The following is a 68,975-nucleotide window of genomic DNA, read 5'->3' on the forward strand; positions in this document are numbered from 1 at the left end:
GTTATTGTGAACGGCTGTAATAATGAGGAATTCATTTCCTCCGTAACCCGTTGACGGACACTGCCAAATAAGTCCGGGCTATTTGCCCCGGAACAAAATATAGAATCGTAGTACCTGAGGATTTCCGCGTGCATCTCAGGCCCGGTTTGCCAGGCATCTGTTTGATCCTTGAGTTGGGTCAGTGTATTGCGCCTGCGGCGCTCCGTCGCGGCTTTATGAAAATACTTCGTGTTAGCGTCCCCGTGGCGTAGCCAGAGTTGCTTGGACCTCTGCTTCCAGAAAATCTCTTCGGCCCGGCACAATGTATCCAACTCACCTTCAGCGGCTAAAAACTCCGCCACCCCCGTATCAGTTCGGTCCTCCTTCAATCTGGCTAATATTTGTCGTAGTTGCCGTATTCTGTTGCCGAAACGTTGATGATGCTCTCCGCCCCACCGCCATAGCCGCTCGCTACATACCGCGAGCCGTTCTTGAAAATTTTGCCCCGACGATATTCTCCAGGCTTCGTCAACTACTTTTGCGCAACCCTCCTCTAGGAGCCATGCTGATTCGAAACGGAACACCCGCAAGGCTGTGCGCACGGCTCTTGTCTCGATATCAACAAATATCGCACAGTGAGCCGATTCATGCATATAAGTGTGACTGACCTGTGCATCATCATATATTTCCAGCCAGCTCGTCGTTGCTACCGCTCGGTCCAACCTCTCTTCTACCCATGCATCAGTTCCACGACCCTTTACCCAAGTAAAACGACCTCCTGTCATCCCCATATCATTCAATTGGCAGTCTTCGAGCACATCATTAAAATCCTCCAATAGTGATGTCGGATGTGTATGATGTCCCCTTTTCTCTGATAGACAAGTGATGTCATTAAAGTCACCTACAACCATCCACAGCAGAAGTGAACGGTCCTTTAATTGGCGTAGGAGATTCCATGTAATGTGCCGGCGTATTCTGTCCGATTCTCCGTAAAAACACGTAAGCCTCCACACCGGTTTCCCCGGGATGGTGATTTCCGCGTCAATATGATTTACTAAGTAGTCCCAGATAGTAGTGACAGCAGAGTCACGCCAAAACAAAGCAAGTCCCCCTCCCATTCCAACTCGATCCACACAAAAAGCTCTTTCAAAACCCAATTTCACGCGAACCTGTTCCACTAAACCACTGGTCGCTTTCGTCTCCATTAAGAAGACGAACATGGGCCGCTGCTTGGACACAATGCCCAATAGCTCTCGAACTGTCCGGGTGCCGCCCAAACCCCGGCAGTTCCAACTGAGTAGACTCATTGTGCTGGGCGAGCCTGGCCCACCAGACTCGCCTTTTCCGGGTTTTTTGATGATTCCATCATATGCACGTCCTCAGCCAGCATAGTATTTGTTTGCAGCATGTCCTCCCTACGCCTCTTCAGCTCACCTTGTAATCCATCCTTTTCTGTTGTTGCCACCATATCCACAGGGAGCGGGCCAGCAGCGATGGTTGTATCTACCATCATACATGGGCTCGATTTGGACAACAGCCACCTCGCCCCAACCTGCCGCATCTGTCTCCTTGGGCTTGCCCGCATCCAGGCGCCAAACGGGAAGGCTTCCGGTAGCACACCCTGCTCATAAACTACCTTGAAAAACTTGTCTGAGTGCCCGAGAATGCCGCAGCAATAGCAGAAAGTGCCAAGCCGCTCGTACCGGAAAGTGATCCACTAGGAAGATCCATCTCTTCGGATCAATCTCATGCGGCGCTTTAGAGGTGTCGACACAGACAGCCGGACGCGAATTCTATAGTAGCTGCGCCAAGCCCCACCAAAGTTGAGGGGATCCTCTGCCATAAACTGTCCGATGTAGTCACCGATCTTGGAGACGAATTCCGGGGAAGCATACATTCCCGGCAGCCCATGGATCTGGACCCAGAACGGGATTGTGTCAAGCGCCACGTCCTCCGGTTGGATTCCCGGCGGGACCTGATCGCACACCAAGAGCTGATTGTCGAAAGCCCAAGGGCCATCGGCGATCACACGTTGCAGGTCTTTCGGATGGGGAACCTGGAACAGGAAAAGATCATCAGCCAATGTCACCGCGTACATGCCCATGACAGGACGCCAAACGGACGCTAACACCTGTTGCATATGATCGATCTTAATTGGGCGATCGGAGAGGAAGCGTCCAACAAGATTGTGTTGTATCGCTGCATCGGGGATGGTTGGAAGCTCCGGCGCCTCCAGTCCTCCTGTCTCCTCGTCGGCCAGTGAAAGCGCCGAACATTGTTGCTCCAGGGAACGAGCATCCATTCTGAAAATCACAGATCGGCTTGACGTAATTGATCGATAAAATTCGTGAGTGGTCGATGGATGCTGATACGAGAACACCGAACAGAGATAAAGGATTATGTATGTCCAAATAATCGCCATTAGGGACGAAGATATAAATAATGCCCTAGAATCCTAGGGAGAGATATCTCTCAGAGCACGATAGAGAGATGCCCACGATCGGAGAAGGTGATCGGAAAACGTGAACGAGGGATGCGAAGTTTACGGAGCGTTTTCGATTGTATGGACCATATTTGATGGTATAATTTGTCTATATATGATTGTTAATAATTAGCAAAATATTAGTTGGTCTTTTTCATAAAGGAATCCAAGAAATTAAAATTTAATAAGATAAGTTTACTTGATATACACCATCAAGTAATGAATAAAAGTTTTCCTAGTCACCCAAAAAAAAAAAAAAAACAGCCATGTTTGGTCATCCTCCCATATTGTGGTACAGAGAAGCTAGTATTCGGTGGAGTCTGGTTTACCACTAACGATTTGTTAATTAAGGGTAGTTCAAATTAATCCCATAAAACACATTATTTAATTCCAACATCACCAAACGTAACTGATGTCGTCACCACCCATTAATCTATGAAACAAGCAAACATTTATGTTCTAAACAATGTTGTTGATGAGGTCAGGTATGATGAGGGCGTTTAATCCCATATAAATACATGTCGCAGTCGTCTCTGAGTTTATTCTCAGATCAGGAAATTCAAAAGAGTTGAAGAAGAAGAAGAAGAAGAAGAAGAAGAAGAAGAAGAAGAAGAAGAAGAACAAAAATGGTTGCCCTTTTTTCTCCGATGTCGTTTCCCAACATGGGGTGGTCTATCGACGATTACATTAGCCATGAACAGTTCGGCACTGATCTCTACAGCAACGCCGCCGGCGACACTTCACCCGACGCGCCGCCGCCGCATTTTGTCTCTCTCCCCTCTTCTCCGCTGCCGCCGGCAATGGAGCGCTGCGACTCCCTGAAATTCGACGGCGGGTCGACTGACATCGGTAGTGGTGGTGGAGGTGGCGGCGATTCCGCCACCGCCGGCATGGTGAAGAAGCTCAGCCATAATGCCAGCGAACGCGACCGGAGAAAGAAAATGAATGGATTGTTCTCCTCTCTCCGTTCTCTGCTTCCAGCTTCTGATCAAAAGGTATATATGCATTTAACATTTTAACCCATAAATCAATGATTAACTTGACTGGAATTGTCACTAAGGCTCGGTTTGGAATGCAGGAAAATGACTTCTGGAAAATGATTTCTGAAAAATGAGTCATTTTTCAGAAAATATTTTCCTTTTCCAGTGTTTGGTTGCATTTGAAAAACTGTTTTGGTGTGTTTGGTTCATTTTCTGAAAAGTGAGTAGAATGGTATAATTAAATATTTTAATTATTTTATTCTGAATAAAAAATACATTTTAAATCTTTAAAACAAAAAAAAAAAAAAAAAACAAAAAAACAAAAAATAAAAAATAATTATGGCTTCCGGCGGAACTGGGTTCCGCCAGAAACCATACCCTATGGTTTCTGGCGGAAACCAGTTCCGCCAGAATCTTTAAAAAAAATAAAAAATGAAAGAGAAGTGGCGGAAGTCATTTTCCGCCAAATTGAGCTCATTTTCCCCAGTCAACGGAAAATGTTTTCCGTTGACTGAATTTTCCAGGTGTAGCCAAACATCAAAAATTCAGAAAATGACTTCCAGAAGTCATTTTTTGGGTTTCCAAACACAGCCTAAATATGTTTAAACTGATTAATTGCAGGCGAGGATGAGCATACCGACGACAGTATCGCGAGTTGTAAAATACATCCCGGAATTACAGAAAGAGCTGGAGAGGTTGCAGAAGAAGAAGCAAGAACTGACATCAAGAGTTAATTCATGGCAAAAAATTTCTAAATCGCCGCCTGAATTCAACAAGAGAAGAAGAGTGATGGGAGGTCATCATCATAATCGTCAGAGCTATTTATCAGCAACTCAAGTAGGTGAAAGAGATATAGTGATTCAGATCTGCAGCAAGAAAGGAACCCAGAATTTATTTGCAGATGCCCTCTCATGTTTAGAGCAAGAAGGCCTGGTTCTTCTGGACTCATCCACTTTTCAAACTTCTGAAGATAGAGTTAATTTCCACACACTGCATCTTCAGGTATATATACTTCACTATTCAAATTTAAATTCGACACAACTAAGTTGGTCAGATTGTTCACTTGGTAATCACAATGTTATAAATTTAATTCCGGAAAATGACTTATTAACTTTTTTAGTTTGAGCGGCTGATCAGCTATCCAGCAACCTAGGCTGATTTACCTCATTTTGATTCTTTGTTAACTAGGATTATAAGGCGAAGGTTTATCCCGTGCAGACCCTCAATAGTGGTTGCAAATTTCCCTCCCTTGTCACTAAAAAAAGATCTATTAGACTCATCCACATTTTCAGTAACGGTTGATGGTAGTTGGTTGGAACACTCGACTACCCAATAAAAATGATCAATATTTCTTACAAATTTTGACGGGTGATCAGAAAATTATGATCATCCGGAACCAAGATTGGAACACAAAACTACCCAATAAAAATGATCAATATTTCTTACAAATTTTGACGGGTGATCGGAAAATTCTGATCACCCGTAACCAAGATTTCTTAACATTATTATTAATTTAGATCAACATTTATCTTATTTCTTTGTTGTTTATGGTTGTTGTCTACAGGTGCAAGGAATTGAAATGATGGAGGTTGATAAGTTGAAGGAGAAGCTTCTGTCATATTTCAATGAGGAGCAAACTTGTCTATCATGATACAAAGTGATGTTAATTAATTGCATGTTACGTTGTTATAGTGTAATTAAACAAGAGTCTTATCCAAACTTGTGTTTTGTAATCAACTCTAATTGTTTTTAGTCTAACTAATTGCTTCTATTGATAATAATTAATCTACTAATGCAAATATTTTGGGGACATGAGAACGAAAAATGAATCAAACTCTTTAAGACTAATATCCAACGTAACGACTGTCCATATATAGATAGTTGATCTGGGCAAATTGTACCGTGTACCAGGATGCACAATGCATTGTGCGTCTTGGCTAAAAACGATGTTGTTTTATATAGAGTTTATTACCGAAATGGTCACTCGACTATTACAAAATTACTAATTTGGTCCTCAACAATTTTTCTTACCCAATTCAGTCCTCCGACTTTTATAATGTTAACCATTCTGATCCTCCGTTAAAATTTCATCCATAAACTGTTAAATTTAAGGACAAAAAAGTAATTTCACACATTTTATTTATTAAAGCCTTTTTTTTTTTTTGGTAATTTCACCATATCAGCGTGCACCTCCCAAATTTATTAAGCCTTTCTTCTTCGTCTTTCCACTTCTTTACCGTAAACCTCATCAGAATCCTTCGAATGGTCATCGAATCGGAATATATTGCAGTAAAGGCCTCGATCTTGGTAATTAAGTATAGTTGAACTTCGTGAACAAAAGCTTGCCGACACTGGTGATGAAGAAAAGGGGATGAAGAATCCGGTGAACTCTGTTGAACTCCGGCGTAAAAGGGGATGAAGAATCCGGTGGCCTCCTCCGGATCCATGGTTCTACGCTGGTGATTCAACATTCACTCGTGGTAAATCAGCTCTGCGTAGTACATATCCGTCCAGTACCAAGCCAGGAGGAGATTCTCGGGAACCACGTTCTCCAGCCCTTTCGCCGGCAGCCCAAATCCGCCATTAGTGACCACCTTGCATCTGGTTGCCTTCCAAGGTTCCAGCTCGTTGCAATTCTCTACGAGCTCGTAGTTGAACATTCGCGGAGTCTCATAGACATAGACCTTGCCGGAGCTGCAGTCGTGGCGGTGAGGCAACAGATGGTTGTGGCCGGAGGCGGACTTGGCGTGAGCTCTTCACCCAAGTGCTGCTTCTCTTCCTCTTCCCATCTAGGGAGGCCTCTTGGTACCTCACCTTTCCGCTGAAATATCTCAGACAGCTCTCCCACTCCCCCTACCAGGGCAAGAAGACCATGCAGATGCACATGGAGATTGCACAGCGCGCGCACTATTAACACTTGTTGATTCAGGAAGAACCCATAATTTCATTGATAAAAAAAACCGCCCAACTCCTAAATATGCCTATTCGAAAATGTTCTAGGATGCGAGTTACAGTTGCCAACAGAGAAATTGTTCTAGGAATGGCATAGGTGTCTATGAAGGTGTATAACTACAGAAAGGGTCTCTGAGTTTTTTTTTTTCAGAAACTTACTGCTGGAGATTTCTTGGGCTATGGAACTGGTCCCAGTCTCTTTCCCTCGCGAAATCCACCATTTTCTTTTGCAACTTACGACCTTCTAGTGTCACCAAGTCTGAGACTCCGTTCATCCCTCTCTACTTTTGCACCTTCTCCTCCCGGCCTCCTCCGAGGCCGCGTCTGAGTTGAGATTGCGCCGGTTTCTTTTTCTTTTTGCTAGATTTTGGGATTCATTAATCATTTAAGTTAATTAATTGGAAATGGGTCTTCTCACGTGAAATACCATCAGTGCCCTCTAATTTAACGGACTTCTAACGCCTAATCTAACAGAGGACCAAAATGGTTAACATTTTAAAAGTCAGAGGACTTAATTGGGTAAGAAAAATTGTCGAGGACTAAATTGGTAATTTCGCAATAGTCGATGGACCATTTCGGTAATAAACTCTTATATATATATATATATATATATATATATATATATATATATATATATATATATATATATATATATGTCCTGTTTCCCGTTTCTATCGTTAACTTGTAAAAGAAAAAATTATGTTTCGAAAGTACATAATTATATAGTAGAATACACATAAACTCCTAACATAATACATAATACACATAAACTTTTAACATAATACATATAAACTCTTAACATAATACACATAAACTCTTAACATAATACACATAAACACAAGTGTTAAAAAAAGAAAAAAGAAAAAAGAAAAACTGTAACGGGCGAAACGATGTCCGTCACGTCAACTCACCACAAAACTTATAAAAACGACGTCATTTTGGGCCAGGGCACAAACGATTGGTCAATCTGTGTATTGTATAATCCAAATTATAAATATTTTAAATTTAGATGATCTATTTAGAATTTACCCATGCTAAGAGCATCCATAATAGTGGAGATATTTTGTAGTTTTGAGGAGTTTTTGTAAGTGTAATTAGGAAAGAGGATATGTGAGGAAAGAAAAAAAAAATGGATTTGAAAATAAAAAGAGTTAATACCCAAAATCGTCATCGACTATAGTGGTTTTTCTCAATTTCGTCCTAAACGACTTTGGTGACCTAATATCGTCCCAGACTTTTGTGTTTCGCTCAATTTAGTCCCAGACTTTTGTGTTTTTGCTCAATTTAGTCCCTCATTTGTTATTCTGTCCATTTGGTGTTAAATAAATAGACAATTCAGTAATTTTAATATTGGCATCTCTTTACTCATAGACATGTGAATTGCGAAATCCCTTTTTTTTTTTTACGAATTACTCCCAGAATTACTCCTAAAACTGCGAATATAAAATTTGATTTGCAGGTTCGGGAGTAATTCTGGGTGTAATTCGTACAAGAAAGAGGAATTTCGCACTTCACAAGTTGAAAGTAAAGAGAGATCAATATTGACATTATTGAATTGTCCCTTTATTTAACACCAATTTGAAAGAATAACAAATGGAGGACTAAATTGAGCGAAACACAAAAGTCTGGGACGATATTAGGTTACCAAAGTCGTTTAGGACGAAATTGAGAAATACCACTATAATCGAGGACGATTTTGGGTATTAACTCAAAATAAAAATAATAAATAAAGCAGATTGTCAGGCGCACTGAGAAGCGCGCCACTGCACGCGCTCGGCGTGGATTTGCTGTGCGTGAAACGCGCACAACAACGTTTCTTTCCCTTAAATATTTACTATTCCAAAAACCTTTATTTGCAGAACATCTAATTTCTTCTCTCTTTCAACTTCTTTCTCCATCATGTCAGCCAATACTATTCTAAAAATCCCCAAATATCTATTGATGTTACTTTGGTTATTGGGTTTGGACTGCGGTGTTAGGCCTTCTAATATCTATTGAATTGGGCTGAGTGGATTGAGCCAGTTACTAAGATTTCCCCATAGGCTTATTTTACATGGTTTTTTTTTTTTTTTTTTTTTTTTTTTTTTTTTTTTTTTAGAAAATATCATTTTTAGTCCCTCGACTATAATATATATATTAGTTTTAGTCCTTGACTATTAAAATTTTCAATTTTCTTGCATGACTATTCAATTTGTATCACATTTGGTCCTTGACTATTAACATTTTCAAATTAGGTGCATGACTATTTAATTTGTATTACATTTGGTCTTGTCGTTAAATTTTCCGATAAAAGTTCCGGCCAAGTCACATGTGACGGGCTAATTTATTTAATTTTTATTTTAAAATTATTTTAATAATTTTTAAATTAAAAACTTTAAAAATAAAAAAAAAATGACAGCCACCTCGCCCCCTCCTCATTCGTCTCTGCCGGAGGCGAAGGAAGAAAGGGGTGGGGTGGCCGTCGTTCTCTTATCTCCATTCTTCCTTTGTCTCCGTCGGAGACGAAGAAGGAAGGGGGAAAGAGAACGCCGGCCACCCCCCTCCTCCTTTGTCTCAGCCAGAGACGAATGAGGAGGCCGGGTGGGGGGCATTTTTTCATTTCATTTTATTTTATTTTAAAGTTTTTTATTTTAAAAAATTTTAAAATAAAAATTAAATAAATTAGCTAGTCATCGGTGGCTTAGTCTAAATTTTGACCAAAAAATTTAACGTCAAGACCAAATGTGATTCAAGTTGAATAGTCATACACTTAATTTGAAAATGTTAATAGTCAATGACCAAATGTGATACAAATTGAATAATCATGCACCAAAATTAAAAATTTTAATAGTTAAGGACTAAAATTGATACATATATTATAGTCGAGAGACTAAAAATGATATTTTCTCTTTTTTTTTTTTTTTTTTTTTTTTGGTTTTAAGTCAACAATGCCTTTAATTACCTTCAGGTAATTTGTAAGATTTAAACTTTCCAATTTATCTATTTTGGAGGTTGAAAGTGGAGGGAATATTTATGTACGGCAGTTTCAAATTTAAAGCAGACACATTTTGCGTTATAAGAGAGACAAAATTTAATTAACTGTATTTAATTTTCAATACATGCACACGCGTGGGTACAAACACATGAGAATTTGTTTTCAATATATAGAAAACTAAAAATCCATTTTAATCGTTCATTTGAAAAATCTAACGAATATGATGTAATTTGGATAAGTACTAAAACCTAAACAAAAAGAAAATGTAAATCATAAACCGAAATTGTAAATACTAAACCATAAGCACTAAAATGTGAACCAAGTTAACAAACTAAAAGGTGAAATCTAATTGTATTTTAAAATTGACTAAAATGCATGATATAGTGTTGAAAAGTGCACTTTTAAATTTGGAGATAAAAAAGTTACAAAAATGTCACTTATTTATTTATTTATTTATTTTTCTTGGGTTTTCTCGTTGCTCTAGAACCATTAAATTTGGCCAGGATTATATGAGAACTAGTAGCCTTGTGAGAGCATGTGGATTAATTTCATCTATCCATCTAAGATGATAAAGAGTTAAAAAAAAAAAATTAAGAAAAAAATATAATGACATTTATGTAATTATGATGGTGCATTTAGAAATGTTATGGTTGATAATTCATTCGTAAATAACTAATAGTGCACTTAAGTTTAATTTTATAATAATGTACTCACGTGTGTCATTGTAATTACAGAAAGTCAGAAACGCTACGACATTTTTCTCCCCAATTTTTCTTAATTTTTAACACTTGATAATTGAGTTAATTCCAGCATTGGTCCTCCGACTATCGTGATTTTCCACAATTGATCCTCAACTTTTAATTTGGACAATTTAGATACTTGACTATCAAAATGTTTCCAATGTTAGCCCTTCCGTCACAAGCTGGTTAAGTGAACCTCAAATGGAGGGGTAAAACAGTCTTTTAGCATGCTTTGTGTGTGATAAATCAAAATCTCCAAATTCTTTACGCCACAGACAGCTAAATCCCCAAATCTACTCCTTAGGTGATAGAAACATAGACAAAGAATTACAAAATGAAGCATTAAGATCGGAGCTTTCCTAACCTGCTTTTGCTTGTATCAGACTGTATCCTCTTAAGAACAGTAGTGGCTTTTCCAGCAAACGTAGGTCCCAAAATTGTAGGAAACTCTCCAGAAATCATCGGCACTAACTGGGTTCTCAAGCTCCGAACTCGATTTCAATTCAACACTGCTAAATACCCATATGAAGAAATAGCGATCCATGGTTTTACAGTTTGAACACGATTAGGGCTTGGAAGAGGTCTGAAAATGGGTTCCTGGAATTTGAACTTGGGGGCTGTTGCATTCAGAAGCATTTTCATTCTTGAACTTGTAAGCATTTGTATGAAATTCTGTGAGGATCATTAAAAATTTAGTTCTTTTGGTGTTAGATTGATTGCAGAAATGGAAGAGGAGAGGGGTTTAAGCTTTTAGAGGGAAACATTAGGAAGATGAGTAGAGCTGTAGAATGGCAGTGAACATGAATGTCATAGTTTCGGCCATTTTGAGCCTCCAATAAATTTTCTAACAAAAAGCTCCACAAATCGGAATGATTTTGTATTTTGGTTGAATAAAAATACTCTTTTTGCTTCATCTTACATGAGATACACCTGCAACAAGAGTTTGGGGATTTTGATTTTTATCGTGTATATAGAGGTGAACGACGAGGTATTATACGCAAAGTATGTTAAAAGACTGTTTTACCCCTCCATTTGACGTCCACTTAATCAGCTTGTGACGGAAGGACCAACATTGAAAACATTTTGATAGTCAAGTGTCTAAATTGTCCAAATTAAAAGTCAAGGACCAATGCTGGAATTAACTTGCTGAAAATTTTAGATGGACATGCGAAATTACTCTAAACACTCTCACGGGATTACTAGGTATTATACGGTTATTTGAAATCAAAATAATAAATGGCCTATTAGCTTAGTTGGTTAGAACGTCGTGCTAATAACGCGAAAGTCGCAGGTTCGAGACCAGCATGGGCCAAATGTTTTACTCATTCCCTCTTTTTACAAAGACGCTCCCAGTGTTCAAAAAACGACGGTCCCACGGGATTACGGCTATTATGGTTATTTGAAATCAATATAACAAATGGCCTATTAGCTCAGCTGGTTAGAGCGTCGTGCTAATAACACGAAGGTCGCAGGTTCGAGACCTGCATGGGCCAAATTTTTACTTCTTCCCGCTTTTTTACAACGACGCTCCCAGTGTTCGAAAAAAACGACGGTCCCAGAAAGCTGCAGGTAGTGAACCTTACAACTAATTATAATGGGTGATTTTATATTTTGGATAATTCAATGAAAGCTGAATTATCAAACTAAATTAATCAATAACCCAAACTTTTAAAAATCTCAAATCAATTCAATCAATTGTTGAATTAATTTTTTTGATTTGGATGTGTAACCAAAATAAAACTGAAAGATGAACACCCTAATTATTTTAGTTTTTAGTATAAAGAGTTTTGCATTATTAATTATAGTGTGTGTGTGTGTGTATATATATATATATATATATATATATATATATATATATATATATATATATATATATATATATATTTATTTATTTATTTATTTATTTATTTATGATCATATGAGAACACTTGCTTAGGTGAGAACGTGAGAACAAATCGTGTGCATTCGTTTAATATTTTTTAATGGTCTAGATTAGATTAAGTGTGTGCAAATGCGAATTAAATATGTGCAAACGCGATTCAGTGTGTTTGCACACATTTAATTCGCGTTCGCACACACTTAATCTAATCTAGACCATTAAAAAAATATTAAACGAATGCACACGATTTGTTCTCACGTTCTCACCTAAGCAAGTGTGTTCTCATTGGAACCCTATTCTCTCTCTATATATATATATATATGTTATTTATTGTATCATAAAAAGTTGTACTAACACTAAAATATATTACAATATCTCATCCAAATATGTATAAATGCCATTGGTTTGGGAAAAGCGATTCTTCTTTAAAAGTACTCCGTATATATACGGATTATTCTAAGTTTCTCTAACAATATATATTTTTTAATTTGTGGCATAAAATTAAAGTTAGAATGAGATAAACTGAATAAAATTAAAAGTAAAACAGAAGAAAAACGCATGGGTGCATGCACGAAAGCATGGTTGGGTAACATCAGGGCTAGCTAATTGTTGATTTAAAAAAAAAAAAAGAATAATTACGAAAAGCAAAGAAGTGATTAGTTGGATAAATGTGGTTTTCAATGTCCAAACTGAGGGAGAAAATGACAGGATTTGGGTAGAATCATTCCCTGTTCTGAGATTAGATTATTCTAATGATAATGGGAGAGACATGCAATGAATCTAGGACAAACAAACATCATGTCAAACGTACGTACGTTACTTTGTTAACTACTCCATATTATATTTTGCGCACCCAAACCATTGTTTCCAAAAGGTTGATCGAATCCCACAGAACATTTAAAAGGATGTAAATTATGATAGGCTTTTATTTACTGTGCACAAAGAGTTTCTTCACTTTAAGAGATTGCTTCCACACTATAATTAATGACACTCAATCCTAGGTCATATATTATTTTCAAACTTCATTTACGTGATCAATTAAACTGCACATGCGGACATTTGCGCACCCAAACTAGATTAGACGATGCGTTGGCCCAGTCATGGAAATATATATTAATTCATTGCGTGGCATCTATGTGAACCACAAGTGTATGTAAATGCTTTTAAGAGGACAAAATTTCAAGAAAGACCAAACATACGACTTTTTTAAAAAAAAATTATCACAGTAGGATGCTTGACAATTTTATACTTCTCCATCACACACACATATATACTCCTATAGAATAAGTTAAAACTTCCGATACATATTGTATTTGATTGATAGAAAAGAAATTAAGTAATAAAAATTATAAGCCAGTCTTTTTTTTTTTGTTTCTAGATAAATCAGAATATGTCACTTAAGCAGAGAATAAAAGATGAAGCAAAAATTTAGAGTATGTGTAGTTTGTATCCATACATATATTGATTTTTTGTTCTTAATATGAAATCTCAAAATAAAAATAAAAAGAGAAAATGGTACTCTCTCTATCTTATTATATCTATTATGTTCTTTTCTTATTTTCATTAGTCAAACCATCTTACTTTCTTCTTCTTCTTCTTCTTCTTCTTCTTTTTTTTTTTTTTCATTTTTTTTTTGGTTTAGTTTCTTTAGTATTTCTTTTTTTGATATTTTTAAATTTGATTTTTGTTTAATATTATTTTTAATATAATTTCTAATATATAAATTTTATATATTGTAACACTGAACTTATCACTTATTAGTTGTGAACAAATAGTAAATTACTCAACATTCTGGTAAAATTAATACTTGAGGTGACATAAATGTTAATTTTGATTGTTAGATATTAAAATTTCTAACTTTTTACTGTTATTTTTGTATGTTTGAAACAAATTAGTCCAGAAATTTACTGATGTACCCTCTCTAAACTGCAAAATTTGTTGTATTATGGAAAAGAACACCACAAGTTTACTAATATAATTGATCTTTCAAATTAGAATAGTTCTGAACATTAAACAATTAAAAATTAACATTTCACTATAAACTCGAGATGATTGACTATAACAAGAGATTTAATTAAATACTTGTAATTAAAAGTCATAGATCCGACCAGCACATCTAATGTTTCATCTCTAACTTTTAATTTATCATCATAAATTAATCATCTTTATCATATATATATATATATATATATATATATATATATATATATATATATATATATATATATATATATATATATATATATATATATATCATTACAAGTTATCATTTTATTTTAATTTCATTAAAGCATTACTTAAAAATTAAAATTAAAAAAAAAAAAAAAAAGCACATTGCAAAACAAGATATTTTTAAAATCTCTAATTTTTTCCAACATTATATTGGGTGAATTGGTATACATACATACACAAACATAAGTTGTGGTTTCATTTTATGTATACACATTAAATTAGGTCAACGTACAAGCCATAACAATGACATGGTCTAATTACAAGATAAAATCATTGTGATAGACTAGTACCAAAATGGACCTACATTGTATTCAAATGGCACAAAAAGACATCGTGCGGTATTAATGTCAAGAATTTTTTTTTTTTAATTCTTTTTTTTTTTTTTTTGGGATAGCTATTACTCGAGAGTGGACATTAGTAAACTCCACGCAGTAAATTGCACTAGGAAAACTTTATGTGACCAGCTCAACTGAAATGTTGTTATCAAGAATCAAACCCAAAATTTTCTGTTATAAGAATTATGTTTTCTCACTCAGTCATCTTTTTGAGATCGCAAATGACTCATAATTACATTTATAGTGGGTTGTATGTAACGCATATATAATTATACAAGTAGTGATGTGAAGTTTAAGATAACATCAACATAATATATATATATATATATATATATATATATATATATATATATATATATATATATATATATATATATATATATATATATATATAGGTAGGTAGGTACAGATTGGGGGCATACATTTGGATTTTATGCATGCCAGTATGGCTGCATTATGTCATTTATGTGTGTCCACTTAGTATAATTCTGTATGCATATATTTGCTTTTTTTTTTTTTTTTTTTTTACATGTATCCATATAAAAGGACACAAATCAAAATTAGACTAGTAACTTTGAAGTAATTGAGTTATTTAACTCAAAAAATTACAATTGAAGCATTGGACAATACAAATCATGCTATTGAACTTAAAATGACATGTTTATCCGATCTCTTTGTTTCCAGACGGGAGACATACGAAGAACCTCTCTTCGTCTTCGGCCTAAGATGAATTGAAGAAACCTGTTCGTCTCCAGGCTAGAGATGAAGGAATATAATTGAGGTTCTTCGCCTCCGGCCTGGCGGAGACAAAGCTAAGGGGTAGGGTTGGTTTTTTAGTTTTTTATTTTATTTAAAATTATTAAAATAAATATAAAATTACTTTTTTTTTTTTAAATTAAGGTAATCACTACGTAAGCAAAGACAAACTAAACACGCATGTCATTTTAAGTTCAATTGCATGATTTTACATTGCACATGGATCAATTGTGATTTAAAAAAAAAAAAAAAAAGAATGACTCAGTTATACTTTCATGTGTAATTCGCTGACTTATTTAATCATTATTCTTTGGGACAGAAGTTATAGTCAATCATGAAGCGACACATACACTAGTACAAAACATACCGCCTATATATGTTGTCCTCGACTAGCTCCACTCTCAGCTCTCAGACACCACAATTTGTTACATGCTGGAGTGGTACGACACTTAATGCATATTCTAATCTGAATAAAGCTATTTTATCTCGTTTTCAAAGTTTCTCATGAATACATTCAATGTTTTCCAACTATAAAGGTACGAATGTGCCAAAGCCAGGAACAACTTTTCTTAGAAATCCTTTTGGTGTTGGGGAAGTACTAAACTAAGGAGTATAGAAGTCAACAAGTATGAAAGAAGAAGCACTATTGGAAGACAATTCTAGATTTGTAGCTTAAACGACTAAGTCAAAGCTCATCATTTGTCAAAATATATGTACTCTCTGGTGCGATAGCCGATAGGAATAGTTGAGTGGGTAGAGTATAATTCTCGTATTAAAATGTCACGAATTTGATTTCTGTCAATACCATTTTGATTGAACTTCTCATCGTAAAAGCTAATAAGGATTTTCTAGTGTAGTTTACCTCTCATCTGTGGTTGCAATGTCCTGGCCCGTTAGTACGATTCGAATTGCACATATAGAGTTTGATTCTTATTTTGGAGAAAACTTAGCCTAAAACTTTTTAACGTAACGTGATCTAAAACCTAGCCTAGAACGTAACTCTTCGACGTGACGCGTCATTTACAAGAATCAAACATTTGTTTTACAGTTACCTTAAATTTAGGCCACACAACGCCTACTAAGTCAGCAAAAAGCAAACGTTAAAACATATCAAAAGTTTACGAGTTCGATTTTTGTATTTGAAGGTCACGAAAATTACTTTTAAAAAGGCGATTGAGTGAGAGTAGCATAATTTTAGTATCTAAAGGTTACGGGTTCAATTCTTGCTAACACCCTTTCAGTTAAACACTCACACCCATCGCATAGGGTCTTCCTAGTTCTTATGGTTTGCAAATTATTACACATGAATGTGATTTATCACATACACATTCTTAGATAGTGCCCGCTATATATCCAATCAATAAAGTAGCTTGATTCTAACATAGACATTAATACATTATTGGAATTAAATAATAGCATTACTTGACAAGAATGTGTTCTATAACTTTTGTTTTAATTAATTAATGTAGACAATATTGCACAATTTCATCAGTTAAGACTTTGAATATAATGATTAAAATCCTTATTCCAAAAACAAATACACCAAAAGAAATATTCGATCTTCTCCACGTACCCCATCATATATCATATATGTCTCCATCTATTGAGGATGAAAGTGACAGCAATACAAACATGAGCCATGAATCACAACAAACATTATATTGTAACTAAATCAAATGAAAATAATAGAATATTAATTATTAGGTAAAAGGTTGTCCAAGTTCAAGGTTCTTGTAACCAGATTAAGAAAAAATCTAGTTGTCTTTGTGTTAAGGCACAATTGTCTTCATCTTTACATTTGTACCTAAATTATTATTGTTTTTTCCTAGTGATAATGCATCCACCACTCAAATAAAATTCTCTTTTTTTTAGCTGACAAGATTGGATTTAAAAAAAATAAAAATTATTGCAATTTGCAAGTGATTTGACAAATGAATATATATGGATTTAATCCTTCATACATTTTTAAATGAAAGATTTTCAGAGTGAAAAATGAAGTCAATATGCAAATTATACTATGGATCATTCACTGCTACACCACGTAAAAATGATCTTAAATCAAGACTTTTTGCTATCTAGCAGTGATGTTTGTTTTCCAAACTACGTGAAAATGATCTTAAATCAAGACTTTTTGCTATCTAGCAGTGATGTTTGTTTTTCTTGGAAAACAAGGAGAAGTGTTTGCCCCCATGCAGGTTTGAACTACAGACCTTCAGTTTACAAGATTGACACTCTACCACTGAGCTATAGGGACTTGGCAACAAATGTTTATTTTTAGTATACTGAATATTCATTTTTAAATGAAAGATTTTCAGAGTAAAAATTAAGTTAATTAAATTTTTTACCTCAGCATCGTACGGGTAATTTGGCAATTATTTAGTCGAATTCAAGCAATGATAACATCAGAAAACATAATCGATCCAATCTATTTCATCAATTGCACTATATAATATTCGTTGTTATAATTTATATAATTGTATATGGATCTACAAAATTTTAAAATATTATAATTGCATTCATTCCGTGTAACACACGGGTATACTAGTTAATTAAGTTAATAGAAAAATTATACTATGGATTATTGTTCACATTACAATGTGAGTAATGTGGACAACATATAAATACTTTAAAAAAAAAAAAAAAAAAAACAAAGAAAGGTGCTTGCCCCCATGCAAGTTCGAACTACAAACCTTTAGTTTACAAAACTAATGCTCTACCTCTAAGCTATAAAGGCTTGGTGATAAATGTTATTTTTAGTGTACTAAATATTCATTTTTAATGTATTGAAAGTTCTTTTTTTTTTTTTTTTTTTTTTTTTTTTAGTATACCTAAAAATGAACATTCAGAAAATGAACATTTAATGTACTAAAAATGAATCTTAAGTATACTAATAATGAACCTTATGTCAATGATTCATCTTGCAAGGTGCGTGGACATGGTCGGTCCATGGTATAATGATTACATACCTTACTATTTTTTTTTTTAATTTTAGAAATAAATGTTCGGCAGATGTTTGGAGGGCTAAATGCAACATATTGCCTTCAAAACACAACACTTCTTACTACGCAAGTATAATAAAATAAAATTGCACTTTTACTACTAGTTAATAAAATGACTAACATGTAATTTCATATTGAAGCAAGATGCTTAAATTATGAAATTATATGTTAGCTATCTTTGTTAAATAGTAGTAGAATGGCAAACATTTAAATAGAAGACTAATTCTTGTAAACAAATTAAAGTCACAAATGTAATTAGGAAAAATTTAAAAAGTAAGACTAAATGTAACAATGTCATAATAATCAAATATCAAAAGTGAAATTTTCTCTTCTTGAGAATGCTACTCTTCTATTTTTTTTTTTTTAAAGAAGCTAAACCAATGATTATATATATATATATATATATATATATATATATATATATATATATATATATATATATATATATATAAAGTTTTTTTTATAATGACAAAAAGTAAGCATTACAATGCAAGTTTTGAAACGAAAAATGGTATAATAGATTACTTGTGATAAAAATTAACCATTGAATTAATTATCGAAGCGGGGTTTATCCACCCCATACAAACTAACTAATGTAAATTTTGATGAGCCTAATAAAAAATGGATCATTGTGTTGTGGACAACTGGACATAGCACTCTAGTTTGCTAGAGATTATAACTGTCATAATTTATATGTTTTCTTATCCACCCCAACAAGGCAACAACCTAAAGTAGCTGTTAATAATTTTGTCATTTCAGCAAATATATATTGCGGATCCTACCCCACAATGCATTTATTTATTTAAAAATCACACTTCAAATTACATAATTATTACCTATTTACAAATTGATGTATTTTATACAATCACATATTCATAAATTAATTAGATACAGATCCATTAAATAGTACAAAACTTGGTATATATCCAATGTATTTGTAAGTGTAGTATTACTTTATATTTTTATACTCCATATTAAATAAGAATATATGCTATACATACAGACTATTACGCATGAATGTAAATCGTGAATACAAATTTCTCTCTTCACTACAACTATATATATGCCACAAACCATTATTCTTTCCATTAATTCAAATATTAGAACAAACAAAAATTAGAATAAATATTAGCTATTAATCGGTGAAACGCTATCATAAATAGGAAATGTATATTCAAAATTTACTCAAATTTGACATTACTTTTGGTAAAACGTAATTAAGCCTTTAATTTAGTTTAGATTTAAAATTCATCTTCAACCATCTAATTAATTATGGATTTGGAAAATTCTATTTTTACGAGGAGAAAATTTTTTATGGGTTATGATTTACGGGAAAATTCACACTTACTACTCAAATGTGCATTTTGAGTGAAACCTGACTTGTGGCTATAGCTGGTATATAGACACACACAAGATTTGCCATACTTTTTATTCTTTAATTTTAATGATTTGTAATGTAACCTAAAATAAGGTCTTGACGGTGCCCATGCTCATGGGATTGTGCCTTTTGACTCGGAAAATAATTATACGAATATATTATTGCTGGGTATAATTTTACTGACGAAGAAATTAATATTATATGTTAAATATATGTTGATTTCTAAACCAACATTTTTAGTGGATAATGCGAGTATGCTCTACATTCTAGCTTGCTCAAATTTGTTGAACTATTCCCAACAAAGTGTAATATTTAAGAAAATCTTGTTCCATACATCTATATATATATATACTTGATTAGTACATTTAACTACTTTTGCTTTCAACGGCTTATAGTGGTTGTTGATCCATCTTCTCCTAAAATATGTTCTTTACAAGTTACTAGCTATATATAGTACAACATCATAGTCTAATTAAACTTGTATTATTGAATATCTAACATTAAATCATTAATATTTACAATACTATAAAAAGATCAAATTTAACAATTCTCAACACGGTAAAAATAATTTGGATCTAGCGCATGCAAGTCAACCATTAAGATCAAGTACTTATCATTATGCCGAAAGTTATAGCAAGTAGTGAAGACTTCACAACTTCTCTGATACCAATTATTGTTAGAATCAAGCGTTTACGATTATGCAAAAACTATAGATAGTAGCAAAAGTGCAACTTTTTTTTTTTTTTTAATACTTGAGTAGCAATCAATGTCACGTTTCGGTTATCGGATGATGGACTCGACTTTCTAGGCCAAGTTGAACTCTTAGTAAAAAACTAGCCTAGAGCTCTCCAACATGACGTACCCTTACAAAATTCAATCTCCAGCCTTGTTGTTGCATTAGTATCCATTTAATTTACCAACCACCTCAAGCAACGTAACTATATTTAGAACCATTTTTTTTTAATAAAAAAAATTGCATCCGAAACTCGAGAATCTCCACCTATAAACCCTTGTAAGGTTTCCAAAACATCACCTGAAATTTTGAAAGATTTAAAATAAAACTCAGGTATCTCATGGCCTAATAGGATGCCCCTTCTTTCACCAAAAAAAAAAAAAAAAAGAAAAAAAAAAAAAAGATGCCCCTTCTTGATGTACCACGACGGCCTCAAAGTTTAAAATATACTTACAAAATTGATTAACCAATTAAATTAAAGTGTGTCTTGTGAAGAAATAAATCATGAGATATATGATTTAAATGTAATGTTTCAAAAATATCACATGAAATTTTGAAGTATTTAAAATAAAACTCAGGTATCTCCTGAACCAATAGGATGCCCCTTCTAAATGTACCTCAACAGTCTCAAATTTTAAAATGAGTTAATACCCAAAATCGTCCTCGACTATAGTGGTTTCTCTCAATTTCGTCCTAAACGACTTTGGTGACCTAATATCGTCCCAGACTTTTGTGTTTCGCTCAATTTAGTCCCAGACTTTTGTGTTTTTGCTCAATTTAGTCCCTCATTTGTTATTCTGTCCATTTGGTGTTAAATAAATAGACAATTCAGTAATTTTAATATTGGCATCTCTTTACTCATAGACATGTGAACTGCGAAATCTCTTTTTTTTTTACGAATTACTCCCAGAATTACTCCTAAAACTGTGAATATAAAATTTGATTTGCAGATCCGGGAGTAATTCTGGGTGTAATTCGTACAAGAAAGAGGAATTTCGCACTTCACAACTTGAAAGTAAAGAGAGATCAATATTGACATTACTGAATTGTCACTTTATTTAACACCAATTTGACGGAATAACAAATGGAGGACTAAATTGAGCGAAACACAAAAGTCTGGGACGATATTAGGTCACCAAAGTCATTTAGGACGAAATTGAGAAAAACCACTATAGTCGAGGACGATTTTGGGTATTAACTCATTTTAAAATATACTCATAAAATTGATCAACCAGTTAAATTGTGTCTTGTAAAATCCGTCAGTATTTAATAAATTAAAAAAGAAAAAGAGTAATTATTATGTGGTACGCAAAATCAGAATCACGCACTAGGCTCTCTTATTAGTCTTCATCACACTCCCCTCACAAGAGTCATATATACACACACACCCATACATTCCCTATTCATCAACGCCACCGTCCCTCCGCCGCGCCGCCCTTACAACCACCGTAATCTGATCTAAACGACGAAGATCGAAACATATACACAAACAGAGATTATACTATACCGATCTCTGGGTGTGTATATATATATATATATATATATATAGTGTACGCAAGCCCAGATTCCTTGGTCAAAGAAAGAAGCCGCCGCCGCCGCCGCTGCGTTGCTGCCATGTCTGCAGGAGCTTGATATACGAGGTTTCGAGGAATTTAATGTTTAAGCATTTTGTTCCGACGTCCGTAGCCGTGATGGTCGCCCTGGGGCTGATCCTGATGGTGTCGCCGACGTTCCTGCCGACGCCGCTGCCGCAGCCGCCGGCGATACTCCTCTTCCTCCCGGTCTTGATCATGGTCCTCTTGCTTTTCTTGGCCTTTTCCCCTCCTCGTGTACCAGTAGATATTTAACAAATTGCAACTCTCTTTTATTATCATTATAATTATAATTGTTTTCTATTTTTGGAAAAATGCCCAGTTTCAGGATTTCTTCATAGATTCAGTCTGCATGCAGAATATAATGTATATTAAATTAAATACCATGATGCTTCTTCTTTTTGTTTTTTTGTTTTTTTTTTTCTTTAAAGAATCTTAAATTTTTGTCCTTTAGTATGAAATACATTGTATGTACGCTTTAACTTGTGAATCTAGCCTGATTAATTTACCGCAAATTGCTAAAGAACAGCTAATATATATAATGTAAGGTTACTTTCCAAGACCAGAATATATATATATATATATATATATATATATATATATATATATATATATATATATATATATATATATATATAGTGGTTGGTTGTCTACTTCTACCGCAGATATCTCATTTTCTTAAAAAAAAAGGTTGAACTTCAACTTCAAAATCTCGAGTCTTTATTGTCTTGTCTGATAACCAAATTAAAAGGTAATAAATAGCGAGATATATTTGAATCGAAGTTACAAATTCAATTCCAGATAGTGGCGTTTGCACCACTGAACTATGACCCGGGATGAGCATCTTGTTTTCGGTTGATAGTGCAACTTTACTTTGGCATTTGGGCCATTTTTGGGTCCTATAAAATTTGTACAGATGAGTTAAATTATTGTGACTCAGCAGTCCCTTAGATAAGAAGGTTAGTGTGAGACTAGTGCCCCACAAAGAGCCACTTTTACAAAAGGGTAAATTTTTTACACTATATATAATTGTTAGGACTATGGTATGTATTATTGAGTACAATCTGTCATTAGTGAATCAACTGAGTTACCGGTAATTAGGACACATTTCTCATTCTCTTCATTTTAATTTACTCCCTAGCTTTGAATTAACTTCACTGGGAAGCTTGTGAATAAATTTAAAAAATGTGTTTATTGGGTTGAAATTATTGTTTTTTTTAATTTTTTTTTTTTAATCTTTTGAAGCAATGGAGAAAAATATTTGTGGGGAAGAGGAGGACAACAAGATACAGCTAGTATAGCTATGAATACAGTACAGTGTATGATTATATCTCACCAATTCAAGTCAGAAAAATGGAGCTGATGTACTGGAAAGATGGATCTGGTACTCTACACTTGGTTTCATATTTCTTTACGCATGTAGTTGACTTCATTCAAAAGTCTACTTAATTATACAGATCGGACTAGTATTTTATATTTGAATTTCTTAAAAATTACTTTTAAATTGATTACTCTAGACTAATCTTAAACTCTCTAAATTCATGCCCAAAAGTCACTGAAAAAGGCTTATCATCAAGTTTTACAATTAATGTCACTCAACTCTTTGAAATTTTCACATAAAAGACCTCCTAACTTCCATTCATGACATGACATTGTTTGCCCTTAGGGTTGGGGTTCAGCCTTTTGGAAGAATGACATGACATTGTTTGATTTTAGATACTCTAATATTTTATTACGCGTTGATGGGTCAGCTAATTCATAGACACTCAATGATTACAAGTCGATCACATCAAGAGAAAATTTATTAGGAGGGAGAACTTTATAAGGGGTAAAAAGTATTTTCATTTTACGATAAAGTAATGCTGCCCATCCCTCCAAGATTTTCATATCCTAATTTCCTCTCCTAACATGACACTATTTGATATTGGAAGATGAAAACTAAATGTCGATGTAACTGTGGATGAGGAAAATGGTCGCGTAGGTTTTAGGTTGATTATTCGTGATAGTTTGGGCTCGTTCAAAGTGGGTAAGTCAGTTCCATGGAAAGGTTGCTACCAGTAAAGGTGACGACGGCCGTGAGTGTTCGTGAAGCATTAAGCTTAATAAAAGAGATGAATATCGATAATGTGGATGTGGAAACGAATGCTCAATTAGTTATTACCGCTTTGCATTGCATGCTACTATTTTTCATCTGAGTTTGACATTATTATTCTGATATTAAAGAAGCTGAAATGCCTGAAATGTAGCGATGTGAGCTTCAAATTTGTTTGAAGGCCTGCGAATCGGGCTGTCCATCATTTTGCTAGGAAGGACGTTTCTTTGTCTGATCCGGGAGAGTAGTATGCTGTATGCCACTCCTTATTTTGTCCATGATGTTCTTGTTTTGGATTTAATAAATTGAGTTGTTTGAGAGCATTATCCTTTCAAATAAAGTTAAGGGAATATCTGATCTCAATCTTTTCCTTAGTACCTAAATAGGTGGCCGGGTGTAATGTAAGTGAGTTTTTTGGCATTGCATGTAGCATTATCCTTCCATCTATCAAACAAAGTATATATAAAAGGGAATAATATATATAATATCTCAATCTTCAATAATTGTGTATGGTTCCTAAATTGGGTGTAACTAACTAAACAAATTAAACGACCCTGGCCGGCCGGGAATCTAAAGAGGAATTGGCCGGACGGAGTGAACGAGGTCGGAATGTCGGACGGGCACATACATACGACATGCTAATTATTTGGGACATCCCATATTTCCAGTCTTTATACTAAGGAAAACCACAACATGGCGACACATGGATATGATGCTCAGAATATGTCTCTTCCCAATAAAGCTAAGGCAAAGAGAGGAATATGCACATCTGCATTTGGACACAGCTTTTTGGCTTCGTTTTTATTCATTTCATTTCTACTACTTCAGACTGATAGATTGATAGTATTCAACAAAACCACTCTACTCTACTCTAGGATGATTAATTCGATCATGTATATTTGCTCACAATTTAGCACCCAAGAACTATCTGAGCTCCTGCTCTTTATTTATTTCTCTCATACCCATATACAGTCATATAAGTGAAGATCACGAGTTTGATTTTTGTCAACATTGCACCTTAATTAAACAGCCGCACATGATTTTTCTAGTACGGTTTAATTTATCTTTCCTGTGTAGTTTTCAAACTGCACATGCACCCTCAAATAATGAATGTGTATTCCCCTCTTTACGTACTCCAAAAAAAAAAAAAAAAAAAAAAAAACATCATGGCTTGTCACAGCTTGATTAAAGCTCCAGTCTTGTGGAACACCATACTAATACTTTTTTGACCCATTTTTAGACCAAATTAAGACACAGCTTGAATATATGTCATGTTTGTAAAATCAGTTGCTTTTGATTCTCTTTATAGTGCTTTTCTGATAGATCCTTAAGATTTCTATGGATGCTTAGGAACATTGTTGGGAACTTTATTGATTGGAATTGTCACACCAGACCACCTGTTTGACTTAGTGGGCATGCATATATGCCTTCAATTATGATGTATGTAATCCAATTAATATACTCTAATCTCTCTTGCAAATTTAATTATTTATTCTTTTTTAAAGAAGATTTTTACATCCTAAAGCAAAGAACTCCATACATAAAAAGTATTTAGAAATTAAATTAAATACTACATCTAAATAAACTAGGTAAAACAATAAAATAAAATTCTAAAAAAATAAGATATAGTTTCGCACGAGGCCTCCTTATTTGAATATAGAAAGCTTCAATAATTTTCCTTTAATGAAATTCAACTAAACAATAACTTTGATTTTTAATATGATGCAAATTAAATATACTCCGATCGTCTTCAAAATATGAAAGTTCATTGCAGATCTTTCTCTTTAATTTTTCATAAAATCTTAAATTATCTCAATCTAACGCTATATTAAAAAATTATGATCAAAATACTAAAACATGTATAATTTGTGAAATTTTTTTATACATATTTAATTTGCACCGTTGGTTTGTTATTAAATATTTGGATCTTGATTTGGACTCCCTAAATAATGTAATTAATCAACTCATGAAATCATACAACCATATATTGTCAACTATTGTCATTTGTCACTCAATTGGTCAACCAACATATTATGTAGTTCAGTTGAGAGCCTATGTCTATGGGAATGAATGAGATCTTTTGGTTTAATAGTAGATGATATTAAAGAATTAGCATCTTTGATTAAAAAAAAAAAAAAAGAATTAGCATCTTTGATTGATGATGTTGAATTCCGTTTTGTGAAGCGATTTGCGAATCGTGCCGCCCACACTGTTGCTCGGGAGGCCGTTTTTGTGTCAGGTTGCGGAGAGTGGTTTGATACCCCTCCTGCTTATCTTGTTCGTTGTCTTTTCGGTGATTTAATGAATTAAACCTTTGTCTTCAAAAAAAAAAATAAACATTTAAGGTTACAAGCATCATATTTAGAGACAATTTTAACGATACATTTACAAAATTACCATTGTATTGTATCGCGGGGGCGTTGCCCCTACATCCTAACCCAATCAACGAACTCAATTCGTGTTCAAACCACAAAAACAAATATTGTTGCTCCATTCCACTTTGCCTCATTTGTGTTGCGCTTCACTCACTACACTTGACTACGCTCCAGCACCTGCTATCTTTCACTAACAATAAGACATATACAACACAACCCAATCCAACCCAAAATAAGTCTATAAACTTTTAAGACGAGTCATCTTAATTGATCCAACCCAAATAACGTTGTTAAACTCTTTTATACCAAAAATATAAAAATATAAACAAAATTAAGTCCAAAGTCAAAATAAAATACGGATTACGGAGCAAGCAATTAAGAATTGAGCGCCGAAATATATGATACTGCCGCAACAGATTTTGTTTTGTTTGGTTGTTTTTGTATATTGAAATAATATTTTTTTTTACTTTTATACTCCGTAATTACAAAGTGATTGAAACTTAGCAAAATGAACGTAATAACCCGTTAAAGAAGTCTATCAGAAAATATATACTCATGTTACACGTCTTGAAAGTTAATTAATCTCTTAATAACTCATAAATGAAAGTTAATTAATCCCTTAATAACTCATAAATGATCGTCTCATTAAATGATAGTGAGTATAATTTCAAAATACATATATAATACAATGGAAGTATTATTGGTGAAACTATTATCATTATAAATAACAAGTAATTAAGACTCTTTGACATCTTGGTTCTAATTTGATTAGTGGCCATGTTGACTATGAATCCATGAGCAATTACTACAACGTACGTAACTCTCCCAAGCCGGCCTATTTTTTAATTGTGATCATCTACGCCCTAAATAATAACAATAATAATAATAATAATAATAATAATAATAATAATAATAATAATAATAATAATAATAATAAAACCCATTTTTTGTTAGAGGACAACCTTGAAAGCTGTAGCAAAACAAGTACGAGAGAAGAGCAGTACGATGAATGAGGCGGCAGTGTTTGATCAAGAAAATCAGCAGCCCCAATTCCCATCTTCTCTACTTTACAATCTTTACGTTGGACACTTCCTTTCCAGATGGACTGCCAGGTTTTTTCTTTGCTTTCTTTCTAATTATATTCATTATATATGTATGATCAGTTTCTGCATGCATTTTAAACTTAATTTGACTATTCTGATCTTTCTGCTACAAATTCATGCAATCATCTAATACAAAAACTCATTTTATTGCAAGTGACATATATATATATCCATCCTTGGTTTTAGCAGAGCCTATAGATTGATTAGCTAGGTTTGAATAGAAATGTAGAAGGTTCAATTAATAGTTGAGAAATTTAGAGGATTCTAAGTGCAAACAAGAATTGTATAATTGAGATGGTGCTAGTTCAAACTCATAATGTGATACCAAGAAATTGTTGAGTAATACTTAAATTTGAGGGATTCTCTCACCTACTGGACTAGTGAGACAGATTATTCTCTTTTGGAATTGATCTGATCTGATCTGATTACTATTATTAGTGATCTCCAATCATAATGATACTATACTACCATTCTCACTTAAATTTGATGAAAATATGCACCTTTTCTAACTGCAGAATGTGGGAATTCTCAGTGGGTTTGTACATGATCAAAATCTGGCCAAATTCTTTAATCCTTGCAGCTATTTATGGCGCTGTTGAGTCTGCTTCCTCAGCATTGCTTGGACCAGTAGTCGGAAAATGGGTGGATATGTTCACATATGCTAAGGTTCACTCCACCTCCAATTCTTATCATCATTATATAATTGCCTACCTATATATATATATTATTTGTTCTGATTTTGCATTCACATACAGGTTCTCAAGTTCTGGTTGCTAACCAAAAGTCTCTCTTTTATGGTCGCTGGAGGTTCAGTGGTTGCTGTTCTTGCCTGCCCAGATTTGATCCCAATCAACTCTGCACCATTTGTGTTACTCATAATACTAATCAATGCTTCTGGAGCTGCTGCTGTGCTTTCCAATCTGGCAGGGACCATATTGATCGAAAGAGAATGGTGATCCATGCAAATAAGTATTATATTAGCTGTTTTGGGTCAACCAAGTTGGTCAGGTTGTTGGCTTGGTAACACAAAGTTACAAGTTCAACTCCCAGACTCTCCTTATGGTCATTTGTCAACTAGGATCACAGGTGATCCATGCAAATAAGTATTAGCTATTTCTAGGATAATCCCAACCAAGTTGGTCATGCTGTTGACTTAGTAACCACAAAGTTACAAGTTCAACTCTCAGGCCTATTGGCCTTCTTAGTTTAAGCCGGTCCTTCCTTATGGTCGTCAATTGCCGGCTCGGCTAGGATCACAAATGGTGATCCATGCAAATAAGTATTAGTTGTTTCTGGGGGCAAACCTAGCCAAGTTGATCGGCTTATAGGCTTGGTAAACACGAAGTTACAAGTTCAACTCTCATAGAGAGCGGCCAGCCTATTGACCTTCTTGACTTAAGCCGGTCAACTATAAGAAACATAGGTTAGTTTACTTCCTTGTGGTCCTTTGTCAGCTGTTTACTTAATCCACACTCTCGGATAGCTCGAAAAAAGTATTAGATGTTTCATATGCACTATGCAATGGCTCGGTTTTATTCATGAACTCAACTCTATCAGACCTCATTTGCAGGGTGGTGGTGATATCAGAAGGCCATCCTTCTGAGCTGCAGACAAACATGAATTCTATAATAAGGCGAATCGATTTAGTGTGCAAGTTATTTGCTCCTGTGATTTCAGGGTGCATCATAAGTTTCATCTCCCTCACTGCATCAGCTATGGCTCTGGCCCTGTGGAATATCGTATCAGTTTGCATGGAATATTGGCTTCTAACATCTGTATCCAATGGGGTTCCTGCATTAAGAGAAAGCAGCCAGAGAAGGGCATTGAGATCTTTGCCAAACACTGTGGAAATAAGCCCCTCTATTTGTCATGAAGAGGAAAGATTCCTTAATAATTCAGACAGAAATCCATTAATGGAGACATCTGAAAGCAGCAGCTGTTGGGGAAAAATAGGTGGTCGGGTGTCAACAATTCCATATATCAGTGCTTGGAAAGTGTATTTGCAGCAAGATGTAGTTTTGCCTGGATTTGCTCTTGCAGTGCTCTATTTCACCATACTCAGGTAATCGTAACAACCTATTTAACTGTCTATTGACCTTACTGATTTGAACTGGACAACCTAGATCGATTTATCTTTTTATGATATTTTGATAGCTAGAATCACAAAACGAATTTTACCCAAAGTGTATCTTCAGCTAGTAACCGTATGCTTTCCCGTAAATCAAAGATTGGGGTACATTGTACATACCTTCAAAAAAGCTTTGGTTAATTAACTTTTGAACTTTGTGGTGCAGCTTTGGAACATTAATGACTGCAACTCTTGAATGGGAAGGTATACCTGCATATATTATTGGAATAGCTCGTGGGATAAGTGCAGCAATAGGGATAGCTGCTACATTTCTGTACCCTGTTTTGCAATCTCAGATCTCAACCCTTCGAACAGGGTTATGGTCCATTTGGTCTCAGGTATAATAAAAAGCTTCAATTAAATTCAACATCTAAACTCGTAATAATAATACAATTAACACTATTTGTCAGGTTATAAAGTTAAAATTGGCATGTCATCACATGTGTAATGTTATATCTGACTAGAAGCTTATATGAAGATTTTATAGTTCAATAGCTTAATGGTTGTTTGTATTATTATTTTTTTTTTAAAAAAAGTACCTAGCCGATTAATTTTTCTTCATGAATATGCAGTGGAGTTGCCTCTTGGTATGCGTAGCTTCCATATGGGTACATAAGAAAGTGATATCAGCATCTATGCTTATGGCCGGAGTGGCTGCGTCACGCCTGGGGCTATGGATGTTTGATTTGTCAGTCATTCAACAAATGCAGGTATATATATATATATGTGTGTGTGAGACTTTGAGTTATATATAATTGTAAGTATTTTGAAGAATCTCGTGATTGATTGTCTCTTTAAAGTTTAAATGCACAAGTTATCATTGTTGTATTTCTTGAATAGGATCATGTTTCAGAGAACGATCGTTGTGTGGTAGGAGGGGTTCAAAGCTCTCTGCAATCTATATTTGATTTGATGACTTACCTCGTAGGCATAGTCATATCAGACCCTCGGGTAATTATCAAGCTTTCTACTTCAATTAGAAAAACAATAAAACATAATGTGTTTACTTCCAACTTTTTCGAGTTTTTTATTCTTTGTTTTTTTTTTTATATACAATATATTTATTTTCTTCTTCAAAATACTGTCTATTAAACCAGTGAGCTAAACTACATTTATCTACATTTATTATTGGTTGAACTTGAAGTATTTATTTATTTATGGTGCATTTAATGTTCAGGATTTTTGGGAGTTGATACTGTTATCCTTCGTGTTGGTGACTCTGGCTGCAGTGTTATACAGCATACACATTTATCGCGTAAGGAAACATGAAAAATTAAAAACTTTTATTGGATTTTGACCAATGGTGAAGATCTTTAGTGCCTAAAAATGTGTAAGTGGTAGAGAATTTGGAATCACCTACGTAATTCGAGATTTACCTCTTTTATAAGTTTTTGGGGATTCATGGGGTGCAGAATGTAGTTAGGCTAAGCTGAAAAAACCTGTGTTATAAAAAAAATACCTCTTTTTGGTAGATATTTTCATTATGAGTAAGTTTTGTGTAGATCTGTCCCACATGAGACACGTAATATTTTCTAATTAAAATGTAATATTTTTATATACAATTATAAATGTACTACATTTTAGCTAAAAATATTGCACGTCTCACGTGAGATTTTCAGTCTTCACACAAGTCAAATTCTTCTATACTAAATTAGCATTTTGCTTGGATGTTCTCCAACTTTGTTATTATTATTTTTTATTTTTCGTTTTATTTGTAGTAATGTTCTGTATTGAATGATAACAAAAATTGATATTGATGATATTTTTAAGCCTCCTAGAAAATGATTTTATTTTTCAGCAAAATACTCCACATTATATTAATAAGAAAATGTTATTGATGGTTTTCTAAATTCCAAGCCCACCATAGAATTAGGTAATTTAGGAACAACTAATGTAAGGGTAAGTGAGATAGGATTATAAATCTAAGACTATGAGACGCGGAGTTGTAGGTACTCTTTTAATCACACATAGACCATGTTTGATCACTATTAGCTGTTTAATTTGATTAATTTTGATTTATCACTATAAGCTGTTTAACTTGGTTAAACAACTAATATGAATGTTTGATTAATTAATTAACTTTTTGTAACAGTTTATTGTTTCAAAAATTCAAAAAATTGCTCAAAGCAGCTTTTTGATCATATTTTTGAGGAAGTTATTTTGTATGTAATCGGCTATCAGCTAACAGTTAATTTACTAAATATTTTTCTAAAATTAGCTAATGTTATCAACTAGTGAAGCTCACTAACACAATCAGCTAACAACCATAGTTTTTGATAAATAAATGAAATGAATACATGATACAGGAACAATAAAACATTACTCTGTATTATAAATATATATGAAACAAAGAATTTATAAGGTTTGCAAACACCTAGAAATCTCAAAACCACAAAGTGTCAACTTAACATTTGTCTCCAAACAGAAATTCAAGACATCTAATTTAACTTCTAACATTAAAGTAAACAGTATAGAGCTTATAGAGACAAATGGTCCTCAACAATATCTTCCCACACTTTGTTAAATTACACTTGTGCTGCTTCTGTCATGAACTCTCTATACAATTTTCACCCACAATTTCTGTGTGTTTGTGTGTGTGTGTATACCTATAATATGCGACTTATAAGTTACGATGAATCAAGAGAAAGAAAATGAACCAATTCCTCTTCTCAGCTGAAAACAACAAGGCTCTTGACAGACAAGAAAAAGGTAAGGTTGTCTTGTCTGATCTGGTCATATGTTGTTGTGTTAAGTGTCCTCTGCAAAGACCTTGATTATGTAGTCGCGAAAGCGCTTGGAATAGGCCTTTGGATCGACGGCTGAGATGGAGTTTGGATCGTACTGGAAGGACTTGTAGGCATGCTCAAGCTTCTTGGTAATGTCATAGTCCTGGAGGATGTCTATGATGCCAAAAAATAGGATGACATCATAGTACTCCCCGGTTGGCTCTCCGACTAGCTGCAATTCCCCGTCGCTTCTCCTCTCTGTCCTTTCCACTCTTGCAGGCATGTTTATGCCCAGCCTTATGCTAGCCCACCTGCAACTCTCAACCAACAAAATCAGTGCAGGGAATGTGTGTTATCAAGCTAAAGTTTGCAACTTTTTTCCTGTTTCTGGGAATTTTGGATCTGTCTCAGAGATAGATATAGGGAATTATTATTGTATTGAGAATGCAAAATTGTATATATACCCTGCTGGATCCACAAGCAATTGATCCATATCAGCTCGAGACAGGCGAACCACATTATCAGTTTCTGGCCCTCCATTATCTGCAGATGATTAAGAGCAGATAGTATTACAGCTTTGCTTTCTTGATTCTTGATTCTTGTCTATTAGGTCACTATAGTCTGCACGGACAGCTCAGTTAGTTCCTGGGTAGTAGATTGTGAGTAAAGATACAAAATCAGGCGGGCCCTGACAGCCACAGTGGGCACCAGGCACTGGTCCTTCCAACTAATGGACAGCTGAATTACCGTGATTTACCAGTAGATTGGTACTAACCGGTTGGAGTGAAGCAGCCAGTGGGTGTTTGTTCTCCAGTGCCAGATTCTCTGAAATGGAGGCCAACGAGAAGGCTGTAGTCCATTATTCGCTCCTGCTCAAGCAACTCGCAGTCCCTGTCTACTTGCCTGCACACAACTCCTTCGGCTAAATGTTACCATTTCATGTGCGAAAATGGAAAGAATTGAAAACTACTTGATGAGAGAGACATTACTTCCTGAATTCTTGAAACCAGGCCTTCTGCAATCTGAATATGAAGTTGAGGTCGAGGTCTTTGAGGGTTGTGGTGGCATCAATCTCGGATTCTGGTTTGTCTGTCAGGCGGCCAAAAGTGGATCCCTTCAAGTCGAACCGCTTGTGGATGGTGTACTCTGTGCAGAAGAGGTTCCCCATGATGATAAACCGCACCTAGAACCAACCATCAACACGACATAATCAACAATGATTTTTTCTTTTTGGTAACGAGATAAACTCGCAGTCAGTATCCAAGTTGGCTGCAGGGGAACGAACATACCTTCTTCTGGGCTGTTCCGCTTAGCTTAACGCAATGCAATCCATAGTATTTGGTCACGAGGGTGTTCTCGTAGGATTTAACGTGGTTGAAATATGCATTCAGCATCCTTAAAAGCACCTAATTCATTAAACCAACCATGAATGACATTAGAAACAAATCGAGTTAGTGTCAACCTCGATTGATAGTGAGATTGCACGTTTATTATTATTTTTATATATTATGCTGGAACAGTATAGTATCACCTTCACTTCTGCCTTCTTCATGGTCTTGATCATGTAACGATCGTCGTTTGTCAAGTAGAAAAAACTTCCACTCTTCCCTGGAGAGCAGAGTTCCCTGAGGGCATCATTTCCACAGATTGACAGCATGTAATCTGCAGCATCCACCTTGAACATCATCCTCAATGCCCTGAAACATATGCACAACAAAAACACATGATAAACAAACAAACAAACAAACAAACCAGATCACATAATCCACACAGAAAGATGCAGAGATGATTAAGACCTGAAAACTTTAGGGCAATAATCTTTCCATCTGAAATCGCAGGACGCATGGGGCGGCGTACTCTTGGACCCCTCGGGTGGAAACCTGGTCCAATACTTCTCTCTCGGATCAAAAGCTGATGGCTTGAGATCCAGGGACGGAACTGGACCAGGCCTTCCAACTGAATGCCTGCAGCATATAATATATAAACATAAATATGCAGCTTTCAAACAGCCTAAGTATAGTCGAAGCGAGCCCAGCGCCCTCTTAGGGCCGCCCTGGTGAGCTTTTGTGAGCCGGCCCACGGGCTAAGGTTCATTCAACCTTAGACCGCTCCATCGCGGACCTAATTTCTGACGGACTTTTGTGGGCCGGCTCGTGGGCTAAGGTTCATTCAACCTTAGACCGCTCCACGCGGGTTGGCGGGTCAGCCTGCAGCATTTTTTCCGTGTTTAAAAATTTTTTTAAAAAAAAATACATTTTTAAAAGAGTTCTGCTCGACTGAGTAACATACTAACATATATACGTATATTTACTTTTTTAATAAAGCCTGGCCTGCGGGCCAAGCCCGTTAGGCCCACTATTTCGTGGACTATCTTTTTGTGATCCTAACCTGTCCCACCGCAGGGTAGGGACGGGTCAACCCACGAGTTTCGAGCCACTTTGACAGTCCTAAAATAATCGGGACAGGAAGGAACCGAGCAAGCGGGGACTGACCTGATCCCGAGTTGCAAATTGAGCATGAGCTCATAATTCTTGTGGCCTTTGGAAATGCTGTCTCCTTGTTTCTTGACAACCTTGGGGATCCTGATGGGGCTCCCTCTGGTGAAGCTAGCGGAGTCGCTGGGGTGCATGGTCACTCCGAAGAAGGAGTCATCGGAGGTGCAAACTCCACCGACGTCCGACAAGCGCGCTCGTGCAAACTCTTTATCTACCATACACTCACTACCATTACCTATTCTCCCGTCAACCGACAGCCGCCGCGGCCTAATACTGCTATCTCCTCCTCCGGCCTTGGAAGTCCTCCACCCTGCCAGCTTTTTATCCGTCGGAAATATTAGCTTTCTGTCTTTCAGATCAACATTGAATATGCCCATCTATCATATCGTCGCCGCCCTCTCTCATCTATCTATCGCCGCCGTTCATATATAACCGTATGTATATATCTATCTATTATTATTATTATTATCCCGCCCTGCTACTATACCTAGCTAGGATCTACAAACGTAGTTGATAAAAAAAAATGGTTTTCCTTGTGGTCGGACAGATAATTAACCATGCAAGAATGCATGCAGGAGATCAGAGAGATGACCCAGAAATGACAGAGAATCATATCGCTTTTTCTTTTCTCTCCCCGATTTGTTCGCAGTCTTTCGCTCCCATCCCTACGTGTGACTCAAGAAAATGGAATGGAGGAGGATAAAATCAAACCTCAATCATCCATCAATCACACATTCACAATCCCTGTCCGTTTTCAAACGTACGACAATAATCTTGTTTTGTTTTATCCATACCCCCATTTTATTTTTTATTTTTTGTCATTGTGAAAGTGTTACATGTGATCTGAGAGGGGAAGCCGTCAAGAAGGAACCTAGGAAGGGACCAATCCTTGATTAGACAGTTAATTTAGTAATTAATTACAAGTTTTAAGTTGGACTCTCAATGGTTAACTGTTTATTGACCGACTTTCTCTTTGATTTTAGCAATTATTCATGAATAATCTAGACTGACTTAATTTACTTACTTGTCTTTTACCAGCTAATATCACTGGTGTTCGACAAACTTCACTCAAAAGAACGTTTTCGGTAGGGGTTGTGGGCTTTCATGTGAATCAAAGAGGGGACCTAAGAAGTTCAAAATGGAGCCACATATACTAATGGTGGTATTAGACAATTAATCCAAAAACCAGATCAGATGTTGAACAAATTCTGTGATTATATTGCATACAGCCAATGAACCAGTGGATGTTTTTTTAAGAATGTTTTGGACAGCACTACCCAACTATAGATAATTTTTCGATTTTCGTACAGGTTTCTTGATTTTATCATATTTTCTTTTGCTAAGCTAATTCTTGGTCAAGGAAGAATATTCGCCCACAATTATATATTTTGGCCGGGTGGCTGAAAAGTAGAATTGCTGGGCCTGCTTCCCTATGCAATCTAATAAAAAAAAAACTTTATTAAAAGTGTATTTGTGGGACGAGTAAACTCAATCCTTCTTTTAATCTGAGCATTGATTTTCTCGAATTTTTCATATGATATAATAAATTTTATATACGGAGTATTAATTAAGTATTTGTGATGCAGATATATGATTAAGTCAGTAAATGATTGACCGGGGTGATTTTCGAATTGTAAAATGTGTTTACGAGTCAAGAACTTAAAAATTTACAAGCAATCCAACATATCAAATATTGTACAAATATATATATTCAAATATATAAAATCAATATAATGCAGTGTCTTTGTGCTTATTCAATTAATCAAAATAAGTTGCAAGGAGTATAAGAGTAGAATTAATTCATTTCATTCATATCTTGTTGAGCTTTGCAAGAAGGAAAACAGTGGCGGAAGTGACAGCAGGGATGAACACTTCGTTTGGAACAGCTGTGGGGAACAGTCGCTGTTTGAAGAACAACGTTGTAACTGGAACTCCAAACAGAAAGAACAATATATCTTTGGCTCCAATCCCTGTCACCCCTGTGTCCATAATTATTTCCTGCAAAATCTTCTGAAACTCTTCCCTGCTCAACTTCTTCCCCTTCCCTTTATGATGATTCTGCCATTTACACACCCCAAACACCAAAAAAAATTACAAATATATTCCCGTCCTGGTGCATTTTAAGAACACAACATTTTTACGTACATGAAACGCTCTGTCCAGTGTTTCGGTTTTGGGCACCCGAATCTGTGTGCTACGGACACTTGTGTTAATTTCTCTGCAATAAAAAAAAAAATCTCGAAATTCAGGCAAACACAGCCAAGACTATTAACTTAGTAACAAAAATGTTACATATTAAAAGTCTATTAGCCTTCTTGATTTGACACGATCAACTATAAGTAACTATAGACAACTTAGGCATTGCGGGTTTTTCTTGTAATTTAAAAATAAAAAATGAAAATTCATAGTTACTCGACGGTTTGGCATATGGCGTGACAGAAATCAGCACAGGTCCAATTCTCAGTGTTGACAAAGTATTTGTCATAGCAATCTTCTATTATTGGCTGAATATCTCTACCCTTCATATCATCATCATCATTTCCTGTCAAACCAAGATGTAAAAAACCCAGAAATTAATGACCATGATGCATTATTTTATATATAGAGAGAGATAGAGAGATAGAGAGAAAGAGAGAGAGACCCATTTTCTTAAGGGATTGGCCCATGTTTACAGAATTTGAGGATGATAAGAGGTTTTGGCAGGGTAAATAATTAGTGTAGTATATATATATCGTGTAGGAGACTTGGAAGGTGGGAAGAGAATATTTGCATTGCTTTAACATCAGGGAATTAAGAAATTGTTCTTGAAAAATTGTCTATTGATCTTTTTGGTTTGAACCGATCAGACAACTTAAACTGGTTTAGCTCCTTGTGGTCTTTTGTCAGCTAATGTCAAAAGACGGACTTTATACAAAGGACACCTTTAGGTAGCGGCTGCAAACTTTTAAATCGAGGAAATTAAGAAACTTTCTGAAGCTTAAACTGCACTGTTGAGTTGTAGTAATTAATGAATTGTTGCAGATAGGAGGAGTGTAGGGAGAGTATTAGGATGGCCATATAATGAAGTCTTGATTTGATTCCAAAGCTTCCATATTCCAAACTTTTCTTTCACCACCATGATTCCTCTCATTCTTTCTGTTATTTCAGTGAAAAAGATGATTATATAAAAATGAAACAAGTATACAAAGCCACTAGCTTTTCTGCTGGTCAATCCAAACATGGCTACATTATATTATTGAGTATACATGTGAAACGTTCCCTCGAGAGATGAGGCTCTGATACCAAACTGAATGATGTGTTGTCAAAGGTTCTGATACCAAACTGAATGATGTGTTGTCAAGGATATGGTCACCGGGCATCGTTGATTCTGAGCTGGGAGAAAACCGCGCTGGGAGAGGAATGGCTCGTGCCAAGGCTGTCGGTCAGGTGCTCGGTTTCCTCATCTCGGTCTATTGGCATGATGTGGGAAGGAAAGCGATGGAAAACCGGGGGTGGGAGCTGCCACGAGTACCCGGTCCTGCTGTCGTCCTCGGGTTGCAGCTCACGCTTCATCGCGGTGTGGTGAAGCTGCAAGGCATACTTCAAGTCCCACACCACATCAACCATATTAGGCCTGTCAACTCCATACTCCTGCAGACACTTCTCCACAGTTTCCCCGAATTTCCTGAGTGAATTCGGGTCAATCTTCCCTACTAGCAGAGGATCAATGATCTTGTCAAGCTCCCCTTTCTTCTGCCAAAACATCCCCCAATCAGCCAAATTCACTTCCTCCCTTGCCAGCATGTTGTTCACGGCCGGCCTAGCGCAAAGGGCCTCGAGAAGGACCACCCCGAAAGAGTACACATCAGACTTCTGGGTAAGCTGTAGGCACCTGAAATACTCGGGATCCAAGTAACCAAAGCTGCCCTTAACGTCAGTACTTATATGTGACAAATCGTTAGGCCCTGACCGGGACAGCCCAAAATCTGCAACCTTGGCTACATAATTCTCGTCGAGAAGAATGTTGGCAGACTTGATGTCCCGATGAATGATCGGCCCGTCTAGCCCGGTGTGCAGGTAGTGCAGACCCTTAGCTGCACCTATGCAAATCTCCAGCCTTTGGTCCCAAGACAGCACCGAAAACGAACCTGATCTCCCTGACTGTTGTGGCTTGAAGCTATACAGATGATCCCTTAAGGTCCCTTTCTCCATGAACTCATAAACCAAAATCATTTCCTCCTGTTCCGAGCAGTACCCGATGAGTGACACGAGATGCCGGTGGCGAATTCTCGACAGCACCATTATCTCGGTGTGAAACTCGTGCAGACCTTGCCCGTGTCCCGGCTCGCTTCGTTTCACTGCTACCTTCACTCCATTCTGCAGTGTCCCCTTATAGACCTTCCCGAACCCGCCTTCCCCTATCATGTTCTTGGGATCAAACCTGTTTGTAGCCAAAATCACTTCAACTAGAGGGACTCTTAGCTCCAGGTTCATATCAGGACTCATGCAGAACACACTAGTCATCTCTGTTCCCCCTCCATCGCCCTCCCGGGGCTTTCTTCTCCTCGATTTCAAGCAAAAGAACAGCGCGATCCCAGCAAGAAACACGACAACCAAACACCCACCAATCACTACAAAAACCCATTTTTTCTTCCCCCTCGAATTCTCCTCCCCCCGAATCACCTGCATAATCTCCACCCCATTCAGAAATGCAGCCTGGCTAAGCTCATCATCCAGAACCCCAACACTGATATTCATCACCCCCGACCCATCCGAATCAACCACACAATCAAAGTAGAAAGGCGAACCCGGAGAGGGGTTAACGTCCTGCGGGCGAATCAATCTACTCAATCCACCATTAACATACAGATTAAACTCTGTCCCATTCTCCACCTCACTAATGATGTTGCAGAAGTGCAGCCTCACAAAATGGCTAACACTTTCTTCCACATTAAAGCTCCATGTCACATTGAACCTCTGACCCCCATTCTGGTCAGTCTTTCTCCCCTCTTTCGCCGTCTGGTAAACATAATCAGGAGCATCATACTCACTAGCCCCTCCATCAAAATAATTAGGCTTCTTGCTATACCGGGTAGCGTTCTTCGCCACGCCTTTGGAGAACAGAAACCTGTCATCACCCACCCATTCTCTCATCAGAGTATCATTCCCAGGGGGGATTGCAGAGCCGCCGACATTGATCCTATGAATCACCTGGAAAACGTTGTCCCCAGTTCCTGATAAAGCCGACCCAGGAATGAAATTGTCAGGCGCTACAAACATTTCTATTGCATTTATGAAGGCAAAAGAGGATTCTTGAGGGTTGAACTCGACCCTGATCTTGCTCTCCTTGACAGAAACCAAGAACTCTTTGACCGCAGAGGTTTTGTTTGGGACGCTGAAATTGGACAGAACCCAAACCTTGGAAACGACAACGTCGAAACGGGCGTGGGTGAGGTTGTTTTGCGAGGAAGAGAAGGGATAGAAATGGAGGCGTAGCACGTAAGTACCAGTTTGGTTTGTTTGGAGCTCATAGTACGAGGGATTCTTGAAAATTCTTGCGGTTTGGTATATAGCAGAGAGATTAGCCTCGGGGCTGGGGTCACTGTCGGAAAAAGTTCGGCCGGCGGCGGTGAATAAGACGGAATTCTCGTCGGAGAAGAAGGTCCTGTTGCCGAACAGGGAGCTTGAATTGGAGCCGCAGTTGATGAAGTGCTTCTCAGGTAAGGTGTACGCAGACAAGACCGGAAAAACGGAAAACAAATTGAGAAACATGAACAGGGGACGAAGAATCTTGAAAAAACACCGACGAAAATCTTCCATGATTCCCCGCCAAGAATTAATCATGGGATTTTTAGTGTTTAAGGTGTGATCGATTCATCATGAAAATAAAACAAAACAATGGGCGAAGTTGACTGGCGTTTACTTTCGGCAGTTTGGGTTAACTACCTCCATGATGCAACGATTGCCACTCGTGATTACTTTCCTGGTTGAAATAAACACCATTACAAGACTTGTTCAAGAATTCAGAAAAAAAAAAAATAAATAAATAAATAAATAGTGACATGGAAATCATAGTTAGCTAAGGCGCCAGGTCTGATTATGATCAACTGTTTACCAGTCGTCCCAAAAGTTATAGTTAATAGCGAATGCTCAACTTATTTCCTTACTTAATAGACTATCATCACATTGTTCACGAGTTGGGTGCTAGACTTGGTCCTTAGGGCTTTACCGACCTCTGCTCAACAATCCCCAGCCACTGGTACTAGACATAGCCCCTTTACCGACCCTATCCAACAATAATCAATCAGCCCAAATTATCACTATTTTAGAATGTATATCCAGTCTCGCTTTTAACCATAGTCGACAAAGGTCTACAAGAAAATAATCTAATTTATGTTGGTCATAGCTAATCAAGTCAAACTAAGATGGCCCCTGCACTGGATCCCGCCTTATGACTCTGATCCTAGTCGACAAAAGATCACAATAAGTAAACCAGTGTAAAGTGTTCATAAGAATATAAGATGATTGATTTAAACTAAAAGAGACAATAAGACACTTTCATCAAAGTTAAACTTGTAATTCTATAATTATTATTATAGAATACTTCAAAATTTTCAAATACCCACCGCGTTTGATGTTAACTCAATTACTTGTTTTCATAAGTCATCATACAATAATTCGCGGATCCGATCTTCATTTTCTTTAAGCAAGAGATTAAATTGAGGTACGCTATATGAACAAACGAGTAAACTTGATAAATTATTTAATTTGAGTAAGATAACTTATACTCCGATAAGTTAATATAATTGTTAGGTCCATTTCTAAGGGCCCATTAGCTATTATGTGTGCATAGAACAAGGAGCAACTTGGGTGATGAACACACGAGCAAGTAGTGAGCAACAATCCAGTACATGCGAGCTCAGTGCAGTAAGATAAGGCCACGTGGATGAGAATTGGATGGTGTGCAGCCGTACAGGTGTAGGCATGACACATCACTTACAACTTTTGGATAAGACAATTAATACAAAGTAATAGTGTTCGTATAATAATTATAAAGTAGGAGACTAGGAGCTACTAAGGCTACAACACTCGTCTTTAGAGTCACTATAAAGATAAATCGTGAGTTATGTAATTACAGGATGTTTGGTTCACTGTAATTTAGCTGTAGTTGAATTGCAATTCAGTGGATGCCTCAATTACATGGTTTGATTAGAGGGAATTGCAATTCCATAGGTACCCTCATGAATTGCAATTCAATGAATTTGAGAAAGGAAAAACATATGAAATGACATTACTATCCTTGGTTGTTATTACTATTATTATTACACAATGGTATTTTAGTCTTTATACCACTTATTTCCTTCTCAATTCTAAAAATTCTATTTCTTCATACCAAACAACGTAATTTGAATTCCTACTTTATTCTCACCGCATTACAATTCATTTCTCCCCTAATTCATTCCTTCCAACCAAACGCCCCGTTAGTTCATCAAAATCTATATTCACTTCAATCGTAAAATCAAGTCAAACAAAGAACCACTAAGCTAAGCCCCAGGGGCCTCTCTTTTCTCTTTCAATAATATTTTTGAAAGAAAAATTTTTCTAAGGTTAACGAATTTTGAAAAAGATTTCATCAGAAGGGGTACGTTTAAGTAGTCTTCTACTCTTTATCCTACCTTTAAAAAAATATGTGAATTTATACTAGTATTAATACAATTTAACTTTTAAAATTTTTGAAATTGTATAACATAAATGTTTTCATGCCCACTTAGAACGTGAAAAAAACAATATTTCATAAATTCATTTGTATCTTATAATGTTTTCAACAAAATAATAAAATTTCATCATTTTGAACCCAAAAAAAAAAAGGTGCTTACTTGAGACTTTAAATTTTCTTGGGGGCCGCGTATGCAAAGAAAAGTCAAGGTAATATTATTGTCCTTTTGTTTCTTCCCCATTTGCCTAATTCGTCAATTCAATTTAATTAAAATTTAGTTGCTTTCCTATTTCGTCAATCCAACTTAATTAAATTATAAATATTTTAATATAACCATATATAAATATGTTTAATTATATTAAATATTGTCAACATTATATCAGCAGTCATTTTTATCTTTAAAAAATAAAAAATAAAAAAACTGATCAAAAATATACTAAGATAAAATATTTTTGATAAAAAAGAAAAAACTAAAGTTGTTTTCTTTGCTACAAAGTCAAAGATTCAAACATTATAAAAAATGTCATAATAAAAAGTTCTACTGTTTTATTTTTATTCAGAAAAAAATCAAACTTTATAAGTACAATTTTACCGTGGTAAAATTTTCAGATGTTTGATATTTTTTTTTAGTCATTTTCTTTGAGTGGCCAAAGTTTTGGGTTGCATGTTATGCCTCGTTAGTTGGCACATGGTGAGAGGAGAACCACAAGATTAACTCAATCATTTTTCAGAAGCAGACATCGATTCATCCATATATTTGTATAAATCTAACACATCCCGGACGTTGAAAATTCTGAATAATATTATTTTTTTAAAATGATTTATTAATTGTTTAATTAAATTTTCATAAAATAGAAAGTAATTCAAATGTATTAACCAATAATTTTGAGATAAAATTAATATATAATGGCTAACAAATATGGTATGAATAATTAAATTGTCATAATATTTGCTTTAATTAGTTTTAACTTTTAACTCCCTTAATAAAATAACTAATAAATATTCCTTAATTAATATTTACAATAAGCTAACGGAGTTATAACAAAATAATGGTACTTTTGTCAAGTTAAAATATAATGTACAAAATTTAAATCTTAATCTACAAATTTATTAGTACTAAAAATATAGACAAAAATTAATGATGTAACTTGAATATACAAATAACATTTTTAGATTTAGATATGTGACAATATCTAACGTTTTAAACTTTCATCAATGATATGTAGTATATGTGAGATAACACACCCACACATGTCATGTATCATAAGTGGGATAACATGTGCCCACACATGTCATATTGAGAGTGGAATATAATTCTCATTCTTATCATCACTTGGTGAAGATTATGTATGTGTACGTTTTTATATTTGTCTACTCTGTATTATAATACAAATTAAATTTTTTTTTTTCCTTTTACAATGTTTTTTTGGTCAGTGGCTAAGTGTAAAGAGAGAAAGGCATTTCGGCACACTAAACTAATCTAATTTTTGGATTGGAGAATAATGGAGATTCAAAGTGAAGGGAGAAACCTCACTAGCTAAATTATTAACAAAAATAACAATAACTCTTTTTACAATTTAAGAATACAATATAATTTTTCAGATCTAATAACTAAGTAATGATAATCTCTATATACAAAATTTATTTGCTAACATTATTAGTTTAATAAATGAAAAGGCCTATTCTTCCAATTGTTAATCCAAAAAAACTTTTGGCGTTCATTCGTACTTTAAACCATTCCTTAACTAATATAAAAATTGAATTAAGGACCATTTGTTTAAAAAGATATCAGATGAGCAAGTTATTATTATTATTTTTTTTTATTGTTTTTGTTTTGTTGTGAGACATATGTCATACAAAAATGTAAGAATGCATCTAATCATGTAGTGTACATATATTCTTCAATACCCAGTTGTCAATGTCACTTCCCCTTATACAAACAAATACCAATCAGATCAGATCAGATCAGATCAGTTTCCATCCTTTTGGAACTCTTCTTGTCCTCATAATTTCTTTTGTTTTTTTATAACGTGGAACCGCACAATATTTCTGTAAATTTGTCCGTGCATCAATCAACAATATGTGTACATTAAGGACTTATTTGGCAATCGGCGATTACTGATTTATATTAACGGATAGCGAATAATAAATTGTGTTAGCGAATAATAGATTGTGTTAGCGAGTTGTAAAATAAAAAAAAAATTATTAGTACAAAAAACACAAAAGGATATTTGTAATAGTAAAAAATAGTTAGTTCAATTAATTGTTTAATATTAGCAGTTAATTAATAAAAGACACAAAAAGATAATAATAATAATAATAATAATAATAATAATAATAATAATAATAATAATAATAATAACCACAACAACAACAACAAATTTTGGATCAAAAGATCCAACATCGAGAAATAAATTAAAAAAGGGCGTTGAACTCCCTCATTAAAAGGGAAGCACAACGCCTTCTTATTCACCCTTGCTTGGCCATCTGATTTCCACATCTGATGGGCCGGAGATGAGAAGCCTCGGGCTTCATTATTAAAGAAGCATGAGGCTTCTATTAACAAAACAAATCTTCTTTTTTTTAAAAGAGTTATGGGGTGTTTTGAGCATTTTGTCCAAAACGCCAACCTGAAGCGTTGCATTTCATATTTTGGTGGTTTGGAGCAAATTTGTTGCTCCAATCCACCATTTACCAAACAAAATTTTTCAGCATTTTAATATGGTCAAAATGCTAAAAATGGCGAATTCGTTAATTACCAAACAAGCACGTGACCTCTATGGTCATCCAATAATGATTCTATGATAAGACTTTGGCCATGTTTGGTTATTGACGGATCCGTCATTTTTTTTTTGTCAAACCGCTAAAAAAAACGCTTGGTTAAGCACTCCAAACCGCTGCTTTTGCAAACGATGCAAAGTGCAGCGTTTGCAGTTGGCGTTTTAAAAAAAAATTAAATTTTTTCCAAAATGCCCTTGTTTATAAAAAAAAATAAATAAATAAACTTGTTGTAGTTGAGGAGCCGAAACAACTCCTCAATTTGAGAAGCCAAAACGCTACTCTATGTTGCCCATCTGGGTTGGGCAACAAATTGGTGGAGCCTTGAGTTAGGAGCCTCAAGGCTCCATTCTCACTTTTCCCACCGATGTGAGACGGTGGGAAAAGTGAGAATACAAGAGGGGAGCACCTTGCGTGGCTCTTTTTTTTTTTTTTTTTTTTATAATTATTATTATTATTATTATTATAAATTATAATGTATATATACCTTTATGGTCATTTTACATGTTAACCGCTAATCTAAACAGCTAATTTTACCAAATATTTTTTTACAAATCCTAATACAATCTGCTGGTCAAACCCGCTAATACAATCCGCTATCTGATAACCGCTAACCGTTGATAACCAAACAAGTCTATCCGTGTTGGGGCTATGATAATACTTTATCCGTATTGGGGCTCAAATTCGTGACTTGACTCTGATACCACTTGTTAGGGAGTCTGATATCACCATTGTTGCAAAAATCATGCCTAGGCGCTGACCCGGTCGCGATAGACTAGGCAGCCTATGATTAGATAGTTCATTTTTTTTAAAAAGTATTATTTCTCTCAAAACGATGTCATTTTGAGCAAAAAGATCCTAAATCTTTCAAATCGATTGTAAAAAAGAATAAAATCAAAATCAAAATCATCTACTTTAATATTGATACGAGTTAATTCCAACAATGGTCATCCGACTATATTGATTTTCCAAAATTAGTCCTCGACTTTTAATTTGGACACTTTACGTCCCTTTACTTTTAATTTCTTTCCAATTGAAGTCCTTTCGTCAAATTACAGTAAATTTGACTTGAAATGAAAGGGTAAAATAGTCATTTCACCTGCCTAATGTATAATTCTTCGTATTTATTCCTTGTATGCGTGACTTCGGATATCATATTCACTTAATTGCTTAATCCCTAAATCCACTCGAAGAACAAAATTTCATTAGGGATTAAGCAATTAAGTGAATCTGATATCCGAAGTCGCATATACAAGGAAGAAATACGAAGAATTATACATTAGGTAGATGAAATGACTACTTTACTCTTTTATTTAAAGTCCACTTTACCGTAATCTGACGAAAGGACCTCAATTGGAAAGAAATTGAAAGTCAATGGACGTAAAGTGTCCAAATTAAAAGTCGGGGACTAATTTTGGAAAATCAATATAGTCGGAGGACCATTGCTGGAATTAACTCTATTGATACTTTGTGAGTTGTGACTTTATGAAATTGTGTTTTGATTCTTTAAATCTTTATACAATTTACAGTTCTGTATTTTAAGTTAATATTTAATATTTTAACATTAATTACTAAAGTATTAAATAGTTTATAATTATCAAAAAAAAAAAAAAAAAAAAAAACTAAAAGGGACTCATAGACACCGATTAATCGGCGCTTAGACGCTAGGCGCCCCCCCCAAGCGCCCAAGGAACGCTTAGCGATTTTTGCAACCTTGGATACCACTTGTTAGGATCAAGTGCTTACCATTACGCCAAAAGTTATAGCTAAGCAAAGGCACAACTTTATTTACTTATACCGCCACACATTTTTTAGAGACAGAATGCTGGACTTGACCATTTATCAACCTCCATCCAACTATCCCCTAGCCATATGATGCTTAACTTAGCCCTTAACGACCTCTTCCCAACACTATGAAAAGACAAAAAAGTTTAATTTCATGCATCTCGAGTTCTCTAACCGCTTTATATTATTACACAAAAATAATTTATAAATTATTACACAATTTTTTTTTACATCATATATATATATTTAAATAGAGACTGCGAGCTTCCCTCAAAACCTAAATAATAATCTTTGATTAGACAAAAAGGTTCCATGCATCTCGAACTCTCTAGTTGCTTTACACATTTCCATCATGCAATGTCTCGCCGTATATATATCTCCCTTTATACACTTGCAAAGGTAGTAGGCCCCATAGTCCCACATATAATTGAATTGTACTCCGTATTTCAATATAAGCGACCACGTCACAATTCTATCCATATGAAATAGTCATGGGGTGTTCGGTTGGAAATAAATTTCTTAGAATTTGAATTATTAAAATTTGGGGAAAAAGTATTTCATGTTGTTTAATTAGCTCATGAGGGAACGTTCTTCTTGGAATTTGAAGAAAATCATTTTTTTTTTATATCTTCTGTTTTTTCTTTTTCAAAGTCATTACGAAGAAATATTTAGCATACTTTTTAAAATTTTATTTTTTTAGTGTTTAATAATACTTTTAACAGAGTTTCTAAATATATAAATTATATATATTTTTTTTAAACCAAACAACTCTGGTGTATTAATGAATGAACATAGTAATAGAGTCCGAAGGGACAGAGTCCCAATACAAATTCTAAACTTAATATTATGAAAAATTAAATTATAAAAAAATTTAGTCAAAATTGTTAACCGAGACACATAAAATTGGACAAATTGAGTATTATTAATTGTACTTGTATTTTCGTCTATGCGATGCACAGAATAGATTTGTTGTAATATATTAAGTTAATAAAAATTTGTAGGATAATTTTCAATTTAAAATTTTAATAATTTGTGAAGAGTTAAAAAATAGAACTCTATAAAAGTCTATAAATATTATATAACATTCTAGCTTGTAAACTCTTACAAAAGTTTAAAAATATTACATAAGAGTCATTTAAAATTTATTGAGATTAATAAAGTCCATCATTTTATATTTCTAAAAACCTATAAAAATCTTTATTAAATTCACACATTAGACTACCATGTTTCATGTTTGACTTTGTTACTATGAATGTTTATATATGCATGTGGAAGTGAAGAAAAGAAACATCATGTGTAACCTCAATTGTAATATTCTCGTGTGTCACCATTTAAATTTTTAATTTGGCATTCTAATAAGTTTTGACGTGATGTTATAATTTAAGATTGAATTAATATTATTCAAATATACTATAATTCACACAATTGTTATATAGTGATCATGGTTCACACGGGGTAGTGTGAATTATGGTTGTCAAATGAAATTGTAATAAAATTAAAATAATATTCTAGTGTTGCTATAATGGAACTAGTGTATGTGAAAAATGAAACTAAAAAACAAAGTCCATTGAATAATGTATATTGTCAAATTTAAAACAGTAATATAATTAAAATGATACTTTCGTGTTGCTATAATGAAACTAGTGTGTGTGAAAAATGAAACTAAAATCTAGAGTCATACAATAACATATATTGCTCATCATTATTATAATTAAACTAGTGTGTAAGTGTGTGTGCAAAATGAAATTACAAAATAGAGCACATGCAATAATATATATTGTCAAATAAAACTATAATAGACTTAAAATGATACTTTGATATTGCTATAATGAAATTAGTGTGTGTGAAAAAAAAATAATATTGTGAAATTTATTGTTCACACTGCTACATAGACCATGATTCACAATAAAATTTGTCATAACTCACATGGATTAAATCACACTAAATGATTAATTCAATCAATTAATTAATATAACTCATAATCTTATAAACCCATATATTTGCTTTTATTTTTGTCAATGTGAATTCTTTTCGGGCCCAATGTCCTTATTTTCTTCCTCCTACAAATTAGGGTGTGAAAGTGCTTGGTACTCCTCCTTCCTCTCTTGCCAACTCTATTGAATATCACTGATTACTATATGGGGGCGTTTGGTTGACGGAATCTTGAATTACCCTAGGTAATAGGATTACCTCCAGGAAGGTAATGTGAGATGTTGCGAATGTAAGATTATCTTGTGTGTTTGGTTTGGATGGTGTAATATAATATTACCTTGTTTGGTTCAATGTTATATTTTAATTATATGGATCAATTTACAATAATGTCCAATAATATATATATATATATATATATATATATATATATATATATATATATATATATATATATATAAAATATGTGTGTGTATTTATTTATATGTATGAATGAATATCAATGCTTAAATATTTAAAAAACTAAATATATAAATATACATATGTATATTTGATTATATAAACATATATTAATTTCATCATTATTATTATTATTATTATTATTATTACTATTATTATTATTATTATTATTATTATTATTATTATATAAGGATTAGTTAACAAGGACAAAGTTGGAATAATTCAAGGTAATCTAAGATTACCTAGAAAAAATGGGGTAATCACATTACCTTGAAACATTACCGCCACATTAGCTTTCAAGTAATATAACATTACCAGGTAATCTTATAACTTAAACCAAACAAGGTAATATAACATTACGAGACTCAGATTACCTAAGTAATCTAAGATGACCTGAACCAAACGCCCCCTAAAGATGAAGTTTGGGAAGAATATTACTGATTATGGGAAGAATATTACTGATTATTCATAAGTTTAAATATGTTTAAACGATACAAGTCACTTCGAGATTCAAAGATTATCTTTTATGAAGAAGAAGGAAGAAACTAATTTAAGTTAATGATTTTATTTTTATTACAGTTTCATTTGACGACCATCAGTCAGTACCAGTGTCTTCCCTTCCTTTGAGTTAATCGTACTGACTGGAATGCCACATGTTAATCGTACTGCGAACCCCACAATCTTGTTCGAGAAGTCTGTTCTATGTCTATACGTTAGGAGTGGGTGTCTACTCCTCCCTCTTGTATTGTTAACGAACTCTGTACTGATTTAAGTTAATGAAGTTTATTTGATTTCCCAAAAAAAACCTAAAAATGAGGTAAAAAAGGAAAGAAATGTATGATTCAGTCGTTACAGAGTCGGAAAAGGACAAAATAATGCGCAGGATGGATGTGTGATGTTTGATATTTCACTATCTCTATCTGTACACACCTGTCACGAACAGGTGGGGCCCACCGTCACTATTGTATGTATACGTGTATGTATGTGTGTATCATGTACTGCTAATTATATAGTCCAGAAGCATTAGCAGTTTTGCACACTGCCTCACACCGTTCCATAGGTATCAAAGTTTTGGCCAATAGAATTAATTGTTGGAGCAGCGGTAGCCATGGCGGAAAAGGATAAGGACTTAATGGAGTACTTCTTGGAGAACGACGATGAATGTGACGTTGAGGATAACAGAAATACGAGCGATGAAGAAGAAGAAGAAGAAGAAGAAGAAGGAGGAGGAGATGAAATTGTTGCTCAGAAATCACCTTCTTCGTCGTCTTCATCTCCATTCTTCTCTCAGCAATGGCCACAGAGTTTCAGGTTTGCTTCTTCAAGATCATCATCATCATCTATAAGCTTTTGCTTGTTTAGTTTGGTTATTGGTGCTTGCATTTTTAACAATGGCCGCGGGGGATTTCCTCTCACTCTGAATGATGAGAGTTTGCAGTTTTGCACACTCCAATATCAAACTTAGATCTCTGATCAGAACCTTTCTCTGTTGCAAATATCAAACAGAAGTTATTAGCATTTGAGAAGAGAAGATTTGTAGCGATTTTAGTGTTTATTTCCTGTTTGAATTGACAAAAACCATGTATGTGTGTATGTATACTGTGAAGATCGAGAATTTGATTATTAGAGAATACTCGAATGTGGAGAGCTATTGTTTAAGGATTTTAAGCTATAATTTGCATAGCAGCGCTTCAATTATTATTATTATTATTATTATTATTATTATTATTATTATTATTATTATTATTTAGTTTGGATTAGTATAACCCCCGGTATTTAATGTTCACCTTGAGTTCCAATTAAATTCAAAGTCAAGCTACTGTAAAACTTTCTTGGAGGGAGCTTTACCAAAGCATGGTGGTTTATTCACAAGGCTTGAACCCAGAACCTTGCTTAAGAGAAACCTGGCTCATTTCACTTTGATTATAGGTTGTTGGTGCTCATTTCAAATTTCAATTGGATATTTGACATAGGAGCTTGTGCCTGATTTCCTTAATCTTTTGATTTACAGGGAAACAACTGACTCGTATTCAATTGCTGCATCACCTAACGTAGGACTTCTGCGACGTGGATCTAGTGTCGCATTGTCACCTTCTGATGCGAATATTAAAAGATACATAAACTCTGATGAGAAGACACATTTGCTGCCTCAAGCTATCAAACACGGCAAGAAGGACTTCTTGGATGGGATCCCAATAAAACAGTCATCCTTCTCTGAAAAGGCCTCATTGCATGAAAAAGTCACTGGGGAGCTTCCTATTAGCCATGGATGTAACCTGACACAAACTGTATTCAATGGTAAGTAAGTAATGACTGCAAAAATCTCTGAAAGTAAATGTACAGATTGCATAAAGCATGATGAATCAGAAAGGATGCACCTGTAACTGGTTGGCATTTTCTTCATGCTCTAATGGTCTTCCAATTTAGGGCTCAATGTGATGGCTGGAATCGGGCTTCTTTCTACTCCTTTCACAGTCAAAGAAGCTGGCTGGGCTAGCATAGCGGTGTTGGTTGCTTTTGCTGTTATTTGTTGCTATACAGCTTCTCTTATGAAGCGCTGTTTTGAGAGCAGAGAAGGCATGACAACCTACCCTGACATGGGTGAAGCTGCATTTGGAAGATATGGACGGATTATCACATCTGTAAGTTGAACCTACCCTGTGAAACCAAAAAATCATAGTTTCAGTTTTGGATTGATTTCAATTAGTTTTGTTCTTTGTTTCATTTATCTTAAATACCGAATTGTGTAACTATTGTGCCACTCAAATTGCTTTGTTTTGATTTTAAATACATTGGTTGACACTATAGTGCATTTGCTTTTTGTGCAGATCCTTTTGTTTACGGAATTATATGTAAGTGAAACTGGCTCTCAATTTTACATTCCTCAATATGAATTTTATGTCTAACAGCGGTTTTCCTTGTATTATTCTGTACTACTTCAGACATACTGCGTGGAGTTTATCATTTTGGAGGGGGATAATCTCACAACGCTGTTTCCTGGAGCTTCCTTCAACTGGAATGGTTTAAAGCTAGACTCTACCCATTTATTTGGGGTTCTCACAGCTCTGGTAGTTCTACCAACTCTTTGTCTGAGGGATGTTCGACTAATATCATATCTTTCAGGTGCACCTGTCAATCTCCTTTCTCTTTGTGATTTAAAAAGCATATTTCTAAGACACTATATCATAGATTCTTTATTCAATATTTCGTTTATGATGCAGCATGTGGAGTTGTTGCAACTATAGTCATTGTGGTTTCTGTAGCTTTACTCACTATAGTAGATGGAGTTGGATCACCCCAGACAGGTCAATTGGTAAATTGGAGTGGTATTCCTTTTTCCATTGGTGTATATGGATTTTGTTATGCTGGCCACTCTGTCTTTCCCAATATTTACCAATCAATGGCTGATAAAAAGAAATTTACAAAGGCAATGACTATATGGTATGGAATATATTCCATTTAGCCATTATAATGCACTCTTATACATTTTAGCATAATCACCAGACCCTATATTGTCGTGCAGCTTTATTTTGTGTGTTGCAATGTATGGGAGTGTTGCAGTTATGGGATATCTCCTGTTTGGTGATAATACATTGTCTCAGATCACTCTAAACATGCCACGTGATTCTATTGCTTCAAAAATTGCAGTGTGGACAACAGTATGTATTTAGCTCTTACATTATTTTCCTTTATAAGTTGGACAAATGTTGGCATGTTCTCTGGTTATTTTATCTGCAGATAATTTTTTATTTTTTATTTCTCTAATGCCGTACTCTCAACAGGTTATCAACCCTTTCACAAAATATGCCCTGATGATAAATCCACTGGCTAGAGCCGTGGAGGAGTTGCTGCCTGAGAGAATCTCCAGTAGTTTCTGGTGTTTTGTTCTGCTAAGGACAGCACTTGTAGCTTCAACCGTTTGTGTCGCATTCCTTCTTCCTTTCTTCGGTATGGACCTATGAAAATTTGTTTTCAAATTGCTACATTGCATTAATGGAGAGCTTAGGTTAGAGAATGGTTTTAGGTAATGTATCATTTTCATAAATCTTACATTACCTAAAAACCTTAGGGAATGAGACTCACAGGAATATGGCAAAAAAATGAACTAGAAACCATCTAGGAACCAAATAAAGGCCTATAACATTTCGATGCTCACATTACTGGGAGTTATGTTATATAACCCGAATCAAATGCCCCCTAAAGTATTTTAATTCTCCTCAACCAAATTATGCTTTCTTGACAAACTTGATATGAATTAAAGTTATTTTTCCATGGAAACTCAAAAATTTTTATGTTTGGAAGCCTAGAAAATTAGACCTCTATAGAATGTTTAAATCGGGTTATTCATGAATGAATATGTTACATGTTAATGATTCTCTTCTCTCACTAAATCACATAGACGCAGATGGCAACAGTATCTTGTAATTCATATAACAACTCCACATGCATAACTGGATCCAATTGGAGTGATTCTGACTTAAACTTGTTGCAGGCCTTGTGATGGCTTTAATCGGGTCTCTCCTCAGTATACTACTGGTACGCACATCTTCTACACGATTAACTCTGTAGTTATCATTTTCATCTCATTAATAACTCCATCTAGTTGACTGATATACATCCCGGGGGTGAATAAGTTGACAATTCCTGGAAAGGCTTCTGCAGTTCTACTTGCTGTGAGATGCGTGTTTTGTAACTACGTACCCATGTTATTATTTCAGGCGGTTATTATGCCAACATTGTGTTTTCTGAAGATCCTGGATAAGAAAGTGACAACCGTACAGGTACATACCAATAAAACTAAAACTGCAGATTAAGGTTCTTCTATAGCTACAACACCGTCTTAAATATGTATTAACCGGTTGTTTGTCATGTATTTTTCTGGAAACTGAACATGTTATGCATCTATTCTTCTCACTTGTGTTCAAGTATGCGTTTTTGTTTACATTATTTTGCTTATGACGACAGAGGGCTGCTAGCATCACTGTTGTGGTTTTGGGTATCATAAGTGCAGCTCTGGGGACATACTCTTCAGTATCGAAAATCGCAAAGCAATACTGAAAGCCAGGACAAAGAACAATTTCTTCTGCTCTCTTCAGTGTTTTAGCTGATATTGACGTTTTCTGTTTTTCCTAGAATAACTGTCATCGACTGTCTTAGCGTACGTGAACGGTATGAAGGACAAAATTATTCTTGCTTTTGCTTGAGCAGATGGTTACTACTTTCTATTGTTGTTGTAGTAGTAGTAGTGCTACTACTAATATCAATTTTGGTATAATTGAAAGGAATATAGATGGAATTTAAGATCTCTTATATATAATCTTGCATTTATACTATTGGCTAAATGTATCAACATTATGACTGTGAAACTCTAATCTGCATCTTTAAATCTATTTAAAGGATGTTTAGTTCATGTCGTCTCTCATAACTACATAAGATGATGATATCATAACTAAAGGATGTTTAGTTCATGTATATATATGCACAGGTTTGCTGGCTTGGGGTAGTAATGGTCTACCTGCCTATTCAATCTTGACCAAATTAAAAAATTGGACAAGATTAGGGCCAATTTGCCAAGGCCTTCCTGCAACATTCTTTAATAAAACAGTACAAACGTGCATTTGAATATCTTAATCCAGTCATGCAAGCTACAGAAGCTACCAAAAGGGGTAGTGTTCCATCCAACATTAACTCCAAACTCTACAAAACACAATTTATATTACTGAATTTGAAAACATTGGGGTCTAATCCAGCTTGAAATTCTTGACAAAATGTAAGCCAAGCACTAAGCCCCCTCAGCCAATGTCCTCTTCGATGTGCTGATGTAGAGTACTGCATCAAGGAAAAAATGCCAACTTTACAACTAAATTCAAAAGAAAATAATGAATTAAAGGGGGGTAGTGTTTCCATTTGTAATCACCATTGTTTCCTCGTATGAAGGCATCCCCATACTTGTTCTTCAGTTGTCCATTAACATACTCTTCTGTTTGCTCCATTGCAATATTCATGTATCCATCTAAACACGCTAAAATGCCTGCAAAATACAGAATGATAAAAGCAATGTATGATTGTATCCTCACTAGTCCAATAACACAAGCAAATAGTGTGCAAATGGCCTTATCACTCAAGCAATACAAACCCTTCGTCACAGACTTTGGACAAAATGCATGTGAAGTGTGAACAACAGTTGCACTCTTTCATATCAATGATTAGGAAATTTAACTAGAAGAGAACAACTCTTCCTGTCATACTCAACAGAAACATTGTGTCCACATTTCTCCATGTCTCCTTTGGCCTTTCTTAGACTTGTATGCCTTTTGGGTAATTTCCAATGGCATTTAAGAGGTATTTTTGACAGTGGTAAATTCTTGTTTCCAAGTCATTCGTTGGTCTTCATGACAAGCATAAAAGTAACAAACTCACAACAATGTTTCTCTCCAAACAAATAGATACCTAAGTAAATAGAAGATACACTAAGTAGATAGCACAAGTGACCAACCTCGATAATCAACACCCGAGTTCAATTTCACAACCACAGGACGTCCACGGATAGATTTTAGAAAATCAGCTGGAGTTTTAGTGGTTGTTGAGCCTCTCTCTCCTGCTGCAGCTCCACTCATTTTGCCTAAGTTTTTGCTAATACTGTACCAAAACCAATACTTAAATATCAGCAGTACAATTGCATATTCGCTTAGTATCCAGTAAAGGCACACAAACTGTGGCTTCCCCAGCCTGCATTGTTTCTGATGCTTTATGAACACCATAATATCACACTTTACCCTCATTCTCATACTGGCCATGGGAATTTGCAAGAAAAGTGCCCAAAATTATAACTACAAAGTACAAACTAGCAATTAAGACCAACCCCCCCCCCACCCCCCTCCCCAAAAAAAAAAAAAAAAAAAAAAAAAAAAAAAAACTCAAATCACCAAGACTCATCCCAACTAAGCCTCCATCCCGGGTCACCTAAATGGACTCTACTCCAATTGAGCTCTTTATTTCCAAAATTGAGGAAAACAGGGCTAGGAAACAGAAATTAAACTACAATTTACGGGACACGAACTCGTAACCTAATTATTAACGGTCGTAGCAAAATTTACAACTAAACCAGTACACCAACGAACCCGAACAGCAATTCATTAGTAATTTTCATTTCGGCAATTCTCAAAATCTACAATGTTCAGGATACTATCAATAATTTGAACGATCACTCGTTACCTCTCATGATAAATTTCCACGAAATAAAACGGAGATGAGAAAATTGAAATTACCTGAGGATGTAGAGTCGATGAAGATACCGAGGCGAGAGAGAAGACTAGCGGGATTTCGACGGAGCTAGGGTTTTGAATTTCGAATCCAATACTTCTAGGGTTTATTTGGGAGCGAAACAGTTTTTTTTTTTTTTTTGGATAAATTGTTATCTCAATCCCCGGTAATAAAGATTTAGCCCCCAAATTTTAAAATGGCAAATGCTACCACTTAATAACGAAATATGGTATCAAATTAAATTTATAAAATTATATTGTAAGTTAGTAAATGATATGAAATAGTTATAATTTCACTGATCAATGGGATTAGTTGATATTTTAAATTAACTTAGAATTAATCCATCATATGTCTATATGTCATAAATTAAAATATGAGTTAATATCATCTGAGGTCCACTGAGTATAGTGATTTTGTCATGTTTAGTCCTAAACTTTCAAATTGATCATTTGTGGTCCTTCGACTTTCAAATTTAACCATTCGTGGTCCTAGTTAACCACCCATGGTCCTTCAAGTTTTAAAATTTAACTAGTCGGTCCTCTTGAAAGGACCATGATTGGTTAAAATTCAATATTTTTTAGCGACAAATGCACATTCAGTGATCTTCTTTCACTGAAGGGCATTTGTAATCAATTCTTTTTAAGATTCTTATTAGTTTCCTTTCAAGAAGTGTATAGTAAAGCTTTCTTTCATTTTGATTAATCTGAATATATTCTTTCAATTGACATTTGATATTAGTGAGTATGACTTTTCCGACGAAATTAATAATTGCGGAACTGAAGTCTTTGGAGTAAAGCCCCATTGAGGGGATTAGACTAGGGGTTGGCGAGGCCTTCACATCGATACAGGTAGATATTGACGGGCCAAGTGAGATTGACATCAATAAAACCTTCATTTCTTTTCTTCTGAAATTTATTTATTTATTTTACAGTTAAGACACCTATGAGAAGGGTATATTCAGGGTGAAGTTATTTTTTTTAATATGTTCTGCAGACTACCCCATTCAGCTCCCTTAGGTAATATATATAATATAGTTTTATAGGTTTCTTTCTCAAACAATGGACTAATTTTCAATCTCAGCTTTTTTATCACAAAGATCCTCCATCCAATGTTACACTGGATGGTGAGTTGGGTCAGGATGCCCTTAAAAAGTGTTGGAGTCCATACCTTGGACTAAGAGGTCTCTTAAAGGTAAGTAAGTAAGTTGTCTACTTTAAAATTGACTAAATAAATTAAGTGATTTAATAAATTTCAGTCCTGGTAATAGGAGTTGAAACAATTCTTTCAAAGCCCTTTTAAAACTCATCTAAATAGGTTACATTATGAAAAATTGAAGGTACCTCCTAAATGGAAAACTTTCTTGTGGAGAGCTATTTGTGACATTCTTCACCACAAATAATTTACTTATAAAGAGAGTGAAAGTGAACCCAACATGCCAAATGTATGGTTTAAATCAAGAAAGATGTTATGCATTCACTTGTTTATACGAATATTCTAAACTAGTCTGGAATACTACGGATTAGTAAATGATATAAAATAGTTATAATTTCACTAATTAATGGGATTAGTTGATATTTTAAATTAATTTAGAATTAATCCACCATATGTCATAAATTAAAATATACATATACTATTGAGAAAATTATATCATAAAATGATTGAGTTCATCATATAAACAAATATAGTGAACTCTAAGAAATGGTGCAAAGATTTAGGTTGCATTTATGTTAATTCTCTGTTTTTCTTTCTCGATTGTTTGTTTCTTTATTATTATTATTATTATTTTATTCTTTGTTCTGTGATTTTATTTTTAAAGTAAAAATACATATTTCTTTGGGTTTTTTTTTTTTTTAAGTGTTTAATGGGCCAACAAAATTGTATATTCCGTGCAATGAGACACAACGTTATGCAATTATTATTACATGAACTATGGTCCACATAATTGTGTGGATCATAAATAAAAAGTACATTTATAATATATTAAGGGTATATTATTTTATATAATATATCTTCAGTACAAAAATAATGTACTTTTAACATATTAAAAATGTATTTGATATTCGTGGTCCACACAATTGTGTAGACCATGGTCCATACAATAATTTGCCAATGTTATGCGGCAAATTTTGTGCAACCGTGGTGCATACGATGTCGTTTTACTAAAAAAAATCATTTTCGATTGTCGTTAGTTACTCAAACATATGTTCATAATTTTATAATTTTACATTCTAAATGTATAGTTATGGATGTGTAGTTACGCAATTCTGAATGTATAGTTATGAAGTTATGGATGTGTAGTTATGCATGTAATTTTGAATGTATAGTTATGAAGTTATGGATGTGTAGTTATGCATGCAATTCTGAAAGTATAGTTATGAAGTTATAATTTCACATTCTGAATGTATAGTTATGAAGTTATGGATGTGTAGTTATTCAATTCTGAATGTATAGTTATGGATGTGTAGTTACGCAATTCTGAATGTATAGTTATGAAGTTATGGATGTGTAGTTATGCATGTAATTTTGAATGTATAGTTATGAAGTTATGGATGTGTAGTTATGCATGCAATTCTGAAAGTATAGTTATGAAGTTATGGATGTGTAGTTATGCATGCAATTCTGAAAGTATAGTTATGAAGTTATAATTTCACATTCTGAATGTATAGTTATGAAGTTATGGATGTGTAGTTATTCAATTCTGAATGTATAGTTATGGATGTGTAGTTACGCAATTCTGAATGTATAGTTATGAAGTTATGGATGTGTAATTATGCATGTAATTTTGAATGTATAGTTATGAAGTTATAGATGTGTAGTTATGCATGCAATTCTGAAAGTATAGTTATGAAGTTATAATTTCACATTCTGAATGTATAGTTATGAAGTTATGGATGTGTAGTTATTCAATTCTGAATGTATAGTTATGAAGTTATGGATGTGTAGTTATGCATGCAATTCTAAATGTATAGTTATGAAGTTATGAATGTATAGTTATGCAATTCTAAATGTATAGTTATGAAGTTAATGGATGTATAGTTATGCAATTCTGAATATATAGTTATGAAGTTATGGATGTGTACTTATACAATTCTAAATGTATAGTTCAAATTATGCACAACATAACGCCGTTAACAGCAATCCAAACTGATTTTTTTTTAAGTCGGACATCAAAACGATGTCGTTTTTGCAACCGTGTGCACCATGCATGGTGCACACGGTTGCACAGCATAACGATTCACGTTATGCTGTGAGCACGTGCGCACCTTGCAAGTTGGGCATGGTTCCAATCCATAATTTATATACTGTAGATTCATAATTTCTATACTGTAGATTCATAAAACTTATACTTTAGATTCATAATTTCTAAACCGTAGATTCATAATTTAAATACAGTAAATTCATAATTTCTATTAGGGGTGGAAATAGGTCAGGCTTTAGAAAATTAGGCCTGGACTTGTTATTAAAATCTAAAGCCTAGGCCTGCAATAGTTATGCTGTGCAACCGAATGTACCATGCGCATGGTGCATACGGTTCAAAACGACGTCGTTTTGATTAAAAACGCGCGTCCCACTTTAAAAAAAAAATCAGGTTCGACTCTCAGCAATAGCATTATTGTGGATATATAGTTATGAAATTGTGGATATATAGTTATGAAATTGTGGTTATATAGTTATGAATTTATGGATATTTAGTTCAATCATATATTGTGGATATTTAGTTCATTCATTGTGGATTTTTACTTCATTCATTCATTCATTGTGGATTTTTACTTCATTCATTCACTGTGGATATATAGTTATGAAATTGTGGTTATATAGTTATGAATTTATGGATATTTAGTTCATTCATTGTGGATATTTAGTTCAATCATATATTGTGGATATTTAATTCATTCATTGTGGATTTTTATTTCATTCATTCATTCATTGTGGATTTTTACTTCATTCATTCATTCATTGTGGATTTTTACTTCATTCATTCATTCATTGTGGATTTTTACTTCATTCATTCACTGTGGATATATAGTTATGAAATTGTGGATATATAGTTATGAAATTGTGGTTATATAGTTATGAATTTCTGGATATATAAAAATGCTATTGTCGGGAATCGAACCTGATTTCTTCTTTAAGTGGGACGCGCGTTTTTTTAACCAAAACGGCGCCGTTTTGCAACTGTATGCACCTTACAAGGTGCATTCGGTTGCACAGCATAATTTGCGCTAGGCCTGAGCCTGGGCCTGTATGTAGGCTTTTTTTAGGCTCAAGCCTGAGCCTGCAGTTGGCCTGGCTTGGCCAATAAATAAGTTTTTAAAAAGGCTTCAAATAGGCTTTTAAAAAGGTTTCAAAATACTATTTAAATAGGCTTTGAGCCTATTTAAATAGGCTTAAAAACCTATTTAAGGCCTAGATTTTAAAGACTTTTAATATATACATGTTTAATTAGTAGAATATAAATTCATATTTTATAAAAAAACTTCCAACAACACAAGTTTAACAAATAGAAGTTCATAATACAAAATTCAACCATACAAGTTTAATAACTACAACTCCACAAGTCCATAACACAAAAGTCCATCACAAGTTTAACAACACAATTACACAAATTGTAAGTCCACAATACAAACATCATAACAACAATGTAAACACAATAGTATTATATTCAAACATAAAATGAAACTAAGTCATGGCTTCAACACAATCTCCTCTTGTCTAGAATCCTGCTACACAATGATAAAAAATTGAGAATAAATAATTAAGTTTATTACAAGTTCAAGTGATCATAAGTAATAAGTAGTAATATGAGATACGATTGTTACCGTTCATTTTTTCTTCAATCCACACTTGTTACGAAGTCAATCCCTTCAATAGATTGCTCATTGTCATCCTATATAATTTTATAAATATTTAACTATCAATACACATAAACAAAGTAACATCTACATATCTAATATTAAATATTATAAACAACTAAACATAATTAGTAAACAGTAATTTGCTAAGTTTAATTTGCTATAATTAATAAACTGTAATTTGCTAAATGCTAAGTATCTAACTGTAATTTGCTAGGTTTCCAGTTTACTAAAGTATTAATAACATTTGTTAATTTGCTAAGCTGTAATTATTAAACTGTTTACTAAATTACTCACAATTGCTAATTTGCTAAACTGTAAACTGTAATAACATTTGCTAATTTGCTAAACTGTAATTAAATTTTTTGCTAAACTGTAATTAACATTTGCTAATTTGCGAAATGGACTCACGGAGGAAGCACAGATTAGCTTCGCACTATCGCAGTATAAAGTATAAGTGTATATTATAACAGTAAGAAAAAGACAACACTAACCTCACTGGAATCGCCGCCTCGTCACCAAGAAGAGCAGTCGTTGCAACTTGCAAGGGCTATATAGTGGTTATATTATAAATATTAAAATATATTAGTTATAAAATGTAATCTATAATAATAATTAAATGTTAAACATATATTTTATATATATTATATACATAAACAGGCCAGGCTTGCGGCAAGTTATGCCCTGGAAACGTGTTCACCGAGAATGGTGAATACAAGGCCAAACGACGTCGTTTTTAGACAAAAATAAATAAAATCGCGGATGTGGAGTTAACGGCGTGCGTTGATCAAATTATGAATTTTCTGTTATGAGATTATGAATTTTCATAAAATTCATAATCTCATAACAGAAAATTCATAATCGCATAACAGAAAATTCATAATCGCATAACAGAAAATTCATAATCGCATAACAGAAAATTCATAATCGCATAACAGAAAATTCATAATCGCATAACAGAAAATTCATAATCGCATAACAGAAAATTCATAATCTTATAACAGAAAATTCATAATCTCATGGTTCCAAAGTGAATGTGTAGGCATGGTTCCAAAGTGAATGTGCATGCATGGATTCATAATTTATGAATGTCCGTGATTTCGGACGGGAATGTGTAGGGATGGTTCCAAAGTGAATGTGCAGGCATGAATTCATAATTTATGAATGTCCGAAATCATTGTTCACCTCAAATTAAAGTAAAACCGCAAAATGTGAAAATGAAGAAGAAAAGTCACGTAATTAATTAAGAAAAAAAAAAAAGATAATGGTGTACTAACACCGTTGGAACCGTGTTCACCATGAATGGTGAACACGGTTCCATGACATAACGCTTCCAGACTTGTAGGTCAGGCTTTCAAATATAGGTATGTGCCTATTTAACTAAATAGGCTTTAAATAGATCTGGGCTTTTAACTAAATAGGTCAGATCAACCCAAACTTTAAATAGACCAGGTCATAAGCTCCTATGTAAGGGCCTGGCCTGTTCCTACCCTTAATTCATAATTTCTATACTCAATTCATAATATCTGTGCTTAGATTTATATGCATTCTATAGTCATCCATCTTCTAGTTCTGCTTCGAAGAATATTTAACGAGCGCAAATCAGATACGTGATGCGGAGCTACTTGGCAACTTGTTTTTTGGATTTTTGTATGTAGTGCACCACACGCGTTTTTTGTCGTCACGTGTCTTCAGTATTGTCTTTTTTCTTATTTTATTTTTTATTATAATTATAATTATTTCGATATTTAATAGTTGTGAAACAGTGAAAGGTTAAAACTTTTTTTTATATATAATTATAATGATATTTTCAATATTAGTTATTTCGTATCAATTTTAAAATTGTATAATAATATATAATTTTGTGAAACACTCAAGATTATTATAAAGTAATATATGTGTCTACCCATTTAAAATGGTAAAAGATATGTCATTACACTACATAATAGTTGATAATGTATAATCTTTTTATTTTTGCAACAGTGTTAATTTTAGCCATTTCATTAGTTTTTTTTTTTTTTTTGTTAAACTCATTAATTTCAAAGATATTTTTACATTCATTATTTTATTTTATTTTTTATTTTAAAATATAAGGGTGTTAATTTCATTTTTGGTCCTAGATTTATAGATGAGAGTTCACTTATAGTCCTCCTTTTTCATAACACCCGCTTTTGGTCATAGTATTATTGTGACATAACCAATTTTTATCTTCCATCAACAAAATCGTTGAAATGACATTAAATACAAGGAAAAATTTGAATTCACATTTGTATATCCGAGAATTCTACCTCATTTGTATTCACATTTTATAATTGTATTAATTGTTGGTATGTTTAATATTTAGTATTCAATCTTGAATTTTTATTTTCTTCCGTATACGATTTCGATCAAATGATAATTTTACTATGGTTTTAATTGCTTGAATTAAATTTTGTACTTTAAAAATTATTTTATTTCTATTACATAAAGTTATTTTGATTTAAAATTGAAATTTGAAACAATTGACATTATTAATTATAGAAAAATGAATAAAATAATAGATCAAGATGTTGTGTATGAGTGTAAGCGCACAAAAAATAAAAAAAGAGAGAACGATTATAAAGAAAATAAGTAGAATTATATAGTGATGTGGATGAAATATTAGACCCATAAAATAGTAAGATATATATATAAGAGGAGAAAGACATATATATATATATATATATATATATATATATATATATATATATATATATATATATATATATATATTCAAATTAGGGTAAAGTATAGTCAATACTAAATTACACAACATGAAGCTAAGGACAGAGAGACAAGGGTACCATAAAAATTGTTCACCATGTACTAAACACAAGGATGGGGGCCCTCATTGCAGCGCAGCAATATAATGACCTCTGATATTAGGGCACAAGTTTTCACCTTATTGCTCACAACATGACAAAAGAAAACCCTAGAGAGTGAGGTATGGACATGACAACAGACTTTGTTTTTCAAAGGACAAAACCTAATTGGTGACATCTTTAGAAACTTTATCTTTGAGTGTCTTGTCGTCCCAACATACAGCTACAACTTTGGAGAACCAAAACTAAAACTTTAACCAAAACTCTTGTTTGCTCTAATAATTTGAGTTTGCGATATTATATTATGAACTTTATGAATGTTCATTAAAAAGTAAATTAAGTCAATTTAGGTTTAAAACTTAACATAAAAATACATATTTTTACACCCAAAAATACAACCCAAACTTAAATCGGCCCCTAATGTTTGTGACAGCTGGGACGACCGGCTATTAGAAGTAAGTTTTAAGTGAAATTTTTTATTCACTATACTAATATATGCATTGTGACAAGTTCATTCATATTTATCTTGGAGTATAAAAGTTTTGTGTTGATTTGGTAGTCTCATTTAATTTGGTCAATATTTAGTATAGTTATTATGAATTCTTCGAGCTACCACTAGGTGTTTGGCCCCTCTTAATCATAACTCTATGAGAGTTACATCACTGCTGGAAATTATGAAATTTTCGACCACCTGAAAATGATCTTAAATCAAATCAAAATTGTCATGTTCCGACCATTTTTGGCATCCGAAAAAATCTTTGTTGCTATTTTCGACCACTTTTTGTTTTTGACTTGATATAAGATCACTTTCAGGTGGTCGAAAATTCTATAATTTTCAGCAGTGCATGAATGATTTAGTTAATTAAAATGACACACATGCTTTAATTATTTTGTTTCATGTAATTTTTTTTTTCTTTTTCTCTGTATCTAAAAAAAAGCGGGTAACAGAAAATTAGTAATTTACAATATCATCTTTATAGATATGCATATATGTTATATCAATACAGATGTGACATAAAATTACTGTTTAGATCTAGCATGCATTGCAATTTGTCTTTTGAATTATTAGCTTTTGCTTGTTTTTTTCTATCTATTCATATAATGACAATGCAACAATGTGCTACTATAATTAATTTGCCAATAACTACATATGTTATAATTTAAAACATCACATCCAGTATAATCACATAGACAAAAGATATTAAAGTGTGTGCACGCATGCATATATAATGACCTAAAGTTTGGGGAAAAGGAAGTATAAAACCCTTGGTAATGATCTTGTGGTCTAGTGGTACGAAGTACGTGGCTCTCCCAAATGAAAGATCATGAGTTTGATTCTTAGTGTGGCTCTTTGTGTTTCAGTAGGCTAAAAAAGAAAGTAGTTAAGAACATGGTTCGATTCCCATGTGAGACTCTAAGAAAGTAGTTATGGACAGAGGTGAGACTCTTTGTGTTTCAGTAGGCTGAGAAAATAGTTATGAACAGGGTTCGATCCCATGTGGCTATGTGAGACTCTTTGTGTTTCAGTAGATTGAGAAAGTAGTTATGAACAAATACTACATTGTAATAGAGTAAGTATTACTCAAAAAAGGATAAGTTTATTAGGGTTTAGTTTAATACGGAGTATTAAATTATATTGCCCGCTTCTTAAATAGCACAGTTTATTTAGTTAGAATATCATCACCGACGACTAGTAATAATTGTCTAGTTCATAAGTTGATATATAATTATTAATACTCAAATAAAAAAATGCAAAATCCAACATGTAACTATCTACTAGCTAGATACAGTGCAGACTGACAGTTTGTATAGTTACAGTGTTACTGTGTTAGCTTATTTGTTACTTTTTGTCCACAGTATAATGTAATGCCTATTATACAGAGTAAATACTCAAAATGGTCCATCGACTATAGCTAAATTCACAAATTGGTACTTAACTTTTAATTTCAACCAATTAAGTCCTTAACTTTGCAATTTTAACACAATTTGGTCCTCCGTCTATTTGACCGTTTGTTGACCGTGATCTTTGAGGATATATATGTAATTTCATGTGCAAAGCTCAAAAGAATTTTGACCGGTTCAGCTTGCCTACGTCGCTTGGAGTCACGGCTTTCTTGAAGAGCCGCTCCAGGGACTTCGTCGATCTATCTATCAAAAACTATAATCTCTCTGGCATGGGGTGCAGCTCCGGCCTGATCTCAATCGATCTTGCACGTGACCTCCTGTACGTGCACCCCAACTCTAACGCCCTGGTGGTTAGCACGGAGATGATTACACCCAACTATTACCAAAGGCGACCAAATTTGGTAGATTGCTTTCGGCAGTGGATTCAAATGCAACATTGCAGTCTGAAAATGCAACCGGAACCTTAAAAAATTAACGATGGACCGTGAAATTACTTATATATCCTCAAAAATCACAGTCAACAAACGGTCAAATAGACGGAGGACCAAATCGTGTTAAAATTGCAAAGTTAAGAACTTAATTGGTTGAAATTGAAAGTCGAGGACCAATTTATGAATTTAGCTATAGTCGAGGGACCATTTTGGGTATTTACTCTATTATATATTGTAACTAATTAGTTATAATATTTATTAATAATTTATGTTTTTTTTTTTCTTGTTGGGTGCTGCAGGCTTGGAAAGTTCAACATTCTTCTATTGAAATTTGGCACAAATTGCTATGCAAATATAAGGAAATAAAGTTATGTTTTTGCTACTAATTACAATTTTTGGCATGACAGCCTGGTAAATGTTTAATCCTTTTGTTTGCATGGTCTATGTGCGTTGTCATGATTGATGAATACATATGATTCTTAGTAGTGTTAACATCAGTGTCAATTGATAGTACTGTAAAGAAATCACATATAGCATATAAATGAATAAATTTCTATATAGTTTGAGTGCATGCACAAAATGCAAGTTGATGTTGTATGAATTGAAAAGATCAGATCAGAGCTGCAGAAAAGGTTAAGTATTGGGACTTAATGGCCTCACTGCTGCATGTTGGTCCCAGTTTGCAACTGGCCTGTACTGGGCACCTATATATATATATATATATATATATATATATATATATATATATATATATATATATTTGAAAATAAAGTTGCAATATATTAATGAATGTAAGTAACAATAGAGTTGGGGGGACAGAGTCCTAATACAGCGATGTAGATGAGCATAGGCTGCTGCAGTAAGAGTATGAGCATGTAAATTTAAGGCTCTAGAAACAAAACTAACATAACAGAAAACAAACGAGGACATAGCCGCTCTACACTGATCAATAACAACAATATTTTCTAAATAGCCAGTTATAAACAAATCATTATCAAATTAAAACTACATACAATAGGACAACATTATTATTTTAAGTTTTTATTTTCTAAAAGAATTTACATGTTATGCATCAGGATTCAGTAATGGAACAATGTTTTTTTTTTTTCAGTTCCCAAACAACAAACAATTATCAAAGTGATTTGTAACCAACCAATAACACTTGAATAGAAGATAATATAATGCACACATTTTGGTCTGTACTGTCCAAATTCATGGATGCAAGTTTATGGAAAGAGTAATATATATATATATATATATATATAAACTCATCATGGTGCTTGGGACTTGTCGGCCAATTGAAACACATCCTAAAATTTACTTCATGTAACATACAATCTCCATGGCAGGAGCAATAGGGTTCAAATAAACTTATATATTAGCTCGACTAGATAACAAAATAATTAATTAATTTTTTTCAAGACCTAATTAATTAATTAATGGCATTGCTCATCATCTTAATTAATTAATCTCAATCATTTAAATTTTTTTCATAAAATGTCTTAACAAATAGCTAGCTAGGTTTTTATCCTTGATGTGATAATATATATTATATGAATATATGATATATATATATATATATATATATATATATATATATATATATATATATATATATATATATATATATATATAAAGAAATTCCAACATAATATATATTATATGAATATATGATAAAGAAATTCCAACATACATATACCCTTTCTCAGTTTCTCACATATACTTCAAATTTGTTAATTATATCAAAGTTTTCTTTTTGAACATTACTTTTTCTAAATAATTCATAACAAAATCCATTGATTAACTCATGCATAACCAATGAATATAACCTATATTGCAACTTTGATTGCCGACACTATATCTTAAATAAGATTTGATACAAAAATTTAAAGCAAATTAAATAGAATTTTCCTATATATATATATATATATATGTGTGTGTGTGTGTGTGTGTGTGTGTGTGTGTGTGTGTGTGTGGATACTGGTTCAAGTGGGATGGTTGGAAAGACAGAATGGAGTGGATCTAATTAAGAAGAAATTAAAGAAAATAAAAGTTATTCTTAATGATATGATGTTTAATTTTGCCCTAGCTAGCAAGGAACAGAGT

At 34.1% G+C, this 68,975-nt stretch overlaps 8 protein-coding genes and 4 non-coding genes across 13 annotated transcripts; 5 read left to right on the forward strand and 7 right to left on the reverse strand.

The window, feature by feature from the left end:
• Nucleotides 1-1,696: 1,696 nt before the first annotated feature.
• LOC109181145 lies at nucleotides 1,697-2,281 on the reverse strand. Its single transcript, XM_019330901.1, has one exon. It carries the CDS (start codon nucleotides 2,279-2,281, stop codon nucleotides 1,697-1,699), a length of 585 nt encoding a protein of 194 aa, XP_019186446.1.
• Nucleotides 2,282-2,854: 573 nt separating this feature from the next.
• LOC109181055 (transcription factor ORG3-like) lies at nucleotides 2,855-5,199 on the forward strand. Its single transcript, XM_019330812.1, has 3 exons — nucleotides 2,855-3,456; nucleotides 4,063-4,443; nucleotides 5,006-5,199. Exons 1-3 carry the CDS (start codon nucleotides 3,088-3,090, stop codon nucleotides 5,090-5,092), a joined length of 837 nt encoding a protein of 278 aa, XP_019186357.1. The 5' UTR covers nucleotides 2,855-3,087; the 3' UTR covers nucleotides 5,093-5,199.
• Nucleotides 5,200-11,345: 6,146 nt separating this feature from the next.
• On the forward strand, nucleotides 11,346-11,419 carry TRNAI-AAU. Its single transcript has one exon. It is a non-coding gene; the product is annotated as a tRNA-Ile (tRNA).
• Nucleotides 11,420-11,526: 107 nt separating this feature from the next.
• TRNAI-AAU lies at nucleotides 11,527-11,600 on the forward strand. The gene has a single exon. It is a non-coding gene; the product is annotated as a tRNA-Ile (tRNA).
• A 5,891-nt stretch (nucleotides 11,601-17,491) lies between these two features.
• Nucleotides 17,492-17,563, reverse strand: TRNAT-UGU. The gene has a single exon. It is a non-coding gene; the product is annotated as a tRNA-Thr (tRNA).
• Nucleotides 17,564-17,971: 408 nt separating this feature from the next.
• On the reverse strand, nucleotides 17,972-18,043 carry TRNAT-UGU. The gene has a single exon. It is a non-coding gene; the product is annotated as a tRNA-Thr (tRNA).
• Nucleotides 18,044-27,483: 9,440 nt separating this feature from the next.
• Nucleotides 27,484-31,158, forward strand: LOC109182203 (solute carrier family 40 member 2-like). Its single transcript, XM_019332307.1, has 8 exons — nucleotides 27,484-27,590; nucleotides 28,097-28,247; nucleotides 28,337-28,533; nucleotides 29,152-29,643; nucleotides 29,876-30,047; nucleotides 30,282-30,419; nucleotides 30,550-30,660; nucleotides 30,887-31,158. Exons 1-8 carry the CDS (start codon nucleotides 27,484-27,486, stop codon nucleotides 31,004-31,006), a joined length of 1,488 nt encoding a protein of 495 aa, XP_019187852.1. The 3' UTR covers nucleotides 31,007-31,158.
• An 893-nt stretch (nucleotides 31,159-32,051) lies between these two features.
• LOC109182202 (phosphatidylinositol 4-phosphate 5-kinase 4-like) lies at nucleotides 32,052-35,569 on the reverse strand. The gene is made up of 8 exons (XM_019332305.1): nucleotides 34,928-35,569; nucleotides 34,232-34,399; nucleotides 33,967-34,132; nucleotides 33,725-33,841; nucleotides 33,425-33,618; nucleotides 33,211-33,338; nucleotides 32,900-32,978; nucleotides 32,052-32,746 (listed from the first exon to the last, which is right to left on the reverse strand). The coding sequence occupies exons 1-8, from the start codon at nucleotides 35,305-35,307 to the stop codon at nucleotides 32,458-32,460; spliced, it is 1,521 nt and encodes a 506-aa protein (XP_019187850.1). The 5' UTR covers nucleotides 35,308-35,569; the 3' UTR covers nucleotides 32,052-32,457.
• Nucleotides 35,570-36,623: 1,054 nt separating this feature from the next.
• LOC109182204 lies at nucleotides 36,624-37,743 on the reverse strand. The gene is made up of 4 exons (XM_019332308.1): nucleotides 37,572-37,743; nucleotides 37,343-37,472; nucleotides 37,076-37,148; nucleotides 36,624-36,988 (listed from the first exon to the last, which is right to left on the reverse strand). Exons 1-4 carry the CDS (start codon nucleotides 37,711-37,713, stop codon nucleotides 36,740-36,742), a joined length of 594 nt encoding a protein of 197 aa, XP_019187853.1. The 5' UTR covers nucleotides 37,714-37,743; the 3' UTR covers nucleotides 36,624-36,739.
• A 336-nt stretch (nucleotides 37,744-38,079) lies between these two features.
• Nucleotides 38,080-40,930, reverse strand: LOC109182201 (probable receptor-like protein kinase At5g24010). The gene is made up of 2 exons (XM_019332304.1): nucleotides 38,267-40,930; nucleotides 38,080-38,235 (listed from the first exon to the last, which is right to left on the reverse strand). The coding sequence occupies exon 1, from the start codon at nucleotides 40,751-40,753 to the stop codon at nucleotides 38,279-38,281; it is 2,475 nt and encodes an 824-aa protein (XP_019187849.1). The 5' UTR covers nucleotides 40,754-40,930; the 3' UTR covers nucleotides 38,080-38,235; nucleotides 38,267-38,278.
• Nucleotides 40,931-50,685: 9,755 nt separating this feature from the next.
• On the forward strand, nucleotides 50,686-54,905 carry LOC109182213 (amino acid transporter ANTL1). The gene is made up of 11 exons (XM_019332321.1): nucleotides 50,686-50,888; nucleotides 51,589-51,875; nucleotides 52,005-52,219; nucleotides 52,406-52,429; nucleotides 52,520-52,700; nucleotides 52,799-53,018; nucleotides 53,101-53,236; nucleotides 53,360-53,525; nucleotides 54,070-54,113; nucleotides 54,296-54,358; nucleotides 54,543-54,905. Exons 1-11 carry the CDS (start codon nucleotides 50,686-50,688, stop codon nucleotides 54,633-54,635), a joined length of 1,632 nt encoding a protein of 543 aa, XP_019187866.1. The 3' UTR covers nucleotides 54,636-54,905.
• A 277-nt stretch (nucleotides 54,906-55,182) lies between these two features.
• LOC109182214 (sm-like protein LSM36B) lies at nucleotides 55,183-56,982 on the reverse strand. Of its 2 annotated transcripts, XM_019332322.1 has the most exons (4): nucleotides 56,846-56,982; nucleotides 56,074-56,216; nucleotides 55,495-55,608; nucleotides 55,183-55,406 (listed from the first exon to the last, which is right to left on the reverse strand). In XM_019332322.1, the coding sequence occupies exons 2-4, from the start codon at nucleotides 56,192-56,194 to the stop codon at nucleotides 55,360-55,362; spliced, it is 282 nt and encodes a 93-aa protein (XP_019187867.1). In that variant the 5' UTR covers nucleotides 56,195-56,216; nucleotides 56,846-56,982; the 3' UTR covers nucleotides 55,183-55,359. The 2 variants fall into 2 exon arrangements, with proteins under 2 accessions (XP_019187867.1, XP_019187868.1); XM_019332323.1 differs by lacking the exon at nucleotides 56,846-56,982 and having other exon boundaries at nucleotides 56,074-56,233.
• Between the last annotated feature and the right edge of the window lie 11,993 nt (nucleotides 56,983-68,975).

Source organism: Ipomoea nil, unplaced genomic scaffold (genome assembly GCF_001879475.1).
Source record: "Ipomoea nil cultivar Tokyo-kokei standard unplaced genomic scaffold, Asagao_1.1 scaffold1043, whole genome shotgun sequence".
NCBI lineage: Eukaryota > Viridiplantae > Streptophyta > Magnoliopsida > Solanales > Convolvulaceae > Ipomoea > Ipomoea nil.

Bases quoted from the DNA above. Each gene is read 5' to 3' on its own strand.
- LOC109181145 (XM_019330901.1), bottom strand. From the start codon at position 2,281: ATGGATGCTCGTTCCCTGGAGCAACAATGTTCGGCGCTTTCACTGGCC.
- LOC109181055 (XM_019330812.1), top strand. From the start codon at position 3,088: ATGGTTGCCCTTTTTTCTCCGATGTCGTTTCCCAACATGGGGTGGTCT. The intron at 3,457-4,062 runs GTATATATGCAT...GATTAATTGCAG, and splicing joins TTCCAGCTTCTGATCAAAAG to GCGAGGATGAGCATACCGAC. The intron at 4,444-5,005 runs GTATATATACTT...TGTTGTCTACAG, and splicing joins TCCACACACTGCATCTTCAG to GTGCAAGGAATTGAAATGAT.
- LOC109182203 (XM_019332307.1), top strand. From the start codon at position 27,484: ATGAATGAGGCGGCAGTGTTTGATCAAGAAAATCAGCAGCCCCAATTC. The intron at 28,248-28,336 runs GTTCACTCCACC...ATTCACATACAG, and splicing joins ATATGTTCACATATGCTAAG to GTTCTCAAGTTCTGGTTGCT. The intron at 30,661-30,886 runs GTAATTATCAAG...TTTAATGTTCAG, and splicing joins TAGTCATATCAGACCCTCGG to GATTTTTGGGAGTTGATACT.
- LOC109182202 (XM_019332305.1), bottom strand. From the start codon at position 35,307: ATGGGCATATTCAATGTTGATCTGAAAGACAGAAAGCTAATATTTCCG. The intron at 34,400-34,927 runs GTCAGTCCCCGC...TATATGCTGCAG, and splicing joins AATTTGCAACTCGGGATCAG to GCATTCAGTTGGAAGGCCTG. The intron at 33,619-33,724 runs GTATGTTCGTTC...GGTTGGTTCTAG, and splicing joins GCGGAACAGCCCAGAAGAAG to GTGCGGTTTATCATCATGGG.
- LOC109182204 (XM_019332308.1), bottom strand. From the start codon at position 37,713: ATGTTAAAGCAATGCAAATATTCTCTTCCCACCTTCCAAGTCTCCTAC. The intron at 37,473-37,571 runs GTCTCTCTCTCT...TTGGTTTGACAG, and splicing joins CCAATCCCTTAAGAAAATGG to GAAATGATGATGATGATATG. The intron at 37,149-37,342 runs GTAACTATGAAT...TTTTTATTGCAG, and splicing joins GCCATATGCCAAACCGTCGA to AGAAATTAACACAAGTGTCC.
- LOC109182201 (XM_019332304.1), bottom strand. From the start codon at position 40,753: ATGATTAATTCTTGGCGGGGAATCATGGAAGATTTTCGTCGGTGTTTT.
- LOC109182213 (XM_019332321.1), top strand. From the start codon at position 50,686: ATGGCGGAAAAGGATAAGGACTTAATGGAGTACTTCTTGGAGAACGAC. The intron at 52,220-52,405 runs GTAAGTTGAACC...CTTTTTGTGCAG, and splicing joins ATGGACGGATTATCACATCT to ATCCTTTTGTTTACGGAATT. The intron at 53,526-54,069 runs GTATGGACCTAT...AACTTGTTGCAG, and splicing joins ATTCCTTCTTCCTTTCTTCG to GCCTTGTGATGGCTTTAATC.
- LOC109182214 (XM_019332322.1), bottom strand. From the start codon at position 56,194: ATGAGTGGAGCTGCAGCAGGAGAGAGAGGCTCAACAACCACTAAAACT. The intron at 55,609-56,073 runs GTTGGTCACTTG...TGTATTTTGCAG, and splicing joins CTCGGGTGTTGATTATCGAG to GCATTTTAGCGTGTTTAGAT. The intron at 55,407-55,494 runs GTGATTACAAAT...TCCTTGATGCAG, and splicing joins CTTCATACGAGGAAACAATG to TACTCTACATCAGCACATCG.